General features: G+C 38.0%; 3 protein-coding genes and 1 pseudogene across 4 annotated transcripts; 2 read left to right on the top strand and 2 right to left on the bottom strand.

The window, feature by feature from the left end:
* Nucleotides 1-14,727: 14,727 nt before the first annotated feature.
* On the top strand, nt 14,728-31,180 carry LOC147496855 (snurportin-1 protein). Its single transcript, XM_086559701.1, has 8 exons — nt 14,728-14,846; nt 14,972-15,295; nt 15,463-15,649; nt 15,734-15,984; nt 16,267-16,381; nt 18,508-18,600; nt 19,210-19,353; nt 30,779-31,180. The coding sequence occupies exons 1-8, from the start codon at nt 14,737-14,739 to the stop codon at nt 30,893-30,895; spliced, it is 1,341 nt and encodes a 446-aa protein (XP_086415827.1). The 5' UTR covers nt 14,728-14,736; the 3' UTR covers nt 30,896-31,180.
* A 1,073-nt stretch (nt 31,181-32,253) lies between these two features.
* LOC147496854 (Peptidase family M48 family protein) lies at nt 32,254-41,309 on the bottom strand. 2 transcript variants are annotated; one of them, XR_015194916.1, is made up of 9 exons: nt 41,074-41,309; nt 40,930-40,987; nt 39,784-39,851; nt 39,128-39,307; nt 34,509-34,605; nt 33,435-33,544; nt 33,181-33,247; nt 32,919-33,100; nt 32,254-32,634 (listed from the first exon to the last, which is right to left on the bottom strand). XR_015194916.1 is itself a non-coding variant. In XM_086559700.1 (9 exons), exons 1-8 carry the CDS (start codon nt 41,278-41,280, stop codon nt 32,956-32,958), a joined length of 999 nt encoding a protein of 332 aa, XP_086415826.1. In that variant the 5' UTR covers nt 41,281-41,309; the 3' UTR covers nt 32,254-32,634; nt 32,919-32,955. The 2 variants fall into 2 exon arrangements, 1 of the variants encoding a protein (XP_086415826.1); XM_086559700.1 differs by having other exon boundaries at nt 33,181-33,314.
* A 1,293-nt stretch (nt 41,310-42,602) lies between these two features.
* LOC147496853 (YTH domain-containing protein ECT2-like) lies at nt 42,603-44,221 on the bottom strand (annotated as a pseudogene).
* A 383-nt stretch (nt 44,222-44,604) lies between these two features.
* On the top strand, nt 44,605-48,723 carry LOC147496852 (uncharacterized). The gene is made up of 5 exons (XM_086562682.1): nt 44,605-44,731; nt 44,807-46,103; nt 46,540-46,949; nt 47,028-47,453; nt 47,609-48,723. The coding sequence occupies exons 1-5, from the start codon at nt 44,605-44,607 to the stop codon at nt 48,721-48,723; spliced, it is 3,375 nt and encodes a 1,124-aa protein (XP_086418808.1).
* The last annotated feature ends 23,366 nt before the right edge of the window (nt 48,724-72,089 follow it).

Raw genomic sequence — 72,089 nt, 5'->3', positions numbered from 1 at the left:
ACCACAGAATCGACAAGTACATCAAGTACGAAGAATGGATGGCCCAGCGCAAAGGCAAAGAAGTCCTCACAGTAAGTGACAAGCGAGGACCCAAAGAAAACAATCACTACTCCAACAACAACAACAACAACAATAACAAGGGCTCCAGCTCCCACAAGCCCTCATACACCAAAAGAGAATTCTCCAACTTCTCCAGGATGCCAAACCATATCCTAAAGAAGATATATACAAAACCATACTTCAAGCCCAACATCAACAAAGTCATAGCAATCCAAGGACGTCCATACTGCCATTTCCACAAATTCCAATACCATGACACAGATGAGTGTTGGAGCCTCAAGCACTACCTCCAAGACTTAGTCGAAGAGGGAAAACTGAAAGAGTTCCTACCGGAAAGCGACCTCAGGCATAAGCTGAATGTTAATTGCCACAGAAGCAGGAGCCGAAGCCATGAACGACCTGCTCATAGAAGGAGCAGAAGCAGAACAGCCCAATGATCTAAATCTCCAGGTTGGTCGAGGCACAACAGGAGACAACACTCCTCCGACCACGACGAGGAAAAAGTAATCAACATGATTATAGACACCTCCAACAATGATACTTCAGGTCGGGAAAAGCGCAGACGTGTAGGAGCGCTGCAAGAAATCTACCACCTCTCCCACAAAGCTGAAATCATAACTCCTACCAGCTCTCAATCAACAACCTCCATAGCATTTACGGAGGAAGATCTCGATAAGGTGTGCCTACCTCACAATGATGCCCTGGTAGCCCACATCAAAATCAATGGGTGGACAATTAGAAGGGTCCTCATTGATCCAGGCAGCTCCTGCGACATCCTCTTCTATCAAACCTACAAGGATATGCACCTGGCAGACTCGGTGATGATAGAATAAAATGCACCACTCTATGGATTCAACAGAGACCACACAGATGCCATTGGAGACGACATCTTACTAGTCTCCATTGGAGAAAAATAGGACATGGTCAATACCTCAACACATTGCAGCGTAATCGATGTCAAGTCGTCCTACACTGCCATCCTAGGACGTAGGTGGATTCACAAGATCCAAGAAGTCCCGTCCACCTTACACCAAGTGTTGCAATTCCCCGGACCCTAAGGCATCATGGAACTCAGTGTTTCGACCCCCACCTACGTGGCAAACATCCATTGGTAAGGGTCTCCACTTTATTCGTTTAATCGACAAGGCTAAATCCCAATTTGTAATACCATGGATTGATATACATGCCCATTAACTCATGTGTCTAGGGCTGAACCCTAGCCACATGGCTTGCCACTTACGTACATTAATTTATATCAAGATTCGCTTCTTATCAAAGAGATAATTATCAATTAAGAGTTATATTCAATTACAATTACTTACAATTACTTGAGCTACAAGAAATCTCTACTCTACATATATAAATACCAAACTATTTTTCATACAGAACTAGGTTCTTGAGACTTGATCCCATTGATAATTTGGGTACGTATGCAACTGCAAGGTACAGTCTCATCATTTTCCTGATCACCATCACTTTTCTAACTACTTTTCTACATTCTTCATTTCTTTCGTCATCACTTAGTGTTTTGATCATATTTGGTCGAAACATAATTGGTGCCAAAGTTATAACGTTTAGCTTCGTCAGTCTAAGTTTAAACGCTTTTACGCTCGCTTAGTTCGTTATTATCGGTATGACAAAATCTGACGAAGTTACCACGTTTAGTTTCATCAGCCTAAGTTTAAATGCTTTTACGCTCGCTTAGTTCGTTATTATTGCTCCGACAAAATCTGACGAGCTTACCACGTTTAGCTTCGTCAGTCTAAGTTTGAACACTTTTACGCTCGCTTAGTTCGTTACTATCGTTACGACAAAATCTAACGAAGTTATATCGTTTAATTTCGTCAGTCTACGTTTGAACGCTTTTACACTCGTTTAGTTCGTTATTATCACTACGATAAAATCTGACGACGTTACCATGTTTAGTTTCGTCAGTCTAAGTTTGAACGTTTTTACGCTTACTTAGTACGTTACTATCGCTATGACAAATTCCGCCCAAGTTACCACGTTTAACTTCGTCAGTCTAAGTTTGAACGTTTTTACACTTGCTTAGTCTAATTTTGTCAAGTTAAGTTAGCATTGGGGGTGTCTTTCTCTACATGGGATAAAGTTAAGTTTGAACGTTCTATTTCATTTCTACTACGTCAATCAACAACACTGTCAGTTTTCCACAGGTACGTTCTCTGACACAATAACAATATTCAATAGCAATCTCATACTTTATTTTTATTTTCATCACAAGAATTTTTAGCTCTATAGTATTACATTCACACAATCACATAATCATTGGTTTTGGGGAAAATCCAATGTTTCTTTACTGATTTTTCGCTTATACAACTCGTACAAATCTTTCCGTTCCAAGTGAAACTCTCTGCCAGCTTCATTATTTTTTTAAGGCATTATGTCGATCTTTCTACGTAAAATTTTCTGAGCAAAAAATGTTGACAGCTTCATTATTTTTTTTAAGGCATTGTGCCGATCTTTCTACGAGAAGTTTTCTGAGCAAAAATTTTCGTCATCTTCATTGTTTTTTCTAAGACATTGTGCTGATCTTTCTATGAGACATTTTCCGAGTGAATCATTCCGACAGTTTCATTAAGCCAATCTTTCTGAGCAAAATTTTGGAGTGAAACTTTTTTCCCGCTTCTTTATTTCGTTTGAGGCATTAAGGCAATCTTCTGAGCGGAACTTTCTTAGCCAACCTTTCTTAGCCAACCTTTTATCAGCTTATTTAATTCTTCTAAGACATTAATCGAAACTTTTTTTCGTAGACTTTTCGCTCGTATAACACCTTTGTTTCTACCTACGGCAAAACAGAAATAACTTTTTGTCAATCTTTCGGACTTAATCAAAATTTTAAGATAACTGATAACACATACTAATATACCTGTTTTATGCTGTCGAAAATCATTGACACTGCTCTGTCATATTCTCTGATATTCTCCGTGTTTTGGTCACACTTTTGATATTTTTCGAGCCCTTCCGTTATGCACGGCACATTGTCTTTATCCCATATTCTTTAGATAGTGGGCCCACCTTCTCCCACATTTTTAGAGTTATCTTGGTTGGACTTGCCAAATGGGCACTTGTAATTTTACATGTGAACCCATGTTTACATTTTAGCTATGATTTTGGCACATGTTTGTCTCTTGTACATCAGTTTTAGGACTTCTCCAGCAACATCCGACTGCATGATAAATGTCAAGAAGAAATAGGTGTAAGAAATTGCACAATTCAAAGAAGAGCTGCTACACATCCTACACTTGAGGATGAGGAATATTGGAATATCACCTTCACAGGAAGTTCGGTGCCGAACTGATCCAAATAGCCAATTATCTGCCCTTCTTTAATGACATCACACTGTGTATGTGGAATTGTGGCTTTGAAATTCACAATATTGAAGTGTAATTTATTTACTCGCCACGCCACACCGGTCCAACATCGGACCATAAGTAAAAGGGGGGTGAGTTCTGAGTTCTAGGTGATTCTCTAATGAACCTTAGATTTTTAAGAAGAATTAAGTGAATGATATTCCATCTGTTCCACAAGAAAAGCTATCCACTAGATTTGGTTAACTATCCTCACAGTCTACTTTCACTAATAATTATTCAAACTTGCAATAACGTTGTACTCAAACTCAATCGATCATCTTGTTCTAGGTGCATAAACGTCTCTACCGATTCGAAACTTGATTTCCTCACTCTTGTTTCTATTTCTCTACTTAGTTTTTTTTTTTTTTTTTTTTTTTTTTTTTTTTTTTTTTTTTGGAAATTTTTTGTATATGGAGCTTCAAATAATTAGGCACTTATATAATATTTCGTCGATCTAGTTTTACATTATTGGTTAAATTCTTATCTAATCCAAATTCTTATCTAATCCAAACTTTTATCTAATCCGAATTCTTATTTAATCTAAATTCTTATGTAGTCCGAACTTTTATCTAATCCAAATTCTTATCTAATACAAACTCTTATCTAATCCGAATTCTTATTTAATCCAAATTCTTATTTAGTCCAAATTCTTATCTAATCCGAAGTTGGCATCCAGTTTTAATTGGTAAAGTCTTCACCTTCGAATCCAATTCGTCTTTAACTTTTTTTTCTTTTGATTATTACTAAACTGCCCTTATATTTAATTTTAACTGTCTAATCCTAATATAAATCTCCCACTGGCATGAGTCGTCAAAATCAATTTTATTATTATTACGTAATTATTTCGGTACAGTTTTTTGCCTTCAATTTCTTTTGCATTTTTTTCTTCTGTGCCACCCATTTCAATTCTCACTTTAGCCATCTTTCATTTAACTACATTGCATCCCATATTAGTTAGTTTGACATTATTTCGTTCACAATAATTCACGAATTTTTCCCGACAATCCATTACACTTTGTTATACATTCCGCTCACTCTTTTCTTATTCTATTTTTTCCTTGATTTTTCTTTTCTTCTTTGCCATATGAACTTCGTTCACATGCCAAAGAGGGAGCGGAGTTTCGACCCCCACCTATGTGACAAACGTCCATTGGTAAGGGTCTCCACTTTATTCGTTTAATCGACAAGGCTAAAGCCCAATTTGCAATACCATGGATTGATGTACAGGCCCATTAACTCATGTGTCTAGGGCTGAACCCTAGCCACATGGCTTGCCACTTACGTACATTAATTTATATCAAGATTCATTTCTTATCAAAGAGATAATTATCAATTAAGAGTTATATTCAATTACAATTACTTACAATTACTTGAGCTATAAGAAATCTCTACTCTACATATATAAATACCAAACTATTTTTTATACAGAACTACATTCTTGAGACTTGATCCCATTGATAATTTACGCAGGCAACCGCAAGGTACAGTCTCATCATTCTCCCAATCACCATCACTTTTCTAATTACTTTTCTATGTTCTTCATCTCTTTTGTCATCACTTAGTGTTTTGATCATATTTAGTCGAAACACTCAGGAGCAACCAACTAGACGCTCATCGATGCAATCAAGTTAGCGAAACAGCCACGACCAAAACTCAAGTCGTCCAAGAAAAAGAGGTCCCAAAGCTGCAAGATCCTTAAGCATCCAGCTCGCAAGCACTAGCTACTGGCAAGCTCAAAGAGAAGCAAGCACAAATCGAGCCTGGAGAAAAAGTCAATTTGGGCACAAATGATGACCCAAAGTTTATTTATGTAGGGGCTGATTTAGACCCCAAGCTCAAGGAGTAACTTGTCAAATTTCTATCTTTCAATAAAGATGTTTTTGCTTAGTCGTATATCGATATGCCTAGAATCGACCCACAGGTCGCTTCCCACAAATTAAATGTAGATCCAACTGTAAAGCCTATCAAACAACGACCTCACAAACTGGCACTCAAATTTCCAAAAGCTATCAATTACGAGATATAAAAGCTCAAAAATGTTGGATTCATCAGAGAAGTCGAGTACCCGACCTGGCTAGCTAACATCGTAGCCGTTCCTAAGAAGAACGACCATGTACGACTCTGCATAGACTTCACAAACGTCAACAAACACTGCCCAAAGGACAACTTCCCCCTGCCAAGGATTGATATTCTGGTAGATCAAACTTGCAGACATGAACTTCTATCGTTCATGGATGCATACGGCGGGGTACAATCAGATACCACTTGCAGAAGAAGATCAGGAAAAGACGCCCTTCATAACTGAATAAGGAATGTTCTGCTATAACGTCCTACCATTTGGCTTGAAGAACGCCGGTGCGACCTACCAAAGACTACATGGTAGGAGACACTATAGAAGATGTTCAAAGACTTGCTAGGAGACACTATAGAAGTCTATATAGACGACATGGTAGTCAAAAGCGAAAAGGCTGGCGATCACATATCTCACCTACAAGAAGCTTTTGAAAGGTTGCGCCAAAACAAGATGAAGCTCAACCCTGCTAAGTGCGTATTTAGAGTAGCATCAGGAAAATTCCTAGGATACCTTGTTTCACAAAGACGCATTGAAGCAAACCCAGAACAAATAAGAGCTCTCTTGGAAATGCCAGAACTAATACAAAGCAACAAATCCACAAGTTGTCTGGCATGGTTTCAGCCCTCAACAGATTCATCTCACGGGCATCTGACAAGTGCAGATCATTTTTACAAATACTCAAAAAAGGCGCAATATTCACATGGATAGACGAGTGCCACAAAGCTTTCAATGACCTGAAAGCTTACTTACCAACTCCGCCCGTCCTGTACAAACCCAATGAAGGAGAAACACTGGGCTTTACCTTGCAACTACAGACTTTGCCATCAGCTCGGTCCTCTTTTGCGAAAGCGATGGAGTCGAAAAACCAGTCTACTTCACAAGCAAGACATTGGCAGATGCAGAAAAGTATTACTCAGCAATGGAGAAAACAATGTTGTCACTGTTATACTCCGCTCGAAAGTTCCAACCTTACTTTCAAGCTCACAGCATCAAGGTAATAACAGATGTACCTATCAAGCAGGTCTTGAGTTCTAACAACAAAACGGCCCGCATGGCCAAATGGGCTGAAGAACACGGAGAACATCACATTGAATTTGTTCCCAGAACGTCTCGCAAAGGTCAGGTCGTTGTTGATTTCCTAGATGACTTCCCCATCGAAGATGTCAACTGGGAACCCGAGCCCATCACTTCACTCCATCAACCAACCACCCTAGACACATGGCACCTCTACGTAGATAGAGCGTGCAACAACAGCGGTAGTGGACTATGGGCTGTGTTAACTTCCCCAGAGGGAACATAGCTACAAAAGTCAATCAAGATCGATTTCGCAACATCCAACAATGAAGCGGAATATGAAGCATTAATCACAGGCCTCCACATGGCAAAACAACTACAAGTCGGAAAGTCAAGGCTTACAGTGACTCACAGCTAATCGTCAAGCAAATCACCAAAGAGTATGTGACAAACGGAGCAAACTTAGCCAAGTACGCACTGGTCATCAGTGACATCATCAACTCGTTCAAAACATTCTCCTTGGAACATATTGCCTGGCTTTCTTAGCCTAAAAAACCCAAGAAGCATGTCCCAGCACAGTCTACATTGACATCCTGGACCGGCCCGCCTACCAGCACGAAAATGTCAACAGCCTCACAGACTTCCAATCCTCATCAGGAGAAGAGATCACTCAATCTTGGATAGGCCCATTTCTGAAATTCATCGTACATGGCGAGCTTCCAACAGAGGCAAAGAGTGCCCGTACAATACAATTTTGAGCTCCCAGATACAACATGATCAACAGACAATTGTTGCGTAAATCTGCCGGAGAACCCCACCTACGGTGTATAACTCCCCGCAAAGGCCAGCTCATCTTTGACGAAATTCACAAAGGCAAGTGTGGCAACCATGCAGGAGCAAGATCACTAGCTCACAAAACAATCGCCCAGGGATATTATTGGCCAGGCATGCACATCAAAGCAAAGAAGTATGTTCTCAAATGGCACCAATGTCAAACAATTGGCCACAACCACCTAAGTCCAGCACGAGAGTTGATCAACATAGCTAGCCCATGGCCTTTTCATATATAGGGGCTAGACATCATGGGACCATTTATCCCACAAAAGAAAACATGACTCAAATATGTCCTAGCAGCCACAGATTACTTCACCAAATGGGTGGAAGCCATCCCACTAGTCCAAGTCAAGAAAGTCCACGTCATTAACTTCATATGGACCAATATTATCACAAGATTTGGTATACTCCACACCCTTGTCATGGATAATAGGACACAATTTGCTGGCACACAAGTCAAGACATTTCTACAAAAATGGCGCATCACTCAAGCATTTTCTACACCTAGATATGCACAAAGTAATGACTAAGTAGACGCCACAAACAAATCCATCAAATACAATCTCCAAAAAAAGTTGGAGAGCAAGAAAAGCCAATGGCCAAAGCAACTCGAGAACATTTTATGGGCATACAGAACAACATCCAGAGCCAGCACCAATGAGTCTCCTTTCACACTTTGCTTCGGAACCGAAGCAATCATACCATCCGAGCTCACAGTCACAACCACACAATCCGACATTGTTGAATCAGAAGAAAATGACAACATCTTAGCTAAAGAAGTCGATCTCCTAGAAGAGTGAAGGGAAACAGCTGCAATTACTCTAGCTCGGTACCACCAAACAATCCAATGATCTTACAACAAAAGGGTCGTCCCAAGATCTTTCCAAGCTGGCAACCTAGTCCTCAAAAAGACGTTAGCACTAACCAAGCTTGACCCAACATGGGAAGGCCCATACATAATTCACAAAGTCGTTGGAAATAGAGCATACTAGATCAAAACTCAGCTCGGTGATGTGCTTCCAAGACCTTGGAACACAGCTCTACTCAAGTGTTTCTACCAATAATATGTCTCCAGTTATATCAATTAATTGAATGAAATTTCACCAACATTTCGCGTATGAATGTTATCTTTGCATTACATAAATACTGCACATCTTACACGCGCAAATTCAGCACGCTCCACCTCTTGCACAGCCACCAGCTTGTCATAGGCCTCCTTGGCAGCATCCAACTCCTTTTTGTATAGGTCGAAGATAGCTGCCATCTCCTTAAGCTTCCTATACATGGCCATGACCTGACAAACAACAAGATAAGTCACAAAAGAAGTAAATCAAAGTACAAAACAAAAGTTCATATCGGAGGGACACTTACAAAGCACAAGGAGTGATCCATATCTTTCAGGTTCACATCCAAATCTTTCCCCGTCTCCAGCTGGTGCCTATCTCCATCAAAGGCAATACTCTCCAGTAGCTCTCCAGCAACCAGTGAAGACTTGAAGCTACAGTCCCTATGGTTTACCAACTTTCTCAAACCACTCACTAGGTCATAGTAGCTGACCACCCTATCCAGGACGGCAGCTTTAGTAGTCTTGTCACGAGGGGCCGCACTCCCCGACCCCCTGCACTTCTGAGCAGCTGGCTCAGTCTCATTAGCCCTCTTCTTGCCCCGAGCATCAGCCACCCCTACATCCACAGCCAACTCCTTCAGATTCATCTTCTTCAAAGGAGCCAAACCTGAAGAGGTACAACCTTCTCCCGCACCAGGTCGTTCCTCAGACTCAGTTCGGGTCCTCTTAACCCCCTCAGGTTCAACCACTTCGGAGCGCCTCTTCAACTGAGGCCTCCGAAATGGAGCAGGAGCATCACCACTCTCCCCAACACTGCCACCACGACCATCTCGGTCACTATCACCCACCTCAGAACGTCTTAAAGCAGAACGGCTATCAGTAGCTCCTCCAACCGTTCTCACTCCAGAAACAGGTGCCTTCCTTTGACTTTCCCTCTTCATCCCACTGTCCGAGGTAGAATTAGAGATATCAAAAATAAGCTTACAAGCCCTCTTCTTCTGCTCAGCTTTCTTCTTGTTAATCTTTGCACCACCTTGTCTCTTGAAGTAGTGCGCAACCTCCCCCAACAAATACGCCTTCTCTTCCAAAGTCAGCCTAGCAAACTCTTCAATCACTCCCGAGGACATACGATTCGAACTACGACCTCTGCAAAACAAACATACATCAGAACGTCATCATATCAAACGTATTACCAAAACAAACGACCTACAACCTACATTAGTCCTCACACTACGATTCTCCACCTCATAACCAGGCAGACAATAATTCCCCACAATCAACAGAGGCCTACACCACCACTCCTTTTTACTCACACCAACAATCACTAGTGACTTACCACTCATCACTTGAAAACCAAAATTCGAAGCAGAAGAGATTTTTAAAGCAAAATGCTCCAGCACGTCAGACAAACAGATGTTATAACCTCTGAGTCTCAACAAATCCAGCACGTGTAGCACCCTCCAACTATTTTCCACAAATTGCAAGGGTGGTTTACCATAGAAGTTCAAAACATCCAAGGTCAGATATGAGAACGGCAACCTCAACCCCACCTTCAGTTGACCATACGTAATTACAACCCCACCATCTCGAGGCACATAATCACAGCCAAACACATTCTTCTCACCACTCAGGTCGTATATCATCAGATTGGGGCTATCAATCCCAAACTCCCTTCTCAAATCCCCAAAGTTATCCCCACTCGACCTAGAGACACGCCGGGCCGTCCCTTCATCAAGAGGACGATGACGCCTCACCTCCATTACGTGCCCAAACATATCAACATTTTCTCCACTTACAGTTCTCTTTCTCCACTGATCAATCTCCACTTCCCCACTCAAACTATCACTGGTCATAGACATTGCAAAAACAAAAGAAGTAGAAAGATCAAATTTTTAAGTTTGAAAACGCGAACCTGATAACAAAAGATGGAAACGTTTTTTCTTTTCTTTTTTTTTTTTTTTCGCTCTGCTTTTCCTTGGTTGATAGAATTAAGAGGTAAAAAACCTTTCGCACACCAAAACCCCTAAGCTACCCAAACCTCGAGAAAAGACAAACATTTCGTATTCCCAAAAACACAATCATAACTTACCCACAAACTGTCGCAATTTTGGGCCCATGGGTTTGATCCAACAGTTCCTGCACATTTTTCAAACCAAGCAAACCCAGCTGTGTGACATGTGTTGAACGCTTTATTCTATTTTTTTTTTCCTTTTCACAATACAACTATCCAAAGAACAAATAAAATAAAGGGGGTTATGTAAGTACCCTATGTTTTGCGCTCATGTCACTACAGCACACGTGTCCACACCAGGTCATATCTCCACCAGCTCGTACCACTTTACTAGCACGTCATGACGACCTAAACTCAGGTCGTCCCGAATCTCAGTTACAGCCATATATAGAAGCAAATCATCTAGCGCAATCCAGAGTTCAGTCAACGCACCAATCAATGAGGCATTTACTTTGTAACATCAAGAGTAATGACGAATCATCAAAATAGCACACAAAGTGGATTTACCTTTGACAATGGCTTGGAGCAAATAAGAAAAGTCATCTCAAACATCTATAAGTAGAGAGAGATGAACTATGTAAGGCTTGATTCATCTATAAGAAACATCTAACAAGTTTCTTGATACGTAGGCAACTCTTGTCCCAAGAAGAGTGCAGCCATTCCCTACCAAATAGAATATCAGGTCATTCACCGGCCTAAAACACCAAACCTCTACAGTCGTTGAAAGAATTGAGCAAAAAGTAAGGGATTTATTTCCTATGGGGTTCAACAAGCAAAAAATGAAAGTATCATCTTGTTGGTTGGGAAAAGGTATGCAAACCAAAAGACGAGGGTGGCTTAGCAATAAGAGACTTAGTCACCATGAACAAGGCTCTCTTAGGTCATTGGTTATGGAGATATGGTCATTAGGAGGAGGCATTGTGGAGGAAAGTGATTGACTCAAAGTATGGAACTATCGAGTACACTGTTAGTGGCCGAAATAGGGTGTTCAAGCACATGATACTAGTTTCTGGAAAGGCATTACCTCTATTTTATTGAACTTTAAGGAGGGAATTGCTCTCCAGCTTGGCAGTGACACCTCAATTCAGGTTTGGCAAGATACTTGGTTAGGAGACAAGCCTCTATATAACCAATTCCCTCTTGTATTCCAAACTACAACTATGAGACATGCTCGTGTCTGCGACCTAGCTAGTAGTGATTAGAATGGGGTGTATTGGAACTTGCACATTAGGAGGGCATATAATGATTGGGAGGTACAACAATTTGCCAATTTGTCCAGCCTCCTCTTTAGCATATCGCTTACTGATCAAAGCGATACTTGGCGCTGGAAATGGACCAAGGAAGACGTGTTTTCAGTCAAAATTAAACTTCTTATAGGTATTTAGCGGTGCACAACAGAGACGAATCTTATGAGGTACAAGAGATTCCCATGAAGCTCGTATGGAAAGTTCCAATTCCACTCAATGTATGACTGTTTTTCTGGTCGACGTTGCTTGGGGGCACTCTCATGGAAGACGTTCTTATTCACAGAAGGATTCACATTTCACCTGCTTGCTCTATGTGTGGGTTTCTAGAGGACTCCTTAGCCCATTTAACCCTTCATTGTTCATTTGCTTTGGAAGTGTGGTCCATTTTAATGCGACTTGTGGGACTATCTTTCCTAAGACTAGCACAAGTTGCAGACTTTGTCGAACAATGGCTTGCAAGGTGGCTGAAAAAGAATGGGAATAGTTTCAGTGTTAAACTATGGAGACTTGTTCCGTATGCAACTATTTGGGTGTTGTAGAGATTAAGAAATGGTCAAATTTTTCGTCATGAGGAAACTTCACTTGCTCAAGCTGTCTTGGAAGTGAAATCTTTCCTTTGGTATTGGCTTGCCATCTATCCAGAGAGGAAGGTGACTAATTAGTTTGTGCCCATTCTTGAGGGTGTATTGTTTTTTGTAGTGCTGTTTTTTTGGTGAGACTCTCTCTCACTCCCTTTGTACTGTCTCTACGTTTATTACATTTCAATAAAATTCACTTATAAAAAACAAACTCCATAAACCACAATTATTACACTAGGAATAAAAAAAAATTAAGGGGGCATTTGATCCTATTTATTTATTTATTGTCAATACATATTTATTAGTGAAAAAACGTATTTTGAAAAAAATAAACATGTTTGGTATCTATTTTTGTAGAAAATAGTTTTTCACCCAAAAAACATGTTTTATGATAAATAGCCAAAATTTATTTTTCAAATTAAGAAATAGTTTTTTCTTCTTACTTTCTCATCCAGCTCCAAATACATATGGATTGTCCATTAGTGAAAAATGCTGAGATATGCTAAGATATTTTAAAAAATATCATGAAATTTACTAGTTTGATAAAATTGCTTTTAAGAAAAAACCTCAACGAAACATGTTTATTTAAAAATTGTTTTTTTAGAATAAATATTTTTTCAGAAAAATACTTTTTGAGAAAAACTGATTTTTTGAAAAAATAAGATCCAAACACTCACTTAGTTTCAAGCATGGAGTTCGCCCCCCACCCCCCACAATTTATAATTGGGAATTAGATGTAACCCTCCACTCTAATTTTCTTTAGACATGCGCCCCCCCCCCCCTAACGTTTGATGTCGATCAACTAAATTTGACACTCATTGACTGTTAGTACATGTTTTCTATTTTCTTCCAATAAAAAAAAAATCTAAAACTTCCATGATGAAATGCCGAATATGCTCTCAATGGCCATCAAATATATGAATTAAAACTTTAAACACCAATTGAGTGCGTTCATCGGTTCATGTTTGTTAAATAGTAGAATAGAAAGACTTGATTTTAAATAGAAAATTGCATACGAAATACAAATTATTGATGGCATATTCGGCATTTTATCATGGGAGTTTTAGATTATTATTATTTTTTTATTGGAAGAAAATAGAAAATCTATACTAACGGTCAATAAGAGTCAAATCTAGTTGACCCGCATTAAATCTTAAAGTGGGGACATGTCTAAAGAAAATTAGAGGGGGATGTGTCTAAATAACCCAAAAATTATTATTTAAGTTTTTTTGTTTAGAGGATTGAGGTTAGGGCGGCTCAAAGATCGAATAGGCGCTTTTGAAAAATGGGAAAACATGGATAAATTTTTCTTCAATAATTACGAGCATTTTATCTACAAAATAAGAAGGTATATCTTAATTTTTCACTCATTTATTGGTTAAACAAACAATATCGAATTCCTAAAGCAGGAATTTACCAAGAAAGAGAGAAATTACAAGTTTAAATTTTCCATAATTTGTTTTTCCATGTGTCAATGTATTACTTGCAACAAATTATGAGGCCCTTGTAACATAACATGGGGCGTGTCTCAAAAACGCCCCTAGTTAAGGCAGACCTTCAAAAGATTCTATCATTTTTGGAAGGTATTTGTTATTGGCGGACCACATATTGTGTTGGGCAGACCCAAAAAAAAAAACAATTATTACAAGTGTGTCATTGGTCCCAAAAAGTCCAAAAAAAAACAATTATTACAAGTGTGCCATTGATCTCAAAAAGTTGAATTCGAAAACCCCAAGCTTAAACGACCCGGCTAGGTCATTCATTGTGCAAACCCAACGATATGACCACATCGTTTGGACTAAGTCTCCAATGATATGGCCACATCGTTTGGACTAAGTCCCAAACACCATTTGGGATTTGAACTTTGAAAAAATATAAAATTCTATTTCTTGGCTTCTTGACCGGTGTGGCCACATCGTTTGGACTAAGTCCCAAACACCATTTGGGATTTGAACTTTGAAAAATTATAAAATTCAGTTTCTTGGCCTCTTGACCGGTGTGGCCACACTGTTTGAGACTTAGTCCAAACGATGTGCCCACACTGGTCAAGAGGCCAAGAAACAGAATTTTATATTTTTTCAAAGTTCAAATCCCAAACGGTGTGGCCACACTATTTAGACTAAGTCTCCAACGATATGGCCACACCGTTTGGACTAAGTCCCCAACGATATGACCACACCGTTTAGGATTTAAACTTTGAAAAAAATATAAAGTTTTGTTTTTTTGCCTCTTGACCGGTGTGGGCACATCGTTTGGACTAAGTCCCAAACGGTGTGACCAAGTCATTTGGACTTAATCCAAACGATGTGGCCATATCGTTGGAGACTTAGTCCAAACGGTGTGACCATATCGTTGGGTTTGCACAATAAACGATCTAGTTGGTTCGTTTAAGTTTGGAGTTTTTGAATTCAACTTTTTGGGGCCAATGACACAGTTGTAATAATTTTTTTTTTTTTTTTTTTTTTTTGACTTTTTGGACTAATGACACTTGTAATAATTGTTTTTTTGGGTGCCAAAGTCAATATGGACTTATGGAGTCCACGAGTAATTGGACTCTTTTTGGAAAGACAAAATCCTCAACCAGTTCTCAGGTAATCCCTCTCCTTCTTTCCATATATTTTCTTTCCTCATCTTCTTCTTCATTTTCCCACTTTTCCTTTCTACTTCGTTCGGCCCATACTAGTATTGAAATTGAAGTTTGAACTTGGAAAATCAGCAACGTTATAAAAAGAGGAGCACAACTCAAAATGGCACCACACCAAGTCCGCCGACCATTCAAGCGTGCAGCCATATCAGACCAACAGAAACGCAGAGAACTAGCGTTGCTTCGCCAGCAACAAAGCCGTCGTGACTCGCAACACCAAGCCCGTTCTTCTATTCTCTCTCTCCAACCCGAACCCGAACCCGAACCCGAACCCAGAGATTTCGATGTGGCCCGGGCTTCGAAACTTAAAGGAGCTGAAGCACGTGAATGGTTTTCTCGACAGCTTACGTTACCAGAGTGGATGATTGATATTCCCCCTCGCTTGAACCAAGACTGGTTAGTATCTCTTTTTTTTTTTTGTTTTATTTACATTATCATGATTGGTATGAAATTAATTTTTTATATAATGCACAGTCGTAGACATAAACAACAAAAATTAGAGATATTGGAAAAAAAAAAACATTGGTTGGCAATGAATATGACAATGTATTCGTGTTTTATAGGTATGTTTTTGCAAGACCTTCGGGGAAACGATGTTTTGTGGTTTCTTCAGACGGGACAACAGTCAGTAGGCTTAGAAATGGTTATGTATTGCATCATTTCCCATCCGCTTTACCAAATGGAGCCAGGACGAAGGACGTTTCAGGCCCGTCTCATTCTTTTTGTCTCCTCGATTGTATATTTCATGAGGTAATATTAGACAACCCGATTACTCCTGTTTTACGAAATTAATATATTATAGCTGATTATTGATGGGATGGTGGTACATTGCAGCTGGATCAAACATACTATGTGATTGACATGGTTTGCTGGAGGGGATACTCATTATATGACTGCACTGCTGAGTTCAGATTCTTTTGGTTGAGCTCCAAGCTTGCAGAAACTGGAGCTTGTGACACTCCTTCTTTGTATCATAGATACAGATTTAGTGTTGTCCCAATCTACAGCTGTGATCTTACGGGTTTGCATACAGCGTATGCGGGCAATGTACCTTATGTTAAAGATGGTCTATTGTTTTACAACAAGTAAGTTGAGTTATGTTTTTTCCTGATGTTCCATTTCAAGATCTCATTGCTAAGTTTTTGGTTTGTTCTTTATTTTTTATAAGAAGCATAGTGTACCTTACCAGGTCCCATCAGATAGATAATAGGCATTAACTTTGTTCACGTCTATCTGGTGGTTGACCGGCTAACTTGAGTAATTTTTTGAAATGGTTGAGCAATGTTGGACTGTTGAATATCTTTAGTCATGCTTACTTTTATAATCTGTGTTTCTATGATTCGATGTTTATCTTCTGGCCTGGTCAGGCATGCACATTATCAAACAGGAAATACACCACTGGCACTAGTTTGGAAAGATGAGAGCTGTAGTCAATACGTTCTTGATACGGATAGTAAAGGACAAGTTCCAGCTCAGCAACAGGTATGTAAATACTTAGTTAACATTTTTTTTCTTCTTTTTGCTTGGTTACCTAGCTAGCATTACTTCCATTGTTGTTAGAATGGTATATTGATTCTACCAGGAGGAAAACTATGATTAGTTTTTCCCAATTTTGTATGTCAGATGGGCTGTCAGTTAGTCACACTCTAACTCAATGGCGTATTGTTGAGAGGTTTGGTATTACTATGCTTGACAGTCAGGGGTGACCTGGATTGCTCCCACTTGGTGAAGGAGTTATTACTGTCCTGGATCTTGAGAGTGTATTGCGTGAATGATGCTGGTTGTGGAATAATATTCCTTTTGTGAATTTATGGAGGTTTTGTCTGGATAGAAGCAGAAGGACCTTGAAAGAAGAGCGATGTTGGCGGAGGAGGTTATTGCTTGATAAAAGAATTCATATTCCTTTGGTCAAAAGCCAAGTAACATAGATACTTCATATTTTTAAAAAGTCTGTGTCGGATACATTGCGACATTGTGCATACGATTTCAAACTTGGGTTTCATCTATACCCTTAAAGACTAAGAAAATAATCTATTAACATAGTTAGAACTTCATAATATGCCACTTTCATACTTATTTATTTGTGAGGAGGCACTTTGTAAGTTCTTGAGCCCAAAAATTAGTTGTGTAACTAGAGAATGGTAGTAGTTTCCTTTTTAATTATCTGCGTACCCATGTCCTACTTCATATAGATCGCCGTGTTGGACACTCTGTATCCGTGTTTGGACACCGACGCACGTATCCGTGTCATTGTGACTTAGGTCAAAAGTATGGGAGGACTGGCAAGATACACTTTTTGGGTATTTTGTGTTTATATAGGACTCATTGATTAGCAATGCGTTGATTCTGTTTTGGCATTTCTTGGCTGCTCAAAGTGTTTACGGAATTGTTCTGTGTGATATTTCATCTTACTGCTTTCTACAGTACTAGAGTATTCTAAAATGATTTGTACCTTTACCGATCCGGTGTGGGGGGGGGGGGGGCGACTGTGGAGTGGCTGATATAGAGGCATCTGATGAATTGCTGATTCCTAAGAACCGCAGTTACTTTACCATTGTAGATGTGATGAGTCTGATACCGTGCACTGTTCTTGGTGCAAACCTTGTATTACCAGTAGTGCCCAAAATAAGGTCATGCGATCTAGATCACTAACACGACCGAAAAATATTTCTTTAAAAATTGTTGAGATGCAAACAAACTTGAACAGTTCCATAAAACCTTTCATAATGACCAACCTTAAATGTGGCATATTTCAGATGTTGGTGAGTAATAGGAGAGATACTAAGAGCTTCCACAAACACGCTTTGAAATTTAGATTGCTCTGTTATCCAAGACTGTCTGGAAAAGTCTTTTGATCAGAAAATTGAAAAAGAAACCAAATTTTCAAATAACTTCCTGCATAGGAATGTTTTAATTCTTGTGAAGTTGTGAGCACCATTAGTCGTCAAACGAATATCATCTTAATCTTCATCTTCAGGTGTTAGTTGGCTTTAAAGCTGTGTTGCATGGGTACGGGACGGAGTGTCTGGTTTGGACACGGGTACGACGATTTGGACATGGCGAGATCTGAGAATTAGGGTACTGTTTTGCTTGTGTCCGGGTGTCCGTATCCGTGTCCGGATGACACGGGTACGCGATACAGAGGAAATTAGGGCGTACCCATGCAACAGAGCTTTAAAGTTGTTGCAACGTCTGTTAGAACTTTATGTTTAGCTGTTTAGGATATTGACCCTATATGTTTTCTTCTTGAACACAAGGCATCTAAGAGCCTTCTTGGTAGAGGATTAATTTTGACATGCAATAGACAATGATGAAGGTATCGGTGCTAAACCATGAAGATAGCACTAATACTAACTTCTTCGCTTTCTGAAAGGACACCAAGGCTGAACTAGTTAGAAAAATATGCTTAGTCCTGTACAGTCAAAATTCCTTGCTTTAAATCTTGGAAATTCCGTAAGCGCGTCTACTATGAAACCTGTGACTTATTGGCTTGTTGGTTTTGTTAAGAGGAAAGCAACAGGGAAATGCCTCTTCTTGTTCCTTTCAATATATTTATATATTTTTTTGTTGTTCACCATATTGTCCAACATTTTTCTCCTTATGGTTAGGTGGTTTTAGAGCTTCAAGATGATGGGAAATTGACTACATCTGACGACCCACCAGTTGTTTTTGGTTGCTTGGAGAAAGAACTTTTTCAAAAAGTAAGGATTTTTGTGCCAATATGTGCTTGCAACTAAATGGCTTTGTATCTGTTCTTTGTTAATCTTAAACCTCTTTATGTCCACACTTTTATGTTAATATCAGGTTACAGTACCTGAGTACCAATTATACCAAACAATGCCAAAGTAATGTAAATATGTTCTTCATAGTTTGAATGTGGTGATTTGGTGATTTGGTGATTTTTGCATTATCAAGAATACATACATGAATTATGTGTATCCAGCCATTGAATGGGCATAGCTAAGTTTTGAAGAGTTCGTTAACAGACTGCAAGTGAGCCCAATGTTCAATGATATAGGTTAGGCCCATATAGGTTATGATATGGGCATAACGATTCTCGACATGATATAGGAATTACATCCAGTGGGTGGTCAATAAGGTGGCTTATTGATTGATCTTACCGGATGATTAAGTGGCAAGTAGGTGATGTGTTTACTATAGAGCGGGAGCTACTCATCCCTCAATGACAGAACTCCTTCAACTTTGTATTTGTTAAATTAATCACAACAGATACTCTTCAAACAATTGAATTATATATTTTCTTTTTCACTTTGTTATATCTTTGAATTTACAATTCTTTGTTTGTACAGTTTGATCTGCTCTCGGGAAGTCTATTGCGATTTGCAATTGGTGAAGGGGGTATGCGATTCTTGGATGGAAACGTTGAGATGGCTGATTTACATTATCTTGGAAAAGTCAATCGTGGACGTGCTTTTTCTGATAATACCTCCAAGGTATGTTGGTTTATACTTTATATATCTTGTTCCCTCTAGTAAACTGCTTTTCGTAAATGGTAAACGATAATATTAACTGGCTCAAGGAAGATACTTTATTGTTCAGGAATATCTGCATGCTAATCAACCAAAGCTCTTTAGTGATTGTTTTGTACGTCCATACCTGTATATGTTTGTGTGTTGGAGATGTACCCAGTTTCTCTTTGCAGTGTGGTGGGTTTATTATAATTTAGAGAAAATGTATTTATTGATATAACTAAAAAGATTAGTAGCCTTAAGGATAAGCAAGAAACTAAAGTCTTAAACCCAATAGCCCCCGTAGACCCAAAATAACACACATAACCAGATTACATATACACCAACAACCCTGAACCCCGCTACCTCTCCCTACCCCACCTCTTCTTCTACTCCCTGTCCACCACTGGTACTTTTCATCCTTACATTTCAATATATGGTAATTATGTTTCCTACCACCTTTAACTAAAGTAAGGTGGGGTTCAATATCTGGGAATTATGTTTTTACCATAGCAGGGTGCATACAGTTCTGGATTTCCCTGATCCTCAACTCTTAGAGCACCACCTGTCCACAGCTCTTTAACTGCATCCTACTGCCATTCTCCTGCCTCATCCCACTTTGTACTGCGATAGGCTATGTGTGAGCAGGGTGTGTACGGTTCTGAATTTCCCTGATCCTCAACTCTTAGAGCACCACCTGTCCACAGCTCCTCAACTTCATCCTACCTCCATTCTCCTGCCTCATCCACTTTGTACTGCTACGTGTGTACAACACAACAACATTCATGTCCATGTCAACCTTCTATGACTTGGCAAGGAAGTCTTTTTTTTCCTCCTATAATAGTTACAACATTATTAAAAAAATCCTAAATTCTTAAAATTCATTTTCCATTTGAGGTGGGAATCCATCTCAAGACCTGGTGTCCAACCTTCCAAGGCTTGTCCAGAAGGTAGTCCTAATAGCTACAACATCATTCAGACAGTGAAGGTTGAAATAAGGGGAAAAACTATAATTAATCATCTGCATGCACCTTGTCACCGTAATGAGTAGATGAGTTTCTGTTTGTGCATGGTTCGCCATATTTCCTCGTTCTGAATGTTAAGGTGATGGCAATCATCTTGGTTAGAGGTCATGAATATCTTTTGGATGAGATACTGACGCCATTGTAGTTCCACATCATAAGCGGAATATTTCAGCTTGGGCCCATAAATGTTTTGACTATGAGAGTGTTTCGACCAAATATGATCAGAACACTAATTGGTGATGAAAGAGATGAAGATCGTAGAAAAATAGTGAAAAAGCGATGATGATCGAGAGAATGATGAAACTGTACCTTTCGGTTGCCTACGCATCCAAATTATCGATGGAATCAAGTCTCAAGAACGTAGTTCTTCATGAAAAATAGTTTGGTATTTATGTGTAGAATAGAGACTTCTTGTAGCTCAAGTAATTGTAATTGAATATAACTCTCAATTGATAATTATCCCTTTGATAAGAAACGAATCTAGACATAAATTAATGTACGTAAGTGGCAAGCCATGTGGCTAAGGTTTAGCCCTAAACACATGAGTTAGTGGGTTTGTACATTGATCCATGATATTGCAAATTGGGCCTTAGCCCTGTTGAATAAATGAATAAAGTGGAGACCCTTGCTAATGGACGTTTACCACGTAGGTGGGGGTCGAAACACCGCCCTTTTTTTGGCATGCGAACAAAGTTCATATGACAAAAAAGAGAAGAACAATCAATAAAAAAATGGAATAAGAAAAAAATGAGTGGAATGTATAACAAAGTGTCGTGTGAATGCAAACGATATGAAAATGGGATGTCTAGAAAAATGCGTGAATTATTGTGTATTAAATAATTTCAAACTAATTTATATGAGGATGCAATGTAGTTAATTGAGAGACGGTGAAGCGAGAATTAAAATAGGTAGCACAAAAAATCGAAAAAGAAAATTAATTTTTAACCAGAATTTTCCTACCTTAGCATTAATAGAAGTATGCAAAAAGATGGAATCTACTCAAGAAAGTGGTTGGTTGTAGTGGCAGACCCACGAGTTGGTGAGCGAAGTGAACGAGGTTCAAGTCTCCAGACTGACAAATTGTGTTTTGAATTTCAAAGAATTGCAAAACTAGGTTTCTAGGTCGGTCCAGTATGTTTAAATCGTCCGGATTCACTGGGTTTAACAGAGAACCGCCTGAGCCGGGTTTGCTGGGTTCGTATTATATGCACATTTGACAAAACAGGAACGAGACGTTATTTGACTATTTCAAAGATTCGATTTCCTTTTCAAACAATACTATGCACGTGATGAAATCGAATACCAAAGAAAAGTAGGAAGCCAAAGTTAAATTTGGATTGGAAAAGGCATACAAACAAGTAGTCTCCCACCTTAAATTGGTCTGGATATTAGAATAATATAAGGAATGGGATAATGAACCAACTTAAGATCGGTAAAAAGGGAGAGAATATATTAAGAGATGGTAACTAATAACGAGCAAAAGTATACTCAATAAAAAAACAGTAAATAGTGAAGGAATAGATTGCAAAATTAATCGAGAATAGTGAGAATCCATCTGGGGCATTATGACGATCTTAGATTTTGTGAGGTGGAAAGAAGGTGATAGATATAGCGAAGACACGAGGCCGCGGTGATGGTCACTTAAGGTAATACATAAATTATTAGTACTCGAGAGATTTGAGATGGACGAAGTGCATGAATTTGAAATGAAAGTCGAAGAAGATGAAGTTGTAATGACTTACTCACAATTAAGTTGCGTGAGTGCAATTCCGTTGATCAAAGAAATTGCGCAATTAGGAGTGGTGGCAAATTGCATCTGGACAACTATCAATTCCGTTCTGGTTAATTTTTACGAGAGCGGACCGTTTACAAGATGGATTTAACAGAAGGTTCGGGGCTTAAGAATTCTTCGCATTGATACATCCGAAAGCCGTATTTGTTAAAGGATATGTAAAATTTGAAGTTGAATTTAAGAATCCAAACAGAAGATTTAAAGGGTTATTGAAAATATATACCGGATGGGATAGATTTTTGTATCGGTTGCGAGGGAATTGGAGTCCAACAGAGTTCAAAGTGCCGAACAATTTTCAAGGTAAGAAGAAAAATTATTATTGAAAATTGTACTAAGAGTAAATTGTTGACTAATATTAGTTATTTTGTGTCTAACAGAAAACGCGATTATATTACCAGAAATTGAATTGGACAAGGAAGTGGAGAGTAATCTTCGTTTTTTTTTTATGAATGTTCTGACGAAAGATTGTTAGATCTGAGTTACTTGATGATATTGTTGATTTCAGAAACTATGGGGATATTGAACTGTGGCCTGATGGGTCAAGGGAGACACATAGTGATACGGAGAATAGAAGTAAGAAACTCAAAAGCTCATTATTTGGCAGCGATAGCGATAGTGAAAGAGAAGATGGAACGGATTCAACAAAACGAGCATTAGTGTTGTGCTTGCCATGCAAAAATAGCGAATTGGATTACAAAAGAAAAACTTGCACAAGAAAAAGGGCGAACAAAGACCAAGAGATACAAACGACGCGACAAGTTATGATGCCGTGAGGGACAAGACTACAATGTTCAAAACAACCAACCCGAAATAGAAGACGTTCTCAACACAAGGAAGAAAAGGTATGTATCATAAAAAAAAAGGGTAGTAAGCGTGGGGAAATATAGTATATGTGAAGTGGCTAAAAACCGAAACAGTCCAGCGGACACTGTGCTGTGTTTTCCCAAAAACCTCCGGTTCAAACCCCACCAATGTTTCGGTTTTAGCCACTTCGCATATACTATATTTCCCCACGCTTTCTACCCCCAATAAAACACACACACTCGCCTATGTGGTTGCACTTACAATATATTAGTAGCTAATGTGTGAGATAGAACGACACCCACAGATGAGGAGCATGAGGAGAAACTAACATATATATGTTTTTTTAGGATACATACCTTTTCTTCCTTGTGTTGATAACGTCTTCTATTTCGGGTTGGCTGTTTTGAACATTGTAGTCTTGTCCCTTGCGGCATCATAACTTGTCGCGTCGTTTGTATTTCTTGGTCTTTCGCCCTTTTTCTTGTGCAAGTTTTTATTTTGTAATCCAATTCGCTATTTTTGCATGGCAAGCTCAACACTAATGCTCGTTTTGTTAAATCCGTTCCATCTTCTCTTTCACTATCGCTATCGCTATCGCTGCCAAATAATGAACTTTTGAGTTTCTTACTCCTATTCTTCGTATCACTCTGTCTCCCTTGACCCATCAGGCCACAGTTTAATATCCTCATAGTTTCTGAAATCAACAATATCATCAAAGTAACTCAGATCTAACAATCTTTTGTCAGAGCATTCATCAAAGAAAAAACGAAGATTATTCTCCACTTCCTTGTCCAATTCAATTTCTGGTAATATAATCGCGTTTTCTGTTAGACACAAAATAACTATTATTAGTCAACAATTTACTCTTAGTATAATTTTCAATAATAATTTTTCTTCTTACCTCGAAAATTGTTCGGCACTTTGAACTCTGTTGGATTCCAATTCCCTCGCAAGCGATACAAAAATCTATCCCATCCGGTCTATATTTTTGGGAACTCTTTAAATCTTCTGTTTGGATTTTTAAATTCAACTTCAAATTTTATATATCCTTTAGTAAATACGGCTTTCGGATGAATCAACACGAAGAACTTTTGAGCCCCGAACCTTCTGTTAAATTCATCTTGTAAACGGTCCGCTCTCGTAAAAATTAACCAGAACGGAATTGGCAGTTGTCTCGGTGCAATTTGCCACCACTCCAATAATTGTGCAATTTCCTTGATCAACGGAATTGCACTCGCGCAACTTAATTGTGAGTAAGCCATTACAACTTCATCTTTTTCGACTTTCGTTTCAAATTCATGCACCTCGTCCATCTCAAATCTCTTGAGTACTAATATTTTATGTATTTTCTTAAGTGACCATCGCTGCGGCCTTGTGTCTTTGCTATATCTATCACCTTCTTTCCATCTCACAAAATCTAAGATCGTCATAATGCCCCATATGGATTCTCACTATTCTCGATTAATTTTGCGAAACTTCCTGCTATTCCTTCACTATTTACTATTTTTTGATTGAGTATACTTTTGCTTGTTATTAGTTACCATCACGTTCCATCTCTTAATATATTCTCTCCCTTTTTACCGATCTTAAGTTGGTTCATTATCCCATTCCTTATATGATTCTAATATCCAGACCAATTTAAAGTGGGAGACTGCATGTTTGTATGCCTTTTCCAATCCAAATTTTACTTTGGCTTCCTACTTTTATTTGGTATTCGATTCCATCATGTGCACAATTTTGTTTGAAAAGGAAATCGAATCTTTAAAATAGTCAAATAACGTCTCGTTCTTGTTTTGTCATAATGTGCATATAATGTGAACCCAGCCAACCCGGCTCGGGGGGTTCTCTGTTAAACCCAGCGAATCCGGACGGTTTAAATATATTGGATTGACCTAGAAACCCAGTTTTGCAATTCTTTGAAATTCAAAACACAATTTGTCAATCTGGAGACTTGAACCTCGTTCACTCTGCTCACCAACTAGTGGGTCTGCCACTACACCCAACCACTTTCTCGGGTAGATTCCATCTTTTTGTATACTTCTATTAATGCTAAGGTAGGAAAATCCTGGTTAAAAATTAGTTTTCTTTTTCGATTTTTTGTGCCACCTATTTTAATTCTCACTTTACCGTCTCTCAATTAACTACATTGCATCCTTATATAAATTAGTTTGAAATTATTTAATACACAATAATTCATGCATTTTTCTAGACATCCCATTTTCATATTGTTTGCATTCACACAACGCTTTGTTATACATTCCACTCATTCTTTTTTTATTCCATTTTTTCATTGATTGTTCCTTTTTTTTGCCATATGAACTTCGTTCGCATGCCAAAGAGGGGGCGGTGTTTCGACCCCTACCTACGTGGCAAACGTCCATTAGTAGTAGGGGTCTGCACTTTATTCGTTTATTCAACAGGGCTAAAGCCCAATTTGCAATATCATGGATCAATGTACAGACCCACTAACTCATGTGTTTAGTGCTGAACCTTAGCCATATGGCTTGCCACTTACGTACATTAATTTATGTCTAGATTCATTTCTTATCAAAGAGATAATTATCAATTAAGAGTTATATTCAATTATAATTACTTGAGCTACAAGAAGTCTCTATTTTACATATATAAATACCAAACTATTTTTCATAAAGAATTGTAGACTTGGTCCTATCGATAATTTGGGTACGTAAAGGTACAGTTTCATCATTCTCTCAATCACCATTGCTTTTTCACTATTTTTCTACGTTTGTCATCTCTTTCGTCACTATTTAGTGTTTTGATCATATTTGGTCAAAACAGAGAGGCATTCGGGCATTCATTTTGACTGATGGCAACTCAAGGAGCTGATTACATGAATCACAGGCTCCCTTAAATAATTGAAGTATTGTAATGCTTATACAGGAGGCTTGCTCGTTAGTTTTAATAAGTTGCAAACTTGCAATGCATCCTCCACCTAACACATCCAAGGACCAAGAGAAGGTCCGTTTATTTGTTAAAGGAATCAAGTGGGGCACAATGCTAGTTAAACTCTGAATTAATTGTCTATGATATGAGAAACAGTTAAGCGTGGAATCCGTGGATAAGTTGACAATAGCTTGAACGTATTATTTGTCTGTCTGAACCCCTTTTGCTGTCATAACATATCCCGAGGACTTAAATCTTGGCACCGTAAAGTGAGATTGGTGAGGGAGGAAGAAATGACTCTGGTGAGGGAGAAAAAGGTGAGTGGTCAGGGAGGATAAAATGACCTGGGTGTGGGAGACAAAAAGTGAGTTGGGTGGGGCTCTTTCTACCACCATTGTGGTTCTGTTTTGGCTATTGGAAGTGGTGGGGGTGAGAAGGTGTTAGGCAAGTGTGGAGTAGTAATTTGACAGAATAAGATACGAGAGAATTGAGAGTATTACTGTTGCAGTTTGAGGAAGGGGGGGGGGGGAGACAAAACCAAGGAAGAATCATTAATCTCATAATAGGTTGGAGGATAGAGAGAGGGAGGAGCTACTGAAATCGATTGTTTCTGCTTCTTTGGACTTGGAGTTTGGAGATTCGGTTGGCTTTGAGTGTTGGGGGGAGGAGGTAGAGGAAGAAAGCTGAAAACTCAATTGTTCTCAATGAAACCAACAATTAATCATGGAATGTTAATGGGGTTGGGGGAAGGAAAAAGAAGATGGATTAGGAGGATGAGAAGGAAATGGGGGGTCAATTTTCTTATAATCTAGGAATTGAGGTGGGAGGAAATGGATATGTGGAGGGCAATGCAACTTTGGGGAAGTTGAAATGTGGGTTCACCTATGTACCTTATTGGGGAGTTCCGATGACATTAACCCGTGTTGGGATAAGGAGGTGATGGAAGTAGGGGAGGTGTTGACGGGTGCATTTTCTTTGTCTAGCCGATGTAAGTGGGGTGAGGATTGTTGACATATATGAGTGTCCCCGAGCCTACTCTAATATATTAATAGAATTGACCTTTCACATAAGTTCGAGCTTATGGAGAAATTGACAATTTAACATGGCATCAGAGATTCAGAGCCACTCGTTTTTGAGAGGTCTCAGGTTCAATTCCTACCAGGTGAAGATGTTCAGTCTTTCTACCTGTGTATTTCCAGCGTATTCCGCTAAAGGGGAGTGTTGACATATATGAAACTCTAATATATTAATATAATTGACCCTTCACATAAGTTCGAGCTTATGGAGAAATTGACAATTTAACATGGTATCAGAGCCTCTGGTTTCTGAGAGGTCTCGGGTTCAACTCCTGCCAGGTGAAGATGTCCAATCCTTCTACCTGTGCATTTCCACTCCTGCCGGCCAGGTGAAGATATCCAGTCTTTCTACTTGTGTATTTCCAGCATGTCTTGCTGAGGGAGAGTGTTGACATATATGAGTGTCCTTGAGCCTACTCTAATATATTAATAGAATTGACCTTTCACATAAGTTCGAGCTTATGGAGAAATTGACAATTTAACAAGGATCAACAATGGTCTTTGCTTACTATTGTTTGTCAGCCGGTGCATTATACACTAAAGGAGGATTTTTGGATGGAGATGGAAGATGTAAGAATGTAAGATGGTGTGGGGATGCATGATGTATCGGAGGTGACTTTAATGCTACTTGAGTAGCTTGGGGAAGAAAAGGTCAAGCAGAGGATGATATATGTATGAGGGACTGAGGGAGTTCACGTTGTTTATATATATGTATTGCCTTGTTGATAGTCCTACGTGTGGGGGCATGTTTGCTTGGTCAAGATGAACTGAGAATCCATCTATGAGTTGGATTGATAGTGTTGGGGGCATCGGAATGGGAGGGGATGTTTCCAAAGAATCTTTGCATATGATTCCTAGGCCTATCTCAGATCATTGCCCGATTCTTTTGGATTGTGAAGCACAGGAAGGAGGTGCTAGACCTTTTAAGTTTGAGATGATGTGGTTCAAGGCTGAGGTTTTATTTAACTTCAATGGAAAAGCAGAGTTTGTTCTTTGGAAGAAATTGAGTAGCCGTAGAGACAAATTGAAGGTGTGGAACAAGGAGACTTTTGGAAGGGTTGTTACAAGAATAGGCTTGAAGTTAGAAGAGGTGGCAAAAGTTGAGCTCAAGGAATAGGAAGATGTACTATCTAATGAGGAGAGGACAAGGAGAAATAACTTAAAGAAGGAACTTGATACTCTTCTTCTTTTAATAGTTACAACGTTATTCAGAAAATCCTAAACCCCTATTCTGTTTAAGAGTGGGAATCCATCTCAAGACCTTGTGTCCAACCGGCCAAGGCTTGACCAGTAGGTAGTACTAAAAGCTACAACTTCATTTATATGGTGAAGGTTGATGATTAGGTTTGAAGTAAATATATTGTGGATAATTGATCATCTGCATGCATCTTGACACTGTAACGCGTAGATGAGTTTCAGTATGCATGGTTTGCCATATTTCTTCGCTTTGAATGTTAAGGTGATGGTGATCATCATGGTAAGAGGTTGCCATATCTTTTGGATGAGATACTGACGCCAGTGTAGTTCCACATCATAAGTGGAATACGTTAGCTAAGGTCCAGAAATGTTTTCGCTATAAAAGGCATTTGGGCACCCATTCTGGCTGGTAGAGGCATCAGGACCTGGCATACATGCATCACAAATCATTTAAGTATTGTAATGCATATACTGGAATTTAGTTATAATAAGTTGCAATACATTCTCCACTGCTCCGCCTAATGGGTCCAAGGACCAATAGAAATGTCCTTTCTTTCTATCAGTGGAATCAAGTGGGGCACGATAATCTTTATCCTGGCTAAATTGTCTGTAATTCGAGAAACACTTTGGGGTGGGCAAGTCAGTGATAGCTTGAATGTTGGACCCGTTAGTCTAAACCCCTTTTTGCGGTCAATATAACCCAAGGAATTTACTGTTGGCACTGTAGAGGAGCACTTCTCGAATTGCAAATGCAATTTGCTTTGTGAAGGACACCCAAACCTGTCTGGATATATTGGAAGTGCTCTGTCTCAGACATACTGCGTAATGTATATAAGGACATTGTCGAATATACAATCACAAAGCCTTCCAAGTACGATAAGAGACCATTCTTTGTTTACAGGTGGTTTTCCACTAGTCGTCTAGTCTTACTCTCATTTCAGGATAACTGTGCAAATCTAGTCTGGAGAGGACCTTAGCTATGTGAAAAACCAAGTAAAGCTTTCAACATGGGATATGGAACGTGTATTTAACAATTAAGTTATTACTGGCCCTTCTGTCAACGCACATCCAATTCTCATCTTTCTTTGAGAGTAATAAAAGCAAGTAATGCACTGGGAGGTTTACTCACCCTTTTCGTAACTGAGTAACTTATTGTTGTAATTCAACGTGTTACACAGGAGCCAGTGGGTAGAGGGGTAAGTTAGGAAGTGGATACACATCACAACAAACACAACCACAACACGCATGCAATTAGAGAAATAGAAGATCTAAAAGCATTACAACTATACAACCTTCTTTTTTTCTGGTTTGTCTTCTTTTGTTCTTTACTAGTATTTGCCCGTGCCGTATGGCACAGATATCTGCGCGGCGGGCCGACGCCAAGATCCGCATACGGCATGATACGAGCCTTGCCTATCAGCCAAGATCCGATCCGGATCCGGATAATGCATGGCGCCTTGAGCCCCCAATGCGCATGTCTTTTGGTTGCATGGGTACGGGTACGAGTGTCGGGTTTAGACATGGGTACGGCGGTTTGGACACGGCGAGGTCTAAAAATCAAGATACGGGGACACGACTAATATTTTAATTTAATATTATATTTTATTAAAATATAAATTATTTTAAATAGAAAAAATATATATAGATTTTGATAAAGCCCATTAGCCATTTAAAACAATTTTTGTTAATTTTAGATCTTGAATATAACCATTCTAAAAAAGCCCAAGTCCACATTGCTTATTAAAAGCCCAATTAATCTTATCTAAGTATCTATGGAAAAAAGTAACAAAATAGCCCAAGCCCACATCCCTTATTAAAACAAAGTTAACAAACAAACCCTAGATCTTAGATCTGGGTTGTAGCCGCCGGCCATAGAAGAAGATGGTTTGTCCACATCAATCCACCACCACTCAGGAATTCAGGTTAGTCTATTCTATTTCTCTCTTTCTTCCTTCTTTCTTAATTTTTTTTTTTTCTTTGAAACTGAAAATAGATTCAAATGCGACCAGTAATCGTGGTAATGCGATTGTCGATGACGACACTACACGGGCACGGGAATAATAGGCGTACCCATGCAACACATCCGAGGCATCTGCGTCGACGGATATGATATGTGCGCCGGTGCCCGTGCTTGGCGTCGGTGCCCGCGGCCGCATAACACTAAAAACCCCCACCGGGCCCTAAACTAAAAACTCCAATCGAAGCCCATTAGAAGCCCGACAAAAAAGCCCAACCGAAGCCCACTAAAAGTTCAGCCACATTTGTTGACTTCAATAATAATGCAACACTCTTGTTCCACACTATTAAACGACCCACACCTTATAAGCCCTACGATTCGCCATGTCATAAGCTAAATCCAAAGGTTAGGGGGTGGTGTTGGATGTCCAGCACCACCCTAATTTGTTATATAGATTGCAATTAGAGAACATCTAAAACGAGAAATTATATGCTCGGAGAAGTCACATAACACATAAATTTTCAAAATATAAGTTTTTTTCATTTTAAAAGTAGTGAAGAATACATGTATGTATTTATGTTATTTTCTTACTTCAATAAATTAGTAGGTAATTGTTTATATCCAAATAATCAACCAAATGATTTTGTGCAACCAGGTTCTCTTCCAGTATACTGCCAGGCATTCTCCTCTTAAAATCGATGATCTGGTAGCATCTATCAGTGCATCTCAAGTTCAAGAGGGTGGAACCACAGATTTAGAAATGGTTGGATGACAGTGACAGCATGGCAGCTTCATGCACTTGTGCTCAGCATTTTTGGCAGGTAGCATTCACCATGAAGAAACAGTGCGTCCAACTCTTCCAAGGTGAATCGTGTGCAAGGAATTTGCATTTTGAATTCACTAATACGCCACTGATTGTACCGATCAGAAAAAAAAATGATGCCACAAACTATGCATCATGAAGGGCAGCTCATGTATTTTTCAAAAATAGTGTATAATATCCCGTCCCATTTTATTTAACACGACGTCTATTTGAATTTTGATTGTTCTGAAGTTAGCAACTGTTGGGAATTGGGATGTCTGCATGCTGTTTTTAGATAAATTTAAAAGTACGGCTACAACTTAAATATATCGTTGACAAGAGCTGCAGGGACTCATTTACATCATTTGTGGGCTGCCCATTCAGAAGATGAACTTAGGTTTAGCGGGATATACTGTTGTACTATCCTGTACGAGATTGGGAACATTCCTATTTCCTAACCAAGTCAAAGACTTGAAGCCCAGACACCTGAATGGCAATATGTTATCGTCAAGACACTTTCAGACTTTCTGAGAGTAGCCTCTGGCAGCTTGAAGCCAAATTCTTGATTCACGTAGCGGAAGCGATAATAAAAATTCAATGGAACAGTAAAGAGATAAATTGAAACATAAATTTATTGATAATATTGAAGAATTGATTACAATTTTTGTTCACGAAGCTTTTTATATAGAAAATTCTATCAAATCATTTTAGAAACCTACTAAAACACTAAGAAACACTTTCCTAATCTATCTATATTATAATATTAACCTTCTAAATACGACTAGAACTCACAAACTAGAGTTCTAGACACTTCTAAAGGCTTCAAGAGTAAAAACGAAAATAGCTTGTTTTTAATAAATTTGGATTTGCTAAAAACAATTAGACAATAAACATAGGCTCTATACAACACACTAAAATGCTAGTAACAACACTTGGATCAGTTCCTATTAGAATGTTACTATCAAAACTTTGTCGAGTTTTCTGTAGTTCAGTTCAGTTTTAGCTGGATCCACAGATCAGAGAATTAGAAGAAGACCACAATTTTGGAAAACGGGCCCTCCATGAGAATAACTCTCGATTCTGGTTACAAATGTTACCTGTTTTTTCAAAACTATCATTTTCATGTTGATCTACAAATAGCCATTCGAAAGAAACTGAATATCAAATCTTTATTTGTACTTTTTTTACCAGTAAATTTATATATCATTGGTTATGTTAAATGTTAAAACCACAGAGAATTCATACACCCTCCAAACAATTATAGTGAACGCTATCAGGCCAAATTTATATAGTCTACTTTCTATGTGACGCTGGCTGTGGTGAAGATCTTGGTTCCAATTACAGATTGATCTGTATATTAATTCAACCATTTTAAATCTGACTGAATATACATAATGTCAACAAAATACATAGCACTGTCCTTTTCGTATAACTTCCTGTTCATACAACTTCAGCACCAATATATAGGTAATAAACACGTGTACTACAATTTACAACCAATGAAGCAACTTGACATACACAACAGTGCCGTTAGAGCCAATTGGTCACTTCTATACTTGTTTATACCTGTGAATCGTAATGAAGTATTGTGCCTATACTGTTATGTGCAATCATAATGAAGTGTGATGTCCATTTTGTACGAGTGCTCTCCTGAAAAGGGGACTGCTATAACGGTGAACTGGTTCTCTCATCTCCTTGTCCACATTTCACTGCAGAACAAATATACTTGGAAGTTAAAATATTAAATCAAGATTCGGGAAACAACCAAACGATAAACAAATGGGATGAAATGTGAAGTAGACGGCAAGGCAGAGTGTGCATGTGATGAGATCCACGTCTGGGAGCTACTTGGTTATTACTTGCCTGACTAGATGATCCTCAAAATTCAGATATCAGAATCTATTGCACTCTTCTAAGGGTACAGTGTGGGACTCCATTAATAACAGAGAGAGTGAGAAGATTTCTGAATGTAATCAAGGCTTCGAAAGCTCACCTTAAAATAATCAGCCAGTATACATGATCTCTATACTTTAGGGTATTGTTACACTTTCTGTAGAGGAACGTTGTGTTGCACGTCTCAGAAGGGACAGATATTCTTTACTCTTTGACCATTCATCTATTTCACGTGCACGAAGAACAGGCAGAGGGTGGGATAATTGGCTTGTCTGAGCATTCCTGAAATAAGCATAGTTTCTTATAATTTAATTTGGAAAACAATAACTCCATTAACACCATTCCTGAATATGACCTCCCACCTTATATACCACCCGAATGGGCTCGAAGAAGCCTTGTCATAAGAGCGAGCTTGCTCCAAGAAAGCATCTACATTAAGTTGATCAGAGAGGGATGGACAGCCCCCAGCTAGTTTCATCAGAACAGAGATGACAACCTCTTGGTAGAACCATAAGATGAGATCATTAGCAATCACTTTCTAAATGCAAAAAAGACGTAACAACTCTTATTGATAATTATGTTCATATTCATACTCTGTAATTTGTATTTCATATACCTTAGGATCTTGGGCGACAAGAAGGGCTGCACGATCACAGGTAAGCTCTGCAGCCCGAAGCCAGCGGAACAGCTGTTCTTCTAAACTCCGGGCAATCATGCCACCAAGTCCTGAAAAGGATGTTTACTTTATAGTAGATGCAAAAATATTTTTGTATAATTTTTTCTATTTATCAAACCCAAAATAGTAGACACAACACGTGCAAAGAGAAGTATGAATAATGTCAGAAACCCATAATAGTGTTGACATATATGAGCCTCTAATATATTAATAGAATTGACCCTTCACATAAGTTCGAGCTTATAGAGAAATTGACAATTTAATATGGTATCAGAGCCACTGCTTTCTGAGCAGTCTCGGGTTCAACTCCTACCAGGTGACTGCAACTTTTTTGGCTGTAGAGACACGAAGAACTTTTATGACTTTATGCCATGAATCTTGATTCATCAAGTCTATTGTAATTTTAGTAGAAGACTTATCAAGTGGTTGTCCTATAACTTGCATGACATCGTAGTTCGCTGACTCAAAAAGGTTCATCACCACATATAGTAGCATGCTTCTTTTCCTTTCCTCTTAATTACCACTTTCCTTTCTTCTATTTTTTTTTCAATAAAGAAATTGTACTTTTCTCTCACTTTGTTATTACTTTCTTTTACATAATTTTAATACTGGGAATGCATATCTACAACAAAATTTGGCTGAGAAAGTACTTAACAGTGTACACATCTTTGTTAGTGATAAAAATTTAGGTTCTCTAAGGAAACTATAATTAGCGTTATATGATTTATTTTCTTTCTTCGATTGGTATCAATTAGGAAAGAAAATGGCAGGAGCTAATATGATTTTAACAAAAACGAAGAGAAGGAAATTACACAATATGATCATTGTTAAAGGTACGTTTGGAGATATCAACAAAATTCTAAGCCAATGCTATCAGATTTGTCAGGACAGAAATGGAAGCGTAAACATATTGCACAACAGAATATGCTATTAGTGCAAATACTTCCGCATAGAAAGATAGTAGGACAGTTATTTACATCGCTTACACTTAAATTATGGAAATAGAAAGCTTACCAGGTACAGTATATGCTCCGAGTGCAAGAATATTTGCAAATGTAAGCCACACACCATGATCACATTTCAAATGACCTAACTCATGAGCCAAAACTGCCTATTTAGGATTATGGGAAGATTAGTTATACACAGAAACTCAGAGTTTACATCAAAGATAGCAATGTTATTAAGAGAAGAAGAAAAGAGACAGAAAGACACTGCTCAATTACTCCTTGTGCTTCAACATCAAATTTTGACATATATATGATATTGTTGACTGTGATTTGTTTGCTACAAGGATCATCCTATGTATTCAGATGAAGATAAAGAAGATCTCAGTTTTGACTTCCATACACACTATTTCTGGAGTTCACGTACAGCAAAGGGATATTGCGAGTTTGGACTATAATAACAGTCAAGCTTTTGGGTGATCTGTATTTTTGAGAATGCCAATCCAGCCGATTTGGTGAACCCAAACTAAATCAACAGCAGTATCATAAGGTTTGAAGATTCTATAAATAAATATACTTTAAACTTATAATAACATTTTAAGACGTTTTACTATTTTAGCAGTCAAAAGTGGGAGAACACTAATTGCAAACAGGTTAAAAGTCAACAATTAATAAGAGCATAAGGTAAAGAGAAACAAAATTGTAGGGTAATGGGCAACGGTTTAGCTCCCTATTGAATCGAAATCGATGTATGAAATGTCTTTGCTCACTATTCTGTTTTGGTAGCCAACCGCCTTATGAAGGCCATTTTAGACTTTCTTTCGGTATCTACTAGTAAGTAGTAACAAGAAAGCTTAATCTAGTGCAATGGGATATGATAAAGTGTCCAAACTCAAGGAGGAAGGTCTTGGCTTCCACCAGTTGGTGAATTCTATTAATCGAGTGAGCGGAGCGAACGATCTTGGCAGAAAGGGGTTATGCGGACAAAAACCAAGTTGGTTGGTTTCTGTCGTTCTGTCCTCATTTTTCTGTTATTTCTCTTCGTCTCTCTCTCTCCCTCTCCACGCACTCTAAATCTCCACTCCTCCCTCTCCGCTCCCTCTCCACGCACTCTAAATCTCCACTCCTCCCTCTCCACTCACGCCCCCACTGCTTAGCAGTATACTAGTAAGTCCCTCTTCGAGTATTGACTTCTAAGGTATGGAACCAAAGAGGTCTTTTCATGCTGAGTACACAATGGAATTCAATACTGATGGTGCTAGTTACATATGTAGAGTTTGATATCTATGTCAAGACTCCAAAGAGGTATTATACAGGCCACTGTGGGTATAGTTACAGATGTGAGAAACTTCTATACACAGCGGTCAAGCATTCTGAGAACGGGTAAAGGCAAGACAGATACAGCAGTGATAAACAAAGCCTGTGTGTCTGCAAGAGTCAACTGCATTTGGTCAGAAGTAAACCATAAAAGGTTTCAAAACACCAACTGCCCATCTTCTGTTCCAAGGGAAAGACCTCTTAGAGACATGAAACTATTGCTACAGGATAAAGTACATGAATTCATGAAGTAAAGGAGACAAATGAAGTGAAGTTCTTACTAACAAGTCTGGGATTAAATTTTCGACTCAAAGTACAACAAGATATCACATGTGCGGAATAAACAAGAAAAGGTGTGGGGTGTGAATGCTGATGGTGCTATGGGGAAGAAAAATGCAGGCATTGGAGGGGTTATTAGAGATCAAAGATGTGATGTTATGTTGGTATTTGCAGGAAGCAGTCCAAAGGGTACTGCTAAAGCAGGAATTGAAGGTTTATTGAGGTGAGATTACAAGGGTGCACTAAAATTTAATTTAGAAAACTGGTGGTGACTTCGTAACCAACAGTGTTACATATATTGTAGCATCACTAGGTAGCAAGTTAGACATTTGAAATGTGTATTTTTCTCCTCTTGATAAAAAGCTGGCTCTATTGTAAAAGAGGAGGCAACGAGGAGGTTGTAGATAAGTCATTTGTTTTCAATTACAAAAGAGAAGGCAACTGGGAGGCGAGGGTCGACCTCATTCTAGCTTAATCTAAATGAGAAAATCAAAAAATAAAATAAAAAGGATGCCATAGAGTTAGGCAGATCCAGACTGCATTGCCAATCAATTTCTAAAGATACTTTCCAGTAGCATCCTCCTCGCTATACACGGCGTATTGGAGTCTGACGGAGGTATAGAGAATAACGATTCTAGCACACTCACATTAGCCTGCTTGGATAAATAGTCTCTCATTCTATTAATTTCTCTGCAAGAATACTCCATTAGTTTCTGTCTTTTCCTTGTTATAGCTTCAGCTAGTTTTTGCAATACCAAGGAGGGACAATGGTACCATTCCCTATCTGGGTATCAAGCATAAGATCAGAGATAACTTGCACTCTGGATTTCATAAGTTTAATGCACCCCTGTACGCCTGCATTATTGGCCATAAGCTCCTAGACTAGTATTGATCTCTTTTTAATACCTCCGGCCAGTATAAATGAATTCAGCTCTTCCATTACGGATCCATCAACCATTGCAACTCCAGCTATATGCTTTCTCCAGATGCAAGTGATGTTGATCTTCCTCCTGTAGCTTGTATCTATCCCAAGTTGTGGAAGATAATTTTAACCCTATATGATCTTTCACTTCCTTTAACTGTGTTTGCAAATATAGATTCATTCACTTTAGCTGAAACCACAGGAGCAGGTTTGCTCTTATCCCTGAACCGCCTATAGTTCTTTCCTTCCAAATGGAAGCAACAACAACACATACCTAATCCTGTTCTTGCAGCTTCTCGGAATCATAGCCTGTTTTTCATTTGCATTCCCAACTGTAGCTCCAGGTCCCAGCTCCTTCTTGACTGATTTCCATACAAACTTGGAACAATGACACTCGAAAAACAGATGTCCATAGTTTTCCCCAGATCTGCTGCCACAGAAACAACGTGAAGAGTGTGACAGTACCTTCCTGTTAACCATTATATCTTGGGAAGGTAGACACCCCATAGAGCAACTGCCAGTGGCAAAAGGAGTGCTTTGGTTGCACAAATTTACCCCACAGCAGGTTACTCCATCTCACCTTTCTCTTGATGTTTTTCAAAGCAATGTAGGCTGACTTAGAAGTAAACTTCCCTGATTGATATTGTGACAAGACCACCATATCTCTATCTAAGTAGCTCTTGCTCACAGTGTTCATCTTTCAATGCACCTTCAGGTAGGCAATTAGCCGCATTGTTCCCAACTTCCAACTCCACCTCCCATTCCCAAAGAAATCATTTACTTAGGCATCAATAGGAAACTTCAGATGATTTCTGGCTAGATCACTGTTTACAACGTGAAGAGTCTGACAGCACCTTCCTGTTAACTATTCTATCTTGGGAAGGTAGACACCCATAGAGTAATTGCCAGCGGCAAAAGGAGTGTTTTGGCTGTACAAATTTACCCCACAGCAGGTTACTCCATCTCACCTTTCTCTTGATGTTTTCCAAAGCAATGTAGGATGACTTAGAAGTAAACTTCCCTGATTGAGATTGCAACAAGACCACCAGATCTCTTCAGTAGCTCTTGATCACAGTGTTCATCTTTCAATGCACCTTCAGGTAGGCAATTAACCTCATTGTTCCACACTTCCAAATCCACCTCCCAAAGAAATCATTTACTTAAGCATCAATAGGAAGCTTCAGAAGATTTCTAGCTAGATCATTGTTTACAACGTGAAGAGTGTGACAGTACTTTTATGCCAAGCACCAGGTATCATGCCACACGTATGTATGCCCGCCCTTTTATATTTGATGCCTTATATACCCAGAGCAGTCCTTTGGGATTTGTTCCTTAGTTGTTCTAGGGTTTATTGAGTTTCTAAACTGCTAGTAAAAGAATATCCAATAGTCACTATTTTGAAGTCCTAGTGTTCTCAGAATGAATTGCATGTCGTTCAATTTCTTGTTCTAGAAAAGAAATTACACTTCAAAGATAGAGAACAAAATACCATGAATTGATTACTAAATTTTGGTTATCTTGCTTATTACTTCTTGTTATTCAATCTTCTACTTGATCTATATTGCAACTTCTTCAATAGGAATCTCTGCACCTTTGTTCTCAATATTCTCTATGACTTCGCCATTACAACCACTGTGGACTGAAAGCTTGGCTGTTTTCTGGTGGTCTCTAAACATGATTCATCTAATGGAGAAGTTCAGTAAAGAAGTCAAACTATTGTGTTGTACTAGCTGGCGAGAATTTGTTGGAAGAGGACACCGTTGCAAGAAACTTGTATTCGAGTGTCCTGTTCAACTTACTTTTTAACTTTAATCAGGTGAGTACCTCTTCACCTCCGCATCACCAAAAAAACTATTCGAAACAATTCTCCACTCAGGACCGACAAAAATTGAGTGGGGAATAGAAGCATAGTTATTTGTTGTCTTTATCAAAAAGATAGGGGGATTCAAATTAAGCATGATAACTCATGAGCTTCCAGATCTGTTCTTTGGATCCATGCTTCCCTCACTTAATTTACAACAGGGCTATCATTAACATAATATCATATGAATACAAATGGTATGAACATCAGATTTTAATTTGATTCGTAAAGCTAAAATTTTATACGGAGGTTCTCAGGATACACGAAATAATAGACAAAGTATTTCTGCAAATAATGAAATGGAGAATACCTGAAGCTCCTTTCTCGAAAGAAGCTCAACGAGGCTTGTATGCACTACAACAAACGGCTTCCTGCCACTAACAGCTAAAGTGTACGCATTTGGTACAGGACTTTGGCGAACGTACAAATCAGGAGCCTCGATATTCAGTATCTCTGCAGCCTCTGCCATCAACTTATGAAGAGATGAAAGCTGAAACAAAGAAGTTTCTGTTATTAGAGCATCTTCAATGGTGAAAGCTGAAAATCAGCAATTTTTTTTATTAAACCAAACACCAAATCACTCAAACAACCTTTCAGCACCAAACAACGCTGCACTGGATAAACCGCGAGACCCAAGATAGCCCACACGGTTTTTGATTAACCGTGCCATAGGTTAGAAACAACAGTCAAATCTAAAATTAACACATTTATGGATGCATTTTGAGCTTCCTCATAACTAGTAATTTCTCAATTAGATAATTTCACTTGTATATCAAAATATAATGAGTACAGACTAACTGTCGTTTGTGCAACTAGCACACTCAACCTGTCCCAGTATTGTAATAATCATAAACTTAAGTAGGGCTTTAGTATTGTTGTACACATGAGATGCCTCCACACATTATACTTAATGTGGCCAAATATATTTTTGTAAACACAAATCATCTTTTTCTTCAATCAACCTACCTGATTTTTAGCAACAAGAACCGATGTCCCTATGTTCTCGAGAACCATGACCTGTTCTCCAACAGTTCCTGTGCAAGTTACAATTTGCTTTAGCAGAGCCCACCATATTTGAATTTTACAGCAGCACAGGGTGGAACAAAGTTCAATATTTCAATTCCACTTACCTAGTGAATAACAAAAACATGATGCTCAAGTTCTTTTAAAAAAAGAAAAAAACTAATCATGCTTGTTCTACTTAAAAAAACAAATATCGTTTCCATATATCTGGTAAGATTACTAGCTTTAAGGACAAAACTGTAATCCATACAAAAAGCTGGATATGAGAGCTTAGTCTCAGATTTTCAGTATCAATACGAGGAGTGGAATCCCAAATGTTTTCAGTATCGAGCTTTGCATATTTACCCATTCAAAACCAATAGTTTTAACAAGTCACTCTTAAAAGATTGTAGCCATTAACAGAAAAGAACAAGTAATGATGTAGGATAAGAAGGATAGATATATAGCAAATAGGATTCTGGTTATTTTACCAAGATTTCTTTAAAGAATCAGGAAGTTTAATTATTGAGTAGTTCCTAATTTAGTTTACTCAGAATTAGGAATCTATATTTCTTGCTTATCAAGTTTGGCTTATCTATAAGGAGTCCATTTAAGTTGTTTCGGGCTCCAATAATTTTTCAATCATTCAGATTATCAGAATTTTCTATTATCTTCTCAATTCTATTACTCTTCTTATTCCGTATTTCATCACAAAATTTTCTTCTTTCCTTGTTATTGTTCATATAAATCCTTAATTACTTCTTGAATTTTTCTAGTTAGGATCTCCAGACCATGTCTCCAATATCAACACACTTCTGCGACATCCTAACAGCTCAACAGAAATTCAAAAAGAGAAGAAAAAGGGAAGATAGATAATTCAATCTGTCCTGACTTAATCAATTCCAGTGCCACTCCATAGTTAACTGCTGCAACTCACAACTTACTATCGTGACTGTCGTACGTGACGACTTAGACTATTTAATGTGTTACAGAAAAGCTATTCTTCACAAACACAATATAATTTGCCATTGGTTTTGTTCCATTTAGATTAATTTAACATATAAATGAAACTGCAAATAAGTAAGCAATTGAAAATAAACTTGAAATTACCTAAAATTGCCTTGCCCAATTCATTCAAACCCGGAATTGTCCTCAACAGCAACGTATTCTAACATAACGAACTTCAACTCTTCAAATAAGAAAGCAAAAACAAAAATAATCATGCACAACACTTGGGAGTAAGAGACTGGTCACCTGTTTATCCAGTGGATGTCGAAAATCATCAGCATCAAGATCACGGAACACAACAGAGGAAGAATCTTTTAAAACAGAGAGTCTTCTGAAGTTAGAAGTCTTGTTGAGTGATGAACTATATCGCGAATGGTTGGTGGAGAATGAGTTAAGAGATGGCGTGGAGAAGTTTTGGGATACTTGGAAACAACAAAGTGAAGCTGAAGCCATTGTTGGAAGCAGAGTAATAAGAGAACAGGTTGGTGTTTTTACTTATTGGTAAAGCTTTACCGCCACTTCTTTTTCTACTTGTTTGACTTTGAAAAAAAAAATGACTGGGTACCTCGAACCGAACCGAATGTTCCGGTTATGGGTCTTAAAATGTTAAAATGTTAGAAACAAAAAGTGGGTCTTCAAAAACCCATGTGTGTGCGCGAAATTGGAACCGATTATTAGATATATAAAGTTTAGTATTATATTACATTTAGAAAAATTAAACTCATACATTATATATTTGTTTTCTAAGTGTAAAGTCTAATAAACATATCTATATCTTAATATTAAAGCTCCCACAAGGGGTATTTTTCAAGCTCCCACAAAATTCCACCTCATCAACTTAATAGTTAACTTAAAATAGGAAACTCTTTCCCTTTTAGAATCCAACTTCAAACGGGAATCTCCTTTCTTTTTAAAACCAAAACTCAAATAATAGCATAAATACCTCTTTACTACGTGATCTTTAATTGAGTTCCAGCGGTGCCGTGATCGTATTCTTTACTACGTGATCTTTAATCGAGTTGTGTGGTGTGGAGTATCCTCTTCACAGGTAAATAATCTTCTTTTCTTCTCTGTACTATTCTTTTCTTCTCTGTTGTAAGTTTGTCGTGATCGTATTCGAGTATCTGCGTTCTCTTATTACCTTAGAGTTCCAGCGGTTTCGTGATCGTAGCATAGGGCCTATACTCTTCTTTGTATTGCTGTGAACTTTTGTTTGAATTCGTTTTTTGATCTCGGGGCTATACTCTTCGTTTTTGTTTGTTATCAACTGTCTTCGTTGCACTCATCATTACACCATACCACCATGCCATCTTTCAAGGATATTGTTATATTGACATTAACTTTCTATTCATTATTTTAAGAGAAAACATATATGACGAAAACACAAAACAATCCTGTACCAATGAAATACTAAACTTAGAAACTACGTAAAATCACAAATACAGATAAAAGTAGACACTAATCACACATACAAGGTGTGAATACAATGCAAATCCCTTGCTTGAAAGAGAGAGTACTAGCAAAACCAAGAAAAAAATATAGACCGGATTCATTGAGTTAGTACATCGGGATCTAAAGAACCACTAGAGAATCTAAAAAACATAACTTTTGTAATAAAATCTAGAGTTTGTATGACCATTCTATCTATTTCAACCTAAACTTTTGGCCAAAGGAAATGCATCCATAGTATCATTGACGTGGATAATTGTTAGATCAAGACTCCAAGTTTGGCTTTGAATCCAGACACCAGCACCTGAACTTTGGTTTAGAAATCTTTAAAAGGTCTTACGAGCACATCCCTCTAGCTCCTTAGGTTTCAAGGAATCATAGATTGTGGAACAGCGAGTAGAATGAGCCACAGTTGATGTAGTGAATTCCTCTACTGGATGATTTTGAGCACGCATTCTTTTGTAAAGCCTCATTGTAGCCACACAATCCTCATAGGGGTCATGCATCCCTAACTGAATTTCATACCTGTAAAGTGAACAGTAGTAGTTGTTGGATAAGCTACTACCTCTTAGCACAATATAACTTCCAAGCCACTAGGTAGTATTCAAAAGTAAATTGGGAAAAAACTTCATAACAAAATGCAAGGACGTCTGATCTAGATTATGCCCAGGTCTGTAATAAATGGAGTTTTTGGAATATGTTTGTATCTTTTTTTCTATCGATGGAATATGTTTGTATCTACCTGCATATTTGATAACATAAACCTCATAACAAGGTCATATGTTCATTGTGCTTTAGATATTCTTGATATTTAATCTTCTTAACATGGTTAGCTTTATATGTTTAACATATAAGTGATTTAAAGACCCCATGTGATTTGTGTGGAACAAAATTAATCCCACGTTGTCCAAGTTGGAGAACATAATAAATAAGTGATTAATCACAACAAAATATATAGTAAAACAAATTAAAGTGCAAACCTGGAGAGGAGCCAAATGTGGTGTAGGTGCCCTAATCCGTTTGTCCTGCATTGCCTTCTGACGGCTCTCATAGAAAGTAAAGTCATCCAACATTGATGTTTTCAATAGATGATTCTTGAATACATTCAACATGTTCATGCCTTGAGGAAATCTTATCTGCAAAATAGGACAAGTGAAACTTTTAGGAAAAAATACAAAACAGGAATTAGTTATCACTATTGCCAGTAACATTAGTTGCACAAACCTCCTATGTATATCTGTTGTTGGTCACAGGTTTGTTGTCATTGTTTTCAAGTATTATATGGCGAACATGTGGATTTGGTACATCCTTTACAAAGTGCCACTTAACAGGGAAAACCCCATTCCATTTGTCCTGTTGCCAAAAGTCCATGTTCTTATTGAAATCTACTTGCCCAATCATCTCAGCTACACCACAGAATTGGCCACTTGCATTTACCTTAAGAAGAGAAAACCAAAGGAATATAATATCAGTCACTCGGTTATAAAGGAGAAAACACCGCATGTTAAAGAAAACACTTCCACCAAATAAAATCAATCACAAAAGCATACCGAAAAAAAAAAAAAAAAATGAACACTTTGGACACTTGCTACCTTTACGTCTCATTTTCTCCCTCGCGTGCATCTTGATACGCGACCGGCAAGCCTTCTATTTCCATTTGGGGTACTCACCCATACATTATACTTGATACTCTTATGAATGTCATCTTCACTGTAGGATTTGATAACAAAGAACAATGCATGATCATACTTGGTAGGAAAATCGGGAAGATTGTAGTTATCCCGCCTTATTACAACTGTTGAGAAATAATTATTCTTATCATCGCCATCGATATCAAAGATACAATTTGGACCAGTTTCAGATGCAAAATGTTCTTAACACTATTTGCATTACCCTTTATACACAATGACATTGACAAAAAATTTCTCATGGCATTGGGTATCATGGTTTCACCAAGTACAAAAAGAAAAAGAATAACATTGTCGAAAAACAAAAACCTACCGTCGGTAAAGAACAAGCTATAGTAAATAGATTTGGAAGAAGGACAATTTTGAATGAGATTAGAGACTACAATCAACAAAAGAACCATCTGAATCAACAAAAGAAGCTTTTGGATCGGGTTCAGAACTTGCAACCTCTATAATCAAGACTACACAAACTTAGTAGCCGCAAACACCATCTACAAAGAATCGTATCGCCTATAACGCTATTATAAGTGTATTTTATTTGTTTATTATGCTATTAATTTATTAACTTTTACGTAACCTGTGAACAGTTATTAGAGATTCCAAATGCAAGAAAGAACCTATATTAGATGTATCTAAATGCATGAGAAAGGCGACTGAGGACAATGATTACCAGTCCCAGATGAGTGGGGAAGATTCTGATAGTGAATCGATTAATGGACAGTTCAACGAATCATCAATTATTGATCAAGTCGATGATTCCCATCCAAGTAAGATCTACTACTTATATTTTTGTGTTATATTTTATTCAACATATATTAACAATGATATTATGTTATATGTAGGACAAGTAGAAAAGCCATGGAATTTTGGAGGTCCAACATGTGTGTGTTCTTTTTGTGGAGCCATGGTCTGGTACGAGGAAAGGGTAGACAAAACGAGAAGAACATCAAATCCAAAGTTTTCAATATGTTGTCAAAAAGGTAAAGTTCAACTACCACTTTTGAAAGAGCCGCCTAATTTCCTGCGTCGTCTTTTGGATTCTAAGGGTGGTTCGAGATCCTCGAACTTTGCAAAAAACATCAGGGCTTACAATTCCATTTTCGCATTCACATCAATGGGTGGTGTAGTTGATCACTCCGTGAACGATGGCAAGGGTCCATATGTGTTCAAGATAAGTGGTCAAAATTACCACAGGATCGGAACTCTTCTACCATCTGAAGGGCAGCAACCAAAATTTGCACAGTTGTACATGTATGACTCGGCAAATGAAGTTTCAAATAGAATAAAGGCACTTGATAAAAAAATTCCATATAAAGAAAATGAGGAGGATGATGAAAGATTAGATCCAGATGTGGTTGAAGGACTAATGAAAATGCTTAATGATGAAAATAACCTCACAAAGGTTTACAGAATGGCAAGGGATAGGTTTAAAGAGTCCGAGTTGGCCAATGTTAGTATTAAACTTATTGGAACAAGACAGACTGTTGGAAGACAGTATAACTTGCCTTCTACATCAGAGATTGCTGGACTTATTCCTGGGAATGGAGAAGTATCTGCGGGACCCCGGGATGTTGTTGTAGACGTAATAGGCCACGGTCTTAAGAGAATAAACGAATTGTTTCCAAGTTTCATGGCGATGCAGTATCCTTTACTTTTTCCGTATGCGGAAGATGGATATATGTTGGGCATCCCTTATAGAAAGGGTTCAAATGTGAAGAAAAGGAAACACGTGAGCATGAGAGAGTATTATGCTTATCGGATACAACAGAGGGCAAATGAAGGACATACTATTGTTTGTGGAAGAAGACTGATGCTACAATACTTGGTTGATGGTTATGCAGCTACTGAAGAGAACAGATTGAATTGGGTGAGACAAAATCAAGACAAAATAAGATCTGACCTGTACAAAGGATTAGTTGACACTGTAGTTGCGGGTGATACAAATGCGGCTTCGACTGGTAAACGATTAGTCCTACCGTCGTCTTTCACAGGAGGACCCCGATACATGGTCCAAAACTACCAGGATGCGATAGCTATCTGTAGATGGGCAGGCCCTCCAGACCTTTTTGTCACCTTCACTTGCAATCCGAAATGGCCAGAAATTTCATCGACTCTAGACAAGATAGATAAAGGACTACCGTAAGACGGACTGATATTGAAGCAAGGGTGTTTAAGATTAAACTGGATAAGCTAATGATAGACTTTAATGGAAAAAACATTTCGGAAAAGCTTGGGGTAATGAATGAATCTCTATGTTGTTATTTTATTTACAATTATTCAATTACTAACCGACATGTAAATATCATATTTGCAACTATCTACACGATAGAGTTCCAAAAGAGAGGGCTACCCCATGCTCATATTTTGTTATTCCTAGACGTAACTAATAAGCCAAAACTCCTTTTGATATCGACAAGCTCATCTCGCCAGAGTTGCCTAACCCAATGAGTGATGAAGTGGGATACAAGGCGGTTGTAGAATTCATGATACACGGACCGTGTGGAATAGATAACCTGTCTTGCCCGTGTATGGTTAAAAATAAATGCTCACGGCACTATCCAAAAAAATATTGCAGTGAAACAGTCATTGACCAAAACGAGTACACAGTCTATAGAAGGAGAAACAATGGCAGGAAATTAATTGTGGGGGAAGCAGAATTAGACAACAGATGGGTAGTTCCACACAACAGAGACTTGGTTGTCAAGTACCAAGCCCATATCAATGTGGAACATTGCAACAGAACACGGTCAATTAAGTATCTCTTCAAATACATCAATAAAGGAAAAGATCGAGCAACATTTCTCATCGTTGAAAATGTCGCCACAGACAAATTAACTGGAAAGAAGGTCATTGAAGAAGTTGACGAAATAAAAAATTACTTGGATGGTCGATATGTATCTGCTTCGGAGGCAACTTGGAGGATTTTGAAATTCGATACACAATACAAGGATCCGTGTGTCGAACGGCTGCCATTCCATCTTGAAGGTAACAGAAAATCATTGTAGTCATTTAATAGTTAATTCAACACATTGTTATTCATATATCTTACATTATTATTCGTAGATGAACAGATGGTCTATTACAATGACAACGATGATCCGGAAGAAATCATTGAACGCGAAAGTTCAAAAAAAACACAGTTCACAGAATGGTTGAAGACAAATGCACTGCATGCTGATGCAAGAGAGCTCACATACGTTGATTTCCCAACAAAATGGACATGGCAGAAAACCAAAAGGACATGGATTCGAAGAGGAAAGAGAGGGAAGAGAAAGATTGGTCGTGTGTACTACGCACACCCTACATCAGGCGAAAGATACTATCTGCGGATGCTTCTTAACATTGTCAAAGGACCTCAAAGCTATGAAGACATTCGAAGGATCAACGGTGTGCTGCACCCAAACTATAAAAGTGCATGTATGGCACTTGGTCTACTCGAAGATGACAACGAATGGCATGATGCACTTAAAGAGGCAAGCGACTGGGCGAGTGCTAGATCACTAAAAGAACTATTTGTGACACTGTTGTTGCTATGTGAAGTGACAGATCCTTTGAAACTGTGGGAATACCATTGGGACAACCTAGGAGAAGACATTCTATTCAGGTATAGGCATTTGAAAATGACGAAACTGCCATGCTCACAGAAAGCCAGGTCAAGAATTTCACCTTATGTGAGATTGAAAAAATCTTGATGCGTAGACAAAAAACATTGAGAACTATCACCGGTTTAAAAGAAATCTATCCAGACATGGATACACAACTCACGTCTGGGAATAGAATGGTTGACGAGGAAATGGACTACAACCGGGAAGACTTGCATGAGAACTACTTAAATATGCACGAGCGCCTCAACAAAGAACAATATAAAGTGTTCCAAGCAGTCACAAGTGCCGTTGACTCAAAAGCTGGCGGTGTATTCTTCGTTTATGGAAGCGGAGGAATTGGGAAGACATATCTCTACAAGACAATCATATCTAAGTTGCGCTCAGAAGGAAAGATTGTTTTAGCAGTTGCTTCTTCAGGAATAGCCTCGCTCCTCCTTCCAGGTGGGAGAACATCACACTCAAGATTCAAAATTCCAATTCCAATTGCTAAAAACTCAACTTGTGACATCCCACCTAATACAGACCTGGCAAGACTAATCCAGAAAGCTGATCTCATTGTATGGGACGAGGCACCTATGAATCATAGGCACAACTTTGAAGCAGTTGACCGCACTTTGAAAGACATCATGAAAGAAATCGTGCCTAACTCAGAAAGCATTGAATTTGGAGGAAAACCTTTCCTATTAGGAGGAGATTTCAGACAAATACTGCCGGTCGTTCGAAAAGGAAGAAGGGAAAATATTGTTGATGCTTCAATAAGCAGGTCGCACCTTTGGAGGAACTGTAAAGTTTTTCAGCTAGCAAAGAATATGAGGGTGATGAATGACGCAATCGACTCAGAAAGTGCAAGAGATTTCAGTAAGTGGGTGTTAGACCTTGGAGATGGCAAACTACCAGCAATATCGATAAACGACGAAGCCGAACCATCGTGGGTAAGAATTCTAGATGATCTCCTCATACCACCTTCTGATGATTCAATCCACCAGATAGTTTCAACAATCTATCCAGATCTTTCCAACAAGTACGACGATGTTCTTGAAAATCAAATACACTATCCGAAGAGAGGAGTATTTCGCTCCAAAAATGAAGACGTTGATGAGATAAATTCTTATATAATGTCTTCAATCCTCCCCGAGAAGTTCATCACTACTTGAGTGCAGACTCACTAAGCCCAATAGCGGGTAAATCGAAAGCCGAGGATGTTACGTACTTATTATTGAGTTTTTGAACACCTTGCAATTCTCGGATTACCAAACCCACGACCTCGAAGCTAAAGAAAGGTGTTCGATTCTACTTATGCGGAACATAAACCAAAGTGCAGGTTTGTGCAATGGAACAAGGCCGATTGTGATACGATTTGGGAAAAAGGTCATAGAAGCCGATATTATAACAGGGACCAACATAGGCGACAAGGTAATAATCCCACCTAATAATATTGGAACCAAGTGACACCAAGTTGCCATTTGAATTTAGGAGAAAACAATTCCCTGTTAAAGTTTGCTATGCGATGACGATAAACAAAAGTCGTGGGCGGACTTTCAATGATGTTGGGGTTTACTTGCCAAGGCCGGTGTTCACTCATGGCCACGGTGATGTTGTGCATCACGACAACATCGCGACAAGGGCTAAAGTTCCTAATAATTAGAGCAGAAACGAGTTCGAAGGATATACACAAAACATTGTGTATAGAGAAGTACTAAATGATTTACCTCAAGTTTAGTTAGATAATGCTTATTTGGTGCACTTTTTTTTTTATTCCATATATAAATTCAATGATTTTTTTTTTTTTTTTTAATTTTATATATTTTTCTTTTGTATATATTCAATCTTGCCAATCCAGGAAAAAGATTTCCATTTAAATAGGTCACAACGACCGCATTCTCATTAACCAAACCCGACCCGGTTTCTCCGTATAGGCATAACTTCAATAATTGAAGACAATCCGCACGCCTACGTAAGCTTTTCTAAAATACCTCAAGAAATTAAAGGTAAGGAAATGGGTTCAGACTTGAAAAGAAGAAAAAAATAACCCGATGGTCAAAGACAAGATGTACTTATTATCGCTTTGTAAGTCGATGTAAATGACAAGTCAGTACCAAGATACTGCAAGTCATTTTCTATCTTCTTAACACCTCTCCTTATAACATTTTTTCATTCTTATGCTTTTAATAGAAACCTATTCTAAAAATAATTCTAATCAAAATAGAAACATTATATTCGTAATTAAAATAACCCCACAGATAGAAATAGCCTAAAACACTCTAAAACACTAATTAAACTCAATCCTGAAAATCCCTAAAAATACTAACAGTAACTAATTTAAGGATTATTAACTCTATGACGCATCAAACTCTTATGATTAGCCATCTACTTGGTATGTAATTATAAAAACCCAAATCAAGTTGCTTAAAACTTCACATTAGATTGATAACTGATATAAGTTTCGCAGGATATATCAGTTTATGAACACTTGAAAACCCAATTATCGTTTCAAAGTAAGTTGAGAGTAATAAAGTTTGGAAAACATATCGGGTTCATGAACATCTGATTCTTTAATTGCTAGATAACAATAAGATCAAGCTTCTAAATGCTCCTTAAATGAAATGAAATCCATGGTCTATAATCAACATACCTTGGGATTATACTCCACATTACGAGCCTGGAGAGCAATCGACTCAAGATCCAATTTGCAATCCAAGTTCACTGTTGACACAATGTTCCTACATATATTCATGAAAGCCATTTAAATGATCGTTAACATTGTCTTCACTAACACATAACGAGAAATATCACACAATTTCAATATTGGAAAACATAGGCAATATATGGACAGGTAACCAATATCTATAGTCCAGATTATATATCTACCTAATTTTACCGCCTTTTTCACCATCTTTACTTTGACACGTATACAGTGATATAGGAGTGTAAGACAAGGTGTCCTCCCACTATCACTATACATCGAACGAGATGAAAAAAAAAATGCGAACTTTTTGAAAAGCTACATCACGGGATTTTAATAAAAGTGGAATCCAATTAGGAAACTTACTAATAAAACAATATTTAGAAAGAAATCCAAGTCAGATTGGAATTAGTATTTGAATAACTATAAATACAACCTAACTAAGGAGAGAATAACATACGGTAGAGTTTAGACAAGAAAACAATTGCTTTCATCCTCTTCAAACACAGGTACTCAATTTTCATCTCTTCATCTCATCTGCAAGAAACAAAGGTACATATATTTGATTACTATCTGCATTATTCATAACACACACAATGTTGATAACTTTTTTCATGTTAATAGAAAACACACTACACATCTAGATTTAACTATGGAGTCTGGATACCTAGATACAACTATATGGAGTCAGAATTTCAAGGCTACCGTACCTTCACTAGATATCTAATTGTGATAAGAACTTTTTGAAAAGAAAAGAGTTAAGGAAAAAATAACATTAGGACACCTATTAGAAAAGAGTTAATGGTGTGAATGAAGAAGGATTTGTTGTTTTTTGTTCAAACAAAGTAATGAGTTTACTTTGGTGGTTGAGTTGTACACGAAAGGTCAGTTTTGTTTTGTTTGTTAAAAACTCATGACACCGTTGTTTTTTTTGTTTTGTTCTTATGTGGGATTTGTTTTTGTTGTGGGTATTGTTGATCTGTAATTGAGGCCCAAACCAATTGATTGACAGTCATAACGTACTTAAATTATACACATATATGATGACCACTTACTATGCCAAAGTACACTCACTCATATTAAGAGCTTATTTGTAGTTTTCACCCAATTAAAATAAATTAGCACAAAAATAATTACCCAATGAACTGACATTCAAACAAACATAGACCACCTCCCATTGCAAAAGCTAAAACAAACCTATATATCACAAAATTAAGTTACTCGATAAAACTTGCATGCTTACAGATCTAATAAATATGATGAAGTTAGATCTAATAATATCACCGTATTCTATTGTAACAGTGCAGTTTGTGGTTTTTTCAGAATCGTATCAAGATGGCGGTAAAAGGATACAAAACATTCGATGAAATAAAAGACACAAAATTTCGCGGCAAGATAAAAGCAAGAATTACGAGGATGTGGATAGCTAGAAACCAGAGGAATCCAGAAACCAGAGGAATCCAGAAACCATATATGGCTTGGAAATGTTAATGATTGACGAAAAGGTAAAATAATATCAATAAGCTTTCAATTATATTACTATTACTTTTATTAAAAAAATATTTTCAATTGCAGGAAAATCAAATGAAAGCTTCCATACCCGCATACAACATAGACCAATTTAAAGATAAACTAAAAGAAGGGGATATATTCGTATTTGAAAAGTTTACTGTTGCAAGCACATACGGAACATACCGTCAAATAGACAACGATCTCACAATCAAATTCAAAAGACGACACAGTTGTAACTGCAACAACTGATGATGATGATGATGGTCCGTTCTCAAAAACAAATTCACATTCGATCTAGAACATATTCCAAGCAAACATGGGAAGGTGACTTATACTATAGGTATGAAGGCTAAGTTAGAATTTAGAAGGTTTCTTATATATCTTTACATACATTATTTTAAACTGACAATTCCAACAAAACAGATGTTATTGGATTTCTGAAAGGAATCAGCCCACAAGGTTCCAGGAAGTACATTGAAATTACAATCGTAAACGAGAGGTAAATATTTATACATACATTATTTCCTTTATGTACTAGAAAATATCTCATTACTTAACATAATTATACTTATTAAACAGGGGAACAGAACTAAAAGCAGCTTTATGGGATGATCTCTCAAAACATATATTAAGCAGTATGTCTGGAAAAGAAGACGTCGTCATCATCTTATCTTCGATGTTTGTCAAAAAGTTTGAAGGTATTATTTATTAAATTGACATAATTAGCTATATCTACTTTTATATTTGACTCACATTTACAGTCAATATGATTACAGTTAATAAAAGGGACGTGTTCAAACTATCCCCGACGTCGGCAACAAGGATATATTTGAACTTGGATATGAAATGCGTCGAAGAATTAAGAAATAGGTAACATTATCACAACTATAATGTCTACATCATTAGTATTATACACATACTTATCTTCTACTTATCTTTTAGGTCGGGGAATACAAAACATACAGTCCAAATTGAAGAACCTCACCGCAAGGAAATCAATGCAATGGACATATTACAAAATGAAAACAAAACAACGTAACAACTAAAAATTCTGGCCAAGATATACACCAACAGGTAACTACATTCCTACTCTAAAAAAAAAAATTATCATTCTATTTTATATATTAATTACAACTTTTTTTTTGCAAAACAGGGCACATTTCATACTTGCAAAGCAACAATAAAATCTGTAAACGGAAAAGTATGGCACTACTCAACATGCCCACAATGTCCGAGAAAACAGGTTGAGACGGACTTCGAGGTTAGTCTCAAGGAATTTTGTGAGCTCAGCACACAAAATCCAAAAGAAAGGTAAATTGATTTTAAATTTAGACTTGACAACAAATTTTTTTATCAAGTACATACTGATTTTAAACTTGAATAAACAGGTACAAGTTGGAAATAGAATTTGAAGATGAAACTGGGGAAACCACTTTCGTTGCTTTTCGAAAACATGCTGATTTCCTTATAGAACAACCGATTGAAAAGTTGCTAGATATATCTTCACAGGCAAGCAAAGGAATTGTTTTCAGTAAACTTACATCTTATAAACTAATATATTTACACTAATATAATTAATTAATACTCCAGGAAGCTGTTCAAAAGAAACTAGAAAAGAATCTCAACAAGACATTCATCTTTAAAGTTAAATTAAGTCCATTCAGCATGAGAGAGAGGTACCAGTCTTTTTCAATCTCCGATATTTCCAAGACCACTGAAAATGAAGACAATGGAGCGAGAAACACGATCGAACACACCGAAAAGGTACTACTCTCACTCAAAAAATATTAAACTACACTCGCATTACATTCAAACTTGAATCCATATTAAATTTTCCTTCTTGCAATTACAGGAAGATTTTGAAGCCCAGTGTTCTACGAATAGGAACATGAATATAAACCATCGAATTTCACCTTTGCTCTCATTGCATGAGGATGGGTCTCATTACCACAAATCCAAATGAACGAGACAAATGAGCAACATGAAGATGAACACGCAACAAAAAGACTTTGCACAAGGAATAATCAAAAGGAATTTTAAAAATAGTAGAATTTAGAAATACAAAAATTTGCTTTTATTGTTAGTGGATATTTAATTAATTGGTAGATTTACTTTTATGGTAGTTTCAATATAAATATTTCAATGAATCTTATATATAATATATTGATAGCTACTTTTCATTCCCTCACACCACTAATTAATTGATGTTATGCCATATGGCAAATATTTAAAGAACTACGTGATGAATGCAAATTATTTCAAATATCCATTATTCTACGTTGATGTCCAGAGATACTAATGTTACATTGTTTTGACAAACAATTAAGTCAAATATATTTTTAGTTCCATTGTGTTGGGCTTATTTCAATAAACTATTAAGTGACCATTAAATTTTGCATTCGTTTTAAAAAAAACCCAGTGCGTATGCACGGGCTCAAAAACTAGTATATATATATATATATATATATATATATATATATATATATATATATATATATATATATATATATATATATATACTAGTAGTATATTCTATAATGATCTTGGCCTCTTAAATTCATCCGGGTTTTTTTCTTACGCATAATGCCCCTGAATGGATATTTAAATCAATACACCAAAATACTACTTAGAAGGGATTCTCGGTCTTTTTCTGGCTGTACAAATTTCGCCTGCCCATATTGTCCTTAAATTAAAATATTGCTTAACACTTTCAAGAAGGAGAAATTTGTCATTTTATGTGTTGGCTAATAAAAAAACCAAATCTACGCATCTTTTCAATTGAACGCACCATAAATACCTACTTTAATTAGAAACTCTTTGTCTTCCTAAACCCCCATACTTTAATTACCCACAATGTCTTCTCTCTCCCAATCTCATAAACCTTCTCCAAGGTTTTCAACAGAGTGAAGAACAAAAGCTATTAGTAAATCCCTTCCTCTTCCGAACCCACCCCCAGTTTTGCATCGTTTCTTCTCAATCTTCTCCTTTTCAAATTATGCTTCTCTCTCTCACTGCTTTTCAAATTCTGGCTGGGGTTTTATGCCATCTTCTCACCTTCAACAAATCATCATCAACATCTTCAGAAATCGGAGAATCTTGCAGCTGATATTTTATCTTGGTTCTCTCAACCTAAAAGTACTTCAGTTTCTACCTTAATGGACCTCAAGAACATGTCTACGTGTTTCTTATTTAGTGTTTATCGATGTTTTGATTTGGGTATTGATTTGAATTTCTTTATTGTGCTATTCAGTAGCGTTAAGTATCGATGATTTAGAACATTTGCTTGATGAACACATGATGCTCTCTTTCAATACGGATACTGAAGATGGCAGCATTGAGGAGGTATGTCTTTTGTATTCTACAAAAGTGCAAAATTGGTAAATGTCAAGTCCCATACAAATGGTTGAGGGCAACCCACCAAAGTGTGGTAATTTAATTGGCTTTAGCTAAAAACTTGACTGATGACATGAGAAAAAGACCTGCCATTTATTGCACGCCGTGATTTCTGTATTTGCATAGGGATTGAAAGAAAGAACTTACCTCTCTTGGTGCATCATCTAGCCCTATTTGGTTTTATCTGATCTGCAGCCATGTGTTGTTTGCTGTTTAACTTTTTGTTACTACTATCTCAGTGTGGATTTTGTAAGAATTGATTGACTGCTCTATAAGAAATTACAACTTCTTGGTCCTCAGTACAGTACTAACTTTAGTTTCTTCTTTGTTACTTGGGCCAGGGGCAAAACAAGGGCTTCTTATACGAGGAGGAGATGTATTGGAACGTTTGGCTGGCGTAGACTATGTGCTTTATACAAAGTATAATATTGAGTGCCTTCAGAATTTATTAGTCTGTTTTATGTTTTCTTTTTATTTTGCGTTATTTAAACCAAGGAGGAAAGTGCTGCCATGTGTTGTTTCTATTATGATATTTCCCTCTTTTTTAAGACTTGGGGTTATTGTTGGTCTTATTTTTGTCGTATTCTCAGTTTTGCTGTGGTGTGGAGTTTGCTCTTTGTACTAATATATGCCTATAGAATCTCTTTTAGTTTTACGCCTTGATATGCATGTCTTAAACTTTGCAGACTAAAATTGTAGGTCTTGTGGAGTGTAACGTAATATTTAGTAATACAAGTATGCTTAAATGGTTTCTTAGAATTCAATAATATTCTTGCAATTCGTGTCATTGTGTTGTCCTTGAAATTTTTATCATACGCAGATTTATGTTTATAATTTTGGGGACCTGGGTATATACATATGCTTTATATTCCAACTGAGGGATAATGATTGTTGTGGAGCTATTCAACAATGTAAGTCATCAAGGACAATGAAATCTTCATCGACTGGCCATAGGTGCCTCTAACCTCACCTCCTTGATTAGTTTCCTTTTATTTAATTTTTTTTCTCTTCTTTCTTTCTTTTATTTGATAGATTGAGTAGCCACACTAAGTTAATAGTATCTACTATCAATAGTAATTGATCATATCCGAATGTCTTCCTTTGGTGGTCATGGCCTATATTTTGAGATAATTTTTTGTTTTCCCGGTTGGTTATGTTAATCCAATATGTCTTTCTCATAGTGCAAGCATATAACTTGATTTTGTATACGTTACAATGTTTTTTTCCATCATGTTCATTTGCTTTTATTTTTTTGATCAGATGCCAATACAATCTTTGATATCAGATTCAACCTACCATTATATCTAAGGTATTTTTGTACCTGTTTGGTTGTTTTTATATTTGAAGAATCACTACATATGTACTTTCCAATCCTCTTCTTCTTAAGCTGTTTTTGGAAGGCTATGATGCAAACAGAACAAGTTACGCGCTATTTCGAGCAAGATTTGATTTAATATTTTGATCATTGTTTGATCGTTTATTCTATGATTTTATCTTTTAATTTTGCTGGGAAATATAATATGACTCTGTCACCTCTCCCCCTATCTTTCTTGATGCGATTTTGTTTATGCTTATGACAATTGGAGGAAGGCGTCTAGACTGTTAACAAGATTCTACTTCAACCAATTGGTAATAATTAATTATTCCATTATTATTTTAGTGTTGTTTATATATAGTGTTCTAAGTGGATGCTTTTTCTTGCTCACCTTATAATTTAGGGCCGCCCACTAGAATTAGGATAAACAAAATATGGATAATGAGAGGTTCTAATATGATTCTGACCTCAACTAGATGAGCCCGTCAGTAGCTCTTTTTAGTTTTAGTGTCGAGTAATAGATGGTGGGTTGAATAGTGAAATTGTACATGGGGTTGGGCATATGATGAATAGGATGAGAAGATATAAGTAACAATTTAAACTTTAAACAATTTTGATTATACACGTTCTTAAGAAGGTGATAAATGGGATGTTTAACAAAGAGGTTATAACGGTAGGTATTTGTAGGTATTGGTGATAACAAACTTGGCAAATAACATTCTATCAATCGAAGATGGGAGATGAGAAAACTAATTGTATGTAATAGCTATGTTCACGCATAATGCTTTCTTGCTCATAATCTATCTGTTACTACTAATTTATTAATAACTACCAGCTATTGTTTTTTTTTTATTTGTCAACTTTACCATCTCCATTTGTTTTACACTCATATATATTGAATCCTATGTGTAGCTACATGATATCACAGCTCCATGGCAAGTTGGCATCCACTCTTGATAAGCGGTTAATGTGTCCTATGGTATAACCTTTATCCGCGAGGTGCATATCTTTTATGTTTCTACCCCCACACTGCAGTTAGTTCCCTGTTTTATCCTTCTTTTTTTTTATATTGGTTTACACTGTTACCACTCACACAAGATCCAGGTGTAACTGTAGAAGATTCAGATCCCTTTTTCAGTTGTTTTAAGACTTTTGTTATGCGTAGTTTTTCTCCTTTTGGGTCTGTTTAGATATCTAGAATTAAGAGTGGGGCAAGTCATGAAATGCAAATATAAGGCCAGGAAGTACTAAAGGCCGGTTTAAAAACTTTCTTTTGCTTTTGCAGACGTTTTCTCCTCTCTTTGTTTCATATATGTTTTAAAGGCTTTTCATGCAAAAATGTCATATACTCGGATTCAGACCCTCTCCAAGTGCCAAATGTTGTTTCTGCTTATCTAATCTTTGTATTGTGTTTACATGTTAAATTCGATGGATCTTAATAATCCTCAATTTTGCATTCGATATTCTTTTCTCTTATTGGAGAAGTTTTGTCCCTATGTTGTACCATATGTGGCTGAGTTATTTGTTCTATATCCAACTTTTTTTTCCCTGTTATTGGTTTGATTGTTAAGATAATTAGTGATGAAGGTGGTGTTGGGATGTTGCTGACTTGATGGTGATATTATTGATTTTACTGAGTTTCGAAGGAGAGGGAAAATGATAGCACTGTCATGGATTCTAGAGCTCTCTTCGGCTTCAGATAACAGTAGTTTACTTTTCTATTTGTTGGAGTTCAAGGCTTTTGATTCCTGCTTATTTGACGCACATTGATTATACCACATTCAGTTTCGGTGTTTTTTCTACCTCCTTTTCTTATTGGTTTATATTGTTATCACTCCTTTCACTAACAATCAAAATTCCTAACATTACTGTACAGGTACTATACCTGAACATCTCACTTTTGGTCGTTATCTATTCAACATCTCATCGAGCACTCACTTCTGCTACTAAAATGCATGTACCTTGATGTTCCATTTTTTTTTTAAAGTTATGCTCCCATGTTGTACAACTAACATATCACAGTGTTGTATTGGTTTTTCTACTTTTTCCTGTTTTATTGATTAGTTTAAGTGTGTTTTAAAAGGTTACATATATGAAGAACACAGAAGAAAATGGAAGGGTTGTGAAAACGGACAAGGTGCTGGGTGTAAAAATTATTAGTAACAAATATTTGTTTTCTTAGAACTGATAATACAGATTTGAAGAGTTTAAATATTTAACTTGGTAAGCATTTGAGAAGGGTGTGTTCAAGAGATATAGGGACTATGGTTGAAACAGAACAGAAACCTTTTTTTTTGGAACTACTTCTTAATGACTTACTATATCTCATGATTCTCATCAGACACTTTCTTCTTCCTGTTTTTAGAAAATGTAACCATGCCATGCCAATTGATGATCATATTATGAGCTAGATTTTCTTTTTGTGGTAAACATATGAATTAAGCTTGGAGAATGATGTTTCTCTAACAAAACCCACCATCTTCACTTCCAGAGATGTATGCTGATTTGTTACTTCCCTTTCTATATGCTAATTGTATTAGGTGAATGGACTAAGGCCTGTTATTGATCTACAAAAACAATGACCCTGACAAATTTAAAAATCCTATTGAAAAAAAAAGGCGCAAAATGAACAGCCCCAACTTAAGAAGGTCTTAAACTAACAGCCCCGGCTTAACAATCTTTGGCTTTCAATGTTTCGAGTTCAAAAAGAAGCTTGGATGACCTCTTTGCAGCCAATTTAAAATAACAAGACAAAGACAATTATATCTGGTAAAGGAATGCTTTTGCATCAACATCCCCAAGAAAAAAACAGTGGCAGGATCGGTGGTGCCATATCCTCAATGCTGATCAAATCCTACAATTTTCATTAATGAATCAAAAGCAGGCTTACCAATATTATTCATAATTTATCATCGACAGATCTCATAAATGTGGGGTGTCCTTTTCCATGGAAATTGGAGTCTAGGTTGTCTTCGGTATGTCCAACTGGGCGGTGAGTTGGTTTGGTTCATGTACTACTAGACCTTTCACTATGTTCCGTTATCGGCTATGGAGTCATCGATCTTTTGCAATCCTGTGGATTCCACTTAAGTTTTTCTTTATAGCTTCTGTTTATCTATCTCCTTTTACTAATTATAGGGTGAAAGAATTTGGGAGATTTTCATATGAAAGTGATGTATACAACTTTGGAGTATTCCTACTGGAGTTAGTAAGTGGGAGAGAAGCTTTGCAATCTGAGTCTTTAGAATCTAATAGAAGCTTGGTTGAATGGGCAATTAATTTCTTAATACAATGCTCTTATATGTTCTTAAAATAGTGATCTTAAGTGGATTAGATAAATCCTCCTCTGATCAGATAATATGGTGCTTTAAGTTGAATATTTAGAGCTTTTCGTGTTCTCATTTTTTTTATAGAGTATTATGTAAGTGTATTAAACTTTGGAACATCTAGCTTAATATTAATTGGCAATATGAGTGGAGCCGACCCAGGAACACATATGCTATTATGCAAGACTTTAAAGTTTATACTTCTGATGTGGGACAATGTCTCGTGGGGCATGACTAGAGCCTAAGTACTGCCCAACACATAGACTTTGATTTAGCGGGTAAGATGCAAGGCATGGTCATGGACTGGCTAGAGATACCCAAAAACAAAAGCCTAGTCTCGGCGCAACACCATCGCCAAGGATTGAACCAAGAACTTTACTCATAGGTTGAAGTTGGGAACCAAGCAATTTAAACGGCTGCCTGTGTGTTTGCTCAGGCATAATGTCAATTGTAAGTGTGCTCACCCAAATTATATATGTTTACACTCTTCGGTAAGTTTTGTTTGACATCACGTGCATAGCACGTGCATCTTGCTAGTCATAATAGTGAATGCATGCATGTGTGTTGCTAATAAATGTACATTTTATAATATTACTATTAAATTGCCAATTTCTATATAAACTTGAAATTATGTGAATGGTCAATTCTATTAATCTCTACTAGTAGCATATCCTATAATGATCGTGGCCTCTTAAATTTATCCAGGTTTTTTTCTTATGCATAATGCCCCTGAATAAATAATTAAATCAAAACACCCAAATACCATTTACAAGGATAACTTGGTCTTTTTCTGCTTTTGTTAATATATGGTACTCATATTGTCCTTAAATGAAACTACTGGTTAGTACTTTAATTAGGAGTAATCGGTCATTTTATGTGCTAGTGAATTAATAAACCAAATCCACACCATCAAATCAAATTGTACGCCACCATAAATACAATTAATTATACAATTAATTAGCAATTTAATTAGGTTATTAAATAACGAAATTAATGAGACGTTTAGAAAATGAAAAGACGAGAGAGAGAGTGCAAAGTAAGTAAACCATCTATTATTTTCTTCTCGCTAACCCAAAATCTACCCACTCTTCCAACTCCCTAATCTCTCCGTTGCCGATTATTGAAAAAAAAAACTTGATATTGATCTTTTTGTTAATTCCCATTTTGATGATCCATGAGATTGTTGTGAAAGTTGATCTCGCTCTTTTTCTTTCTAAATTATTAATGGAAGCAATTTGAAAACAAACAATCAAGCTCAGAGAACACATCCCCAAGGAGCGCTGGAATTTCATTTATCTCTCTCTCGGTCCATCACATTTGGTTGTATATTATTTGTTTCAGGTAGGTTTGATTATTGGCAGGGGAGGAGAGACCATCAAAATTTTGCAAACGAGATCAGGGGCACGCATCCAGGTAGTTGATATCGTAAGGTAGATGGATTTTGCATATTTGTGTGGTTGAACTTCATAGATCCTGACTTCCTTTTTCTGTTTAGCTTACACCCCAACATCTTCCTGATGGTGATCATTTCCTGGAAAAAACTGTTAGAGTTACTGGCGATAAAATGCAGATTGAAATCGCAAGAGAGATGATTACGGAAGTTATAAATAAGGTTGGTTTATAAACTCCCAGTTCAAATGGTTTATTTATTGCGAGTCCCATTATCTTTTGCCTGATGGTGTATAATATACATGTATTTAGCTGAAGTACTCTGATTGGTACCAATGTGATGTGCCATACTGGAGAGTACTCAGAAGCATAATTAGCTCTTGCCTGCATCTTTCTTGATAAATGATTATGCGCTTATTAGATTATGTGAATATCTCTTTATGTACATATGTGCATGAACGCACCTACAAGTGCAAGTTGATGTGAATTAATTGTAATTAGGTATGAAAAAGGATAGCCGACCTCTGTAGTTTCCAACCTATTCTTGATGTTTAAGTGCTTTCACCATTTTAGTAGCTTAGTGTTTTGGAATATGTATGGCAAATATTTATGCTTGCATTAGGGATTCTCATGACAGTTGTATCTCACTCTAGGTAGGTAGGTGTCCTAGACTACTTGGTAGGTATTGATTCATGTTAAAAAAATTGGACCTTGTGAAAAGTATAAATGAGATTGTAACTGGAAGCTTCTTCTGTGTTTCAATTTTAATCTGTACTGGTTAGTATCTATAGGAGAAAAGTGTGTATCTGCAAGCATGTATTCTTGTATCTTTTGCGTATCTTTTTAATAAAAGCTTATGTTGCCCATGACGTCCTATGATTTTTTTTCTTTTCTAAAACCTCTTGGACTTTATGGACATCTATAACATATTCTCCAAAAATCAATTTGGTTTTAAAAGAAGCCTACTTCGGTAACCTTCTCCTTTTCAAAAGTTTTTCCTGCATAGTCTATAAATGTAGTGGAGGCCTTAAATGCCTTTTTCTTATTGACAATTTCAAAATCTTATTCTAGGTACCTGTTTTTATAAATTGCACAAACTATAGTTACGTAGCCCCAAGTTAATATTTTCTTGCAAAAATGGGTTTATCTTTTGTCAACTTTGAGTTTACTGCCCCCGATTGCAATAATAGATTATCCTTTTCCAAATACATGATGGGTTTAGAGAAATAAATTTATTTTTTGTGGATTTTTCTTTGTGGTTTATACTTTTGTGGATAATGATGTTTAATTTCTTTTCCTTCATGAATTTGAGATTCCATTGATTTCTATATGAATCTGTTCTTATGGTGACGAGTTTGTCATGCAATATCCATGAGGTTTTCGTATGGACTGGTCGAGTTTGAAGAGATATGTCGTTGTTTATGTCAAACAAATAATACAAATTTAATAGCCTGATGTTGTTTTATGGCTGGGTTTAAATGTTGAGCTTCAGTAAAGTAATGGTCATGAAACTTAAGACAGTGAAATAAAAAAAATTTGAATTATGGCAGACAATTCAAGTATGTGTGTGTTGAAAAGGGGGGACTAAAGTTTTTTCCTGAAATTTTTTGGTACTAGATAGGTGGGTTGGGTAAGAGCTATTCACTTATTTATAGGTAGGACAAAAGAGGTACTAACATCTGGGACATCTATCAATTAAGAGGACAAGAAGAGAAGGGATAGTTGTTGATTCATCTGATATGAAACTCTTCTTACTAATCACTCAGGCCTCTGGTATCTGTTGCTATTTTGAATGTTTTCATGGTTGCCAATCTGAAACTGTTGGAAACAAATTTCAAATCTTAGGTTCTTCCATGTCAGTTTCGAAGCAAGATTAAAAAATAAAATTCTTTTGGTTGTTTTAACCCATGCATCTTCTACTGTAGATTTTGCAAACTCTTTTGGTTCAGGGCATGACTTCATCAAGGGGTGGTAGTGGAATGGGAGGTGACGGAGGAAGTAGCAGTGGGGTTTCAAGAGCAATAGTGAAGGGCAGGTCATAAATATGCACTTATTATGTGGGGTGCTTCAAATAGTGAGGCACACGAGGTAGTGGATGTGGACTTCTGCAAAAATGACACTCAAAATGCTCTCACTGGTGAAACAAGTAAAGTCCATACCGAGGAGTTGGAGGAGAGTGACAACGAGATTTTTGAAAATAGTAATGCGAGCAGAAATTCCCAGAAGAAAAGGCAAAGGAAAGTGCGTATGTTGCATGACATCTTAAAAAGCGCTCCTCCAGCTCTGTCCGACCAATCTTATGGTTTCAAAGAAGATAGCAACATCAATATCACCGAGGTAGAGGTTGCGCAATCAAGTGATGGAAATGATAAACAATCAAGTGATGTATCACTTGGTATTGATCTCAATCTTAGTCCCACCAGGCAGGTGGCTAAGAAAAAGAAAAATGTCATTCCCGATGAAGACAACTCCTTGCAAATGAGTTTCCAAAAGGCTATACTTGAGAATTTGGTAAATGCTGCTGCAGCAGATCAACAGGCTACTTCTCATACAAAGAAAGGCAAAATGCCTCAGTGTGTTGATGTGGAGTCTGCCTTGATGCCTTCGAAAGGGTATCACTGTTTGAGTCGTGTTCAAACTAGAGATGAAAATGTACCCGGTTCGATTAATCGGACTGAACTGGTTTCTCTTGCACCAACAAAAGATGCGTCTATTGGAAAAGGTTTCCCTTATGATATTATGTTGAATTCTGTGTTAGTGGTGATGCTAGGAGAGTTGTGATATTGATATATTAAAGACACTAAGAAGAAGACCAAAGAAGACTAGAGATTGATTAGGGTTAAAGAGTTCTTAGGTTGAGAGAGTCTGAGAGAGATTGTTCTCTACCCAGAGTTACATACTTATACTAACCTAAAACATAATAATAGAAACTACTAGATATGGATGTCCACACTTATAGAAACATGGGACTTTCCATATTGGACATATTATAATACTGACATATTCTAATACTGATATATTCTAACACTCCCCCTCAAGCTGTAATTACGCAAACAATGCAAATTACAACTTGGATTACAAAAAACAAAAGATAAGAATATCGCTCCCCTTTTCGCGATAGAACTGCTCGGTTGAAGAACTTCGAACAACCGCTTGAGACATTCTCGAGTTGAAACCGTCGGTGTAGGCAATGACCTAACCCGAATCGAAGGTGTACCTCAGTCCACAAACTGAAATCATAACACCCGGTGTAGTGGCGTCTTTGCTTGGCTACTACTCACTTCATTCATTGTTATGGCTGTCATAATATAAATTGAAAACAATAATGATGACTTGATGTGCGCTTCTTGGTCGCTACTATCAATATCACCGTTAATGTCAACAAAATACTATTATGGGTACTCTCGAAACATACGTCTGATTGAGGCTTGATCGCTACACGAAACATACGCGGTTGAGGCTTGATCGCTACACGAAACATACTTGCAGTTGAGGCTTGATCAAGCACCGAAACATAACGCGGTAAAGTTGAGGCTTGATCGCTACGAAACATACTTGCGGTTGAGGCTTTGGATCGCTACCTGAAACTTGTTTGCAGTTTAGGCTTATGGGGTACAAACATAAACATCGTCTGATTGAGGCTTGACACTACACGAAACATACGCGATTGAGGCTTGATCGCTACGAAACATATACTTGCAGTTGAGGCTTGATCAAGCACGAAACATAATGCGATTGAGGCTTGATCGCTACGAAACATACTTGCGGTTGAGGCTTGATCGCTACCTAAAACTTGTTTGCAGTTTAGGCTTGATCAAGCACGAATATCAAGCTCGCAGTGGGGATGTCATCGCGAAGACGAAATAGTGGATTGCCTTGTCATGAAGAGTTCGTCAAGGCTTGTTGGAATATGGAGACATGAGTACTCTTCTTCATACGTCTCCATATTCTCTTTCCCTCATATACCTCTTGAATGTCTTCATATCTCCATATTCCCCTCTCAAGTGGGGAATATACAAGGTCGTTGAAAAATACAAAGGCTTGTCTATTCCGACTTGAACTTGAAACCGAGAAAACTAAATACCAACTTATACAACCAACCAATGCCCACCAAAAAAAACAATACTTCATACTCTAATTCACAAAAAATTCTAATAGAACATGCATCAAACAAAACTCACGATAGAGGGTGGAGGGTGGGTCGCCTTTTATATTTGTGAACTTCCGAACAGTGGAAAATGGAAAGAATAATTCCTCGTGAGATAGAGGTCATGTGCCCCTATAATACTTCAAACAAACAACTTGATCATGTTCTAGAAACTGAGACAGAAGACGGCATCAATACCAATTGCGTGGAAGCTAGAAACCCAAACATCCAGAACGGCATACAAATAATACTACCCCTCCAATCCTGGATGAGAGTGTAAACTACCTTCCAAAGGCTTGATACTTCAAAAATCTCGAAAACTGATGAGTGGTGATGCTAAGACAGAGTGATTATGAACAGTAAACCGTGAACAGTGCCAGTGAACATTAAACCGCCGAGAAAAAAAATTGAAACTTGAATTGAGATATAAGAACTTCTTCTTGTGAGAAATCCTTCTTCTTCTTGAAACTTGACTTGAATACTATACTGAAAATTAAAACAAACTGATTTTGATTTTTTTTCTTGGTGAGGGTTTCCTCTCCTAGCATACCACTGAACCTCGCTCCGATACCATGTTGAATTCTGTGTTAGTGGTGATGCTAGGAGAGTTGTGATATTGATATATTAAAGACACCAAGAAGAAGACCAAAGAAGACTAGAGATTGATTAGGGTTAAAGAGTTCTTAGGTTGAGAGAGTCTGAGAGAGATTGTTCTCTACCCAGAGTTACATACTTATACTAACCTAAAACATAATAATAGAAACTACTAGATATGGATGTCCACACTTATAGAAACATGAGACTTTCCATATTGGACATATTATAATACTGACATAATCTAATACTGATATATTCTAACATATTAAAACTCACATGGAGAGACAACATAATGGGGGAGAACTTATTGAAAACAATAATACATTTGTGAACTCTCAGTCTGAAGTCCCACATCGGTGGGAAAGAGTTAGCACACCTCAACTAGAGAGTGGGGCCTCTGCGCTACAGGACCAACCACAGGTATGAACATTTATTCAGATACTCATCAGTAAAACTCATTCATACTTGAATCTGTACGTACCTTGCTTTATGCCTTTATATAACTATTTTTTATTTAATTACTATACTTCATCTAAAACAATTAGCATGCTGTGAATCGAGAGTTACTGAAGTTTCATATATTGTCACAACACGTGAGTAGAATCATATTTTTCATTTAATTAGGTGATAGAAAGAAGATCTTCAAATTTCCAATTTGTAGTACAATTTTTGTCACATTCTATGTTAGCATGTGTGACCTTGAATTTGGAGTATCATTTGTTTGGCTATATATACTTTCCAACGAATCAAGAACCTCAAAATGTAAAATTAAGTTTTATTTTCTTCCTTTTTAGTTTAGTTTTACCAACTCAAACTGCCCATTGAAGCAATTTTTTTTATTTATTATTTTTTGCTTTGTTTAATCTCTTTGCTATATTAACATCAAAATGTGAATCCTCCAAGGAACCTGAAATCCCTAGCATTGTTACCTAGGCAGCATTTAGAACTTTGTAAGATCATTTTTTTACATCTTTTAGGCGATACTGTGCTGAAATTTCTTAGTAGAAGGGATAACATTTTCTTTGAGCTGAAATCGTGTCTTTTCTTACTTTCGTTAGTATTCCGTGCTTATTTTTTCATGTATGCTACCCTAAATACAATATGTACTTCATGCTTGACTTAGAAACTCAGAGTTTTTTATTTTAATTTATTTTTGCTCTCACCCTCTTCTCTTTGATTAATTGCTATTATGGATGGACTTGATCAAATTGAAAGAACACACACATATATATATATATATATGAATTGAAGTAATTATTTCAGGCTTCCTCTGGCGCACGTCATTGTCAGAACCTTCCTATTGTAAGAATGATGGACATTTTGAAGCAGCAATGTGATCAAAGGACCGTTGAAACTTCTCAACGGGCAGCTTCAGATCACAATCTTATGGAAATGGAAGATGTTGAACAAACTGCCAATATTCTGCATGAGATGCGTCTACGTGGAAGTGGGAGCTGCAATTGTTTGTCAGGAACAATGAATAACAGATTGATGGAGGCCAATCCGATAAGTTACAGTGAAATTAAAGAAGCGGATTGCTACAAGAGAAGACTTCTCAAAAGCACAAAACTAAGGACAGCAAAGAAGGCAGCAGCAGTGCAACAGCTAAGAGAGTGGCATCTACCAAACAGATGCAATCAAATCGATATGGTTCTCTCAGTAGTGGACACAACAAAATCCATTCCTTGCTAGTACGGTCTCTAGAACTGGAGCAGATCTCAAGGGGATTCGCTCCATTTTTGCCGAAGTCCTGTTGCCTGCATACAGATCTTTTGTTAACATGGGGACAAAGTCATGTCAATGAGAGTATGATAACAGGAGAAGCCCGACCCGTGGCAAAGAAAAAGTGTGATGTAGTGATTGGAGGGACTTTGAATGCGAATGGTGTATTACATGTTCAAGCAACACGAGTTGGGTCTGAAAGTGCCCTGTCACAGATTGTTCGACTTGTGGAATCAGCAAAGATGGCCAAAGCTCCAGTTCAGAAATTTGCTGACCGTTTTTCTAAGTATTTTGTGGCTCTGGTTAGTATTTACTTTTGCCATTTTCTTCTTCCCTTTCAGTTTGTTGGAGATTTCTCTTTTTCTTTTTCCTTTTTTTTTACTTGCAAAGTTCGAGAAATTTGTTCTTGGATAAATTTAGCAAATTAACTTTTTTATACATTTCAATAATGGAAAGACTAAAAGGATAACATACCATTTTTTTTAACAACTTATTGTAGACAACATTACAATTCAGTGTTCCTCAAGTGTTGGACCATTTGGGGATTGGATCAATAATCTTTATTGTGAAGTTGAATAATTTTCATAGCCCTACTGAGTTTAGTTAGACAGTACGAATAATTTTGTCTGCTATCTGTTTTGAGTCAGTGTTGCTCCATTTAGAATCTTATGATATCTTATACTTTTGCAGATCATTACGCTTTCGTTGTCCACTTGGCTCACCTGGTATATGGTCGGTAAACTTAGTTGGTACCCCAAATCTTGGATACTGTATAGACTGTGATTACAACCTCTGATCTTCCTCCTCTCTCCTCTTTTTCCGTTTTTCTTTCCCCCTCTTTCTGGCGCTCCTTCTCTATCTTATATCCTCCCTCTTTCCACGTACCGCAGCGGTTACCTTGCAGTTCCTGGTGCCGCTCTCCCACTCTCCACGCGTTTAGCGGTTCAGGCGGTTGGGATACCGCGGATCGATCCCTGTGCACCTCGCCTTCCAACGCTTATACCGCGATCCGCCCCTTTGTCACCACTAACCTCCTAGGTCATGTGTATGCGCCCTATCTGATGCCCTCTCGGCCCCATTGTTGGTCCGCGACGGGCAATGGTGCCGAGAACTCCTCTTTCTCTTTCCGTACACCCTCTGCTGAATTCTTCTTGTTTGATCCTCCCACTTCTGACATATTCCCTTTTTCCCAAAGACGTGTTCCACGTGCTTCCCTCAGATCGCTTAACCGGAAATACGGGCGAAATACGGCGAGACGTGCCTAAGTAGGGTCGCCCTTCAAAATCGAGATGACGCAGCGTCCCTATTCCTTTGGTTCTCTCATCGGTTTGGCGGGCTTCTTTTGCCCCCGCCTCAAATCCCGCTTAAATCTCTCTCTCCTCTCACAACCCTCAAAAACCCTCAACAGTAAACCCTCGCCATTTTTCTCTTCCACTTCCACTCCATCTTCTTCAACCTCTTCCCCCTTTCCAGTCGTCACTTTCAAGCAAGAACCTCCCGCAGACGCCCTTGGTTACGCTCCCATTGCTTTGGCCTTCTTGTTACAGGTTTGTCTTTTAGTTTCCTTTCCTTTCCTTTCCTTTCCTCTCGTTATTTGTGCATTCACTGTTTATTTTGGAGGTTGCTTCCTCATTATCTTCTTTTCCTAGATTGCGCGATCCATCTTTTTTGAATTTCCCCTTTACCTTTTTTTTCCATTATGCCTTCATCGGAATGTGAGGTCATCTCCTCCACCCAATCCTCCGCCACCACATCGGGCCAACGGATCCTCTACCCCTAGGTCTAGCCATCAATCCGCGGGACAGATCTGAATCCCCGGCTTCAAACTCTACCGATCCCACCGGTTGCCCCTCTACTTCCTGTAGAGGATACCTTCTCTGCCATCCCAGCCGGCCCTATTACCGCAGACCCAATCTAGATGCCGTTAAGGCCGCTTTACGGCATTCCGGTGACGTTAATCTCGAACATGTGTCCAAGGCCACCCACTTTCCTCACTTAGTATCGCCATACCGGTTATTTAGTAGCTACCGTAGACCCGGATAGCGGCCGACTTTACGTTTCCCCTTTGACTCTTTGACGCCGAGGTCTCAGAACCATTTCAACATTCCTCCGTCGGGGCATAGGTAACTTCGGGCGTGTTATGTATGCCGCCAACCACTACAATGAGACTCACTCCCCACAATACAACTCCCGTGATATCCTTGCCCACTTCTACATAAAGAAAAGCACTAAAGCTGGGGGTGTGGGATACCGATCCTTTGCACCCGGCCCTCAAAAGAAGTCTTTCCTTCTTCACATTACCACCGACAAAGTGTGGCATCGCATTACCGTTGTATGTGTAATGCGGCAAATTTTTATCCGCGGACCTCCTCGGGAAGTTTTCTCCGAGGCATCTCCATTTCCTAACAAGTGGTAAGTAAGCCGTTAGAGTCGCGCGGTATTTATCTCTCCTCCCCCTCGCACTAATTTGTCTTTGCTCTTGGTGATGTAGGTTGGAGACCAGATTCGCGATCCCAAATATACAACGGTGTTTACTCAGAAATTTTCCAATCCCTCCGCGAACTCGGTAGTTCACAGTGTGAAGTCCTTGGCATTGATCCGGAAAAAGCCACCCTCACGCTACTTGACCCTTCTCTAAAAAACATTGGCAAATACCAAGGCCCCCTCTATCGCCTGCCGCCCCCCAAAGAAAGGAAGCCCAAACCATCCCCACCTCAAAAAAGACAACGTTCGTCTTACAAGTCCTTCAACTATACCAAAAAAATCTCCCATTCACGAAGTTTGTTGCTCACGCGTGCATGCTACTAAAAACAAGGCTACTACCGTGGAAACCCTTCCTTCTTCCTACTCGTGTGGGCCGAGTGGGAGGACGATTTTTGCTGCTAATACCGCTCCCCCTTCTGCCACCGCCATGGATGTGAACAAATACAAGCTTTGGGACAGCGACTCTGATGGGGACGCTCCTGTTGACTTGTCAAATAAGAGCCCTCCCGCCAAAAGGGCTAAAACTTCCGCCGCCGTTCCTTCCCCAACTACAGGCCGTAATGAACCTCCTAGGTCTGTGATATCTGCACGCCGCCCTAGACAGGATTCGTCTTCGGCTGGTCCGGTAACCTCTGGGCCTGCCGAGGTGTGGCATCCCAAGTTTAAGGCTAGGGACCGCGATGTGACGACACGAGACTCGGCTTTGGAAAACCCAGCCGTTGCCGCCTCTTTATTTTTCAGCTCTCACCTGCCGCGGGATCAAGCTTATGGAGATGCTGGTACCGTTGCTTCCCACAGGGCCTCCATTTACACTGGATGGGAAAAGGTATGTCTTGGACTAGTGGGTAGTGTCTACCAATTGTTAATGGTATCTCTCCATTCTTTGTGCTACTCTTATACCTTTTGTGTCTCTACAGCTGAGTCTAGACATCGGCTATGTGCTGCGTGGCCTGACCAGCACCGTGGAGAATTTGGACACGGCGAAGCACGAGATACACGGCCCTGACGGCTGGAAAGCAAGGTACGCCAAGCTGGAGAAGGAGGGGGAAGCGAACCGGATCAAGGCAGTCAAGCTTCATAAGGAGCTCCAGGTAGCTGAGGACAGACACCGCGATTACGTAGCGGGTGTCAATTCAAAAATGGAAAGCCTCCGAGAGACGGAGAGGCTTGCTACTCAAGCTGCTGTGGATAAGGCTGTCCAGGAGGCCGCGGATCGATTTCGAAGCGCTTTCTGAAAAAAGATCGCGACGCCTTAACCGCAACAACAACTTGATCAGCTTAGCGCTGCCGGCCGACTGCTCCCACCTCCTCCTCCTGTTGTAGGGACCTCATCCCTTGGAGAACCATCTGAAGCTGTTGAGACGCCTACCACGGCTGTCACGCCTCCCATCCCCAGCGCGGTCCCTTCTCCAATACCGGCGAATGAAGATGTCAGCATCCCAATCAGTGAAGATGAAAATATTTCCCCTGAATAACCCACTACCGCGCCTCAGTAGTAACCTATCTCGGCTTACTTTCTTTGTAGATGGCCTTGGTTTTGTAATACTTAAACAATTATCTTTGTCTTTGTCAGGAACCATGTTGTTTGTAGCTAGTACTTTTGTGCTCCTTTTGCAAAGTAAATCGCTTTTCGTTGTGTTTGATTACAACGTATTTTAACTTCTTTATGCATAAACTATTGATCAATATATTACATTGACTTAACCCTTTTTCCTATGAGATCCCCAAACTCCGTTCGCTGGACATTAGATATGATTGTCCCTTATTAGTTTGATGCACTGTTGGTGAAGAGCTCTCTTCCTCCTACCTTTACCATTTGCATAATTTTTACACAAGTTAGGTTTGCCCCCATTGCGCTCGCTTTGGACAGCTGTGAAGCTGGTCAGGGTTGCCCCCAGTTTGATTCGGACTCACAGTCCACGAAGGGCTCGTCCCCCCCGCGCTCGCTTTGG

This window comes from Coptis chinensis, chromosome 5 (assembly GCF_015680905.1).
Source record: "Coptis chinensis isolate HL-2020 chromosome 5, ASM1568090v1, whole genome shotgun sequence".
NCBI classification, from domain to species: Eukaryota; Viridiplantae; Streptophyta; class Magnoliopsida; order Ranunculales; family Ranunculaceae; genus Coptis; species Coptis chinensis.
The sequence above is the reverse complement of the archived record's forward strand: the minus strand, read 5'-3'. Positions and strand labels throughout refer to the sequence as shown.

Bases quoted from the DNA above. Each gene is read 5' to 3' on its own strand.
- LOC147496855 (XM_086559701.1), top strand. From the start codon at position 14,737: ATGACACTTGTAATAATTGTTTTTTTGGGTGCCAAAGTCAATATGGAC. The intron at 15,650-15,733 runs GTAATATTAGAC...GGTACATTGCAG, and splicing joins TCGATTGTATATTTCATGAG to CTGGATCAAACATACTATGT. The intron at 15,985-16,266 runs GTAAGTTGAGTT...TGGCCTGGTCAG, and splicing joins GGTCTATTGTTTTACAACAA to GCATGCACATTATCAAACAG.
- LOC147496854 (XM_086559700.1), bottom strand. From the start codon at position 41,280: ATGGCTTCAGCTTCACTTTGTTGTTTCCAAGTATCCCAAAACTTCTCC. The intron at 39,852-40,929 runs GTAATTTCAAGT...TAACTTGCACAG, and splicing joins ATTGGGCAAGGCAATTTTAG to GAACTGTTGGAGAACAGGTC. The intron at 33,315-33,434 runs GTATATGAAATA...TTCTACCAAGAG, and splicing joins TTGTCGCCCAAGATCCTAAG to GTTGTCATCTCTGTTCTGAT.
- LOC147496852 (XM_086562682.1), top strand. From the start codon at position 44,605: ATGAGAAAGGCGACTGAGGACAATGATTACCAGTCCCAGATGAGTGGG. The intron at 44,732-44,806 runs GTAAGATCTACT...TGTTATATGTAG, and splicing joins AGTCGATGATTCCCATCCAA to GACAAGTAGAAAAGCCATGG. The intron at 47,454-47,608 runs GTGCTAGATCAC...CCATGCTCACAG, and splicing joins AGAGGCAAGCGACTGGGCGA to AAAGCCAGGTCAAGAATTTC.